This window comes from Nuphar pumila, chromosome 1 (genome assembly GCF_984573655.1).
Source record: "Nuphar pumila chromosome 1, dmNupPumi1.hap1.1, whole genome shotgun sequence".
Taxonomy (NCBI): domain Eukaryota; kingdom Viridiplantae; phylum Streptophyta; class Magnoliopsida; order Nymphaeales; family Nymphaeaceae; genus Nuphar; species Nuphar pumila.
Window position 1 is genome coordinate 27,479,502 of NC_143249.1, and position 72,089 is coordinate 27,551,590.

The 72,089-nt window shown below is 37.1% G+C and overlaps 1 protein-coding gene across 3 annotated transcripts; it reads right to left on the bottom strand.

The window, feature by feature from the left end:
• Positions 1-12,597: 12,597 nt before the first annotated feature.
• On the bottom strand, positions 12,598-47,619 carry CTR1 (Protein kinase superfamily protein). Of its 3 annotated transcripts, none has more exons than XR_016430192.1 (17): positions 46,631-47,619; positions 44,518-44,816; positions 44,289-44,430; positions 43,937-44,040; positions 43,399-43,595; positions 20,444-20,498; positions 20,020-20,309; positions 19,826-19,866; positions 19,208-19,276; positions 16,701-16,801; positions 16,516-16,600; positions 16,274-16,372; positions 15,128-15,196; positions 14,906-15,037; positions 14,159-14,253; positions 13,890-14,083; positions 12,598-12,847 (listed from the first exon to the last, which is right to left on the bottom strand). XR_016430192.1 is itself a non-coding variant. In XM_089995732.1 (17 exons), exons 1-16 carry the CDS (start codon positions 47,222-47,224, stop codon positions 13,975-13,977), a joined length of 2,481 nt encoding a protein of 826 aa, XP_089851858.1. In that variant the 5' UTR covers positions 47,225-47,619; the 3' UTR covers positions 12,598-12,847; positions 13,973-13,974. The 3 variants fall into 3 exon arrangements, 1 of the variants encoding a protein (XP_089851858.1); XR_016430189.1 differs by having other exon boundaries at positions 13,877-14,083; XM_089995732.1 differs by having other exon boundaries at positions 13,973-14,083.
• Between the last annotated feature and the right edge of the window lie 24,470 nt (positions 47,620-72,089).

Consider the following 72,089-nt stretch of genomic DNA (forward strand, 5'->3'; position numbering starts at 1 on the left):
AAAGTGCCCTCAAAGAGACCTTGGAGGCCCCTAAAAGGTTCCCTGAAGGCCCCTAAGAGAACCCTTAAGAAGGCCCTTCAGAAGAAGTGTGAAAAATGTAAGCAATGAATGCAAGACATTTAAATGTCAAATACCAATAGCTCTTGAATTCAAGCAAAGTAGTGCATATCAAGATACTAGAGTTCAAGTAACAAGAGACCCTTTTTTTTATTCTTTTTCTTTTCTTTTAGCTTTAGGTTTATTTATTTTTATGTGGGTTTGTAATAAGGCCATTTATTCTTTGAGCCCTATGCATAGAGTAGCACTCTCATTCCATTACTTTATTTTATTTATTTGTTAAGGCAATAAAGACTATATTCTTGTGGAATACAAAGTTTTTTAACTTGTTCCCTGAGTTCGAGCTGGATCTCATCCTAGTGTGGGCTAGTTTTTATTATTTGGTGTTTGGCTTTCACAAAACGTTTTACCAAAAATATATCATTAAAAAATTAATTTATAAAACTTACACCAAATTTTTGGCGCCGTTACCAGAGAATGGAGATCAAAAAATGAGTATTCACTTTATTGCCTCTTGTTTGTTCATATTTTATTTAGGATTGTTAGTTTTCTTTCTGCAAATTTTTAGTATTGCTAGTTTATGTTTCTGCTTATTAATTAAGATTGTTAGTTTTCTTTTGTAATTAGGATTTATAGAACCATGTTGCTTGTTATCCCTAGAGCCACATTTATTTTTCTTGCCTAACCCACCTAGTAGGCTACTCGTTCATAGGTGACTATGCATGATTGGTACCTTGCACATAGTTTAATTTCTGCAAAATAACTGCTTGGGTGAAAGTGTGTGGTTGTTTATTTCCTGCTTTCAATCTTTATTTTAATTTTTTTGCTTGCTTTCGTGGTGTGGTTTGATCGCAATCGCGTGCTAGGTAGGAAGAAAACCATCCCTAGGATGGTTGCTACACCGGTCTCTACTTTAAGTGTATGCAAGGGCGACACTCGCTTGAACTCGAGCTTATAGAGACAGTAGAGGACCCTGAGTCCATCATTAGGAGAGCCCGTAGATCTGGCTCCATAGCTGAGGATCAATAGTTGACCCGTCCCCTGAAGAAGTATTTCATTCTCAATGCTTATACTCTCACATTATGCATCGCGAGACCTGATGTAGAGGCAAATCAATTTGAGATTAAGGCTAGTGTGATACAGATGCTACCCTCTTTCTACGGCCTTAGCAATGAGGACCCCTACCATCATCTCGATAAGTTCTTTGAGATCTGCTCTATGGTGTGGATCAATAATTTTAAAAATGATGCGTTGCGGCTGACCCTGTTTCCGTTCTCCCTCAAGGATAAAGCCAAGCACTGGCTGAAATCTTTAGATACAGTATGAATTGCCACTTGGAAAGAGTTTCTTAAAAAATATTTTCTCATTGGCAATACGAATCAATATCAAATGGCAATAACCAATTTTCTTTAGATTGAGGGAGAACAGTTTCATGAGACTTGGGATAGGTTGAAAGACCTACTAATTTTGAAGTTGGGTTCAACCAAGAATTGTAAATCAAAGTGGACCAGTTGACTAGAAAAGTGGATCAACTGCTAGACAACCCAACTTCAATAAATCAAGTGAGTAAAGTGTGTGAGCTATGTGCTAGCCCTACATATTATGTTTCTGATTGTCTGATAGCACCACTCTTTTATGAATTCATTCAGGAGCAAGTGAATGTTGCTACAAGTTTTGCCAGACCAATGCATGATCCATATGCCCAAACCTATAATTCAAGCTGGCGAAACTACCCTAACTTTGGGTGAAGAAATTCACAAGACCCACCCCATATGCCTTCCCAACCACAGGTCAGACCGGGTAACTTCTAACAAGGTTACTCAAGACCTGCATTCCCACAGACCCTTTCCCATTTTAGTTTGCCTTCTCCCTAAGAACCCGCATCGAGTTCATCTTTTCAGGAGAAGCTCTTTGAGGCTTTTTTAACATAAATACCAACCTCAAGTCACACACGCAATCAATAGCCAAGCTGGAGACTCAGATCAGATAGTTGATTGAGGCCTTGAGCAAACGCAACAAAGGGAGCCTTCTTAGTCAGCGTGTTATTAACCTGAGGGGTAAGAAACCCATGCACCACGACCTGCACATCACAGAGTCTCATCAAGAGTAGGCTAACTCTGTTATGACCCTTTAGAGTGGAAGGAAACTTCACCTCATTTAGGAGAGGACTGAAGAACCCAAAGAAAGACTTACTGACCAGTCGATCTCTCCTACCAAGCTCAAGGAAAGCGACCAGGGCCTACGACATGTGCCTTCTCCTTCATATATTCCTAGAGCACTATTTCCTCAGGCCTTAAAAAAACTGAATGATTTTGGCAAACAAGGGGTAAGAATGTAAGAAATGCTTGAAATATTCAAGATGTTCACATAAACCTCCTCATGCTCGACGACATTCAACAAGTACTTGCCTATGCAAAGTTCCTTAAAAAACTTTGCATCTAGAAAAGAAATCAAGATCGTTGCTCAAGAAGATCTTTCTGACTGAGCAAGTGAGCTCGGTGTTTCGGCAGCAAGCCCCACCTAAACTTAAGGATCCAAGGGCACCGATCATCTCGTGTGTCATAAAAAACATGACTATTGAGCGTACTTTACTTGATCTTGAGGCCAGTGTGAACATATTATCGGGTTCTCTTTATAACATGTTTGAGATTGGGGATTTAAAACCCACCACAATCATCTTATAGTTGGTCAGCAGGTCTACCAAGCTTCTCAGGGAAATCTTGAAAGATGTGTTAGTCAAGGTCGAGGACTTTTATTTCCCGGTTGATTTTCTCATTCTGGATATGGAAGGTACTAATATTGCTCATCAGACCTTCATCATTCTCGACAAACCATTCTTGGCCACTGCCAATGCGTGTATTAACTGTCATACTGGGGAGATGGATGTTTCTTTTGGCAACAAGTGATTGCGGATAAACATATTTGATACTACCACGAGAGCGATAGGAAATGATGAATGCTTTCATGTGAAGGAAGTTCAATGGAAGCAATCTGATCTGCAGTTGGATACTTTCTTTGATAAATATTTGGTTTATGGTTCACCATCATATGAGAATAGTCCCACGAGATTCACCATGATTTTCAATCAAACATGGAGACTAAGCTCGTTTCCAACAGAAAAAAGAGCCATCGCATGATAAAAAATGGTAGAATTGGAGGAAACATAGTGGACAAGGCAAAAGTTGAGACCATGTACCTCTGACCTCCCTATTGAACATGCCCTTCAGTCCATTGATCTCATGGACGATGAAGGGTAACCAGAGATCTGTCTAGCTGAAGACATAAAATTTAGTATTTTATGGGAGGTAGCCCCTATTGTTATAATTTTAGTAATGAGTAGTTTTTGTTTCTTTTTGTGTTATGAGTATGTATGATAGATCATGTATATATTTCATTTTTTGGATATGATTTATGAATTACAGGTGACCGAATAACTTTCAGTGTGTATATCAGGTGACATATATCCCTTCACTTGTGTGTCTTGTTTCGTAGTGTGCATTCATTCAGTTGTATATAAGCATGGGGGAGTGCCATTGAAGATAGTGTCATTCAAGCATGGGGAGGGTGTAGTTTGCACACTCAAAATTTTTCTTTCTTTCATGTATTTGCACTGATGAAAACTCATAAAAATTAGGCTTTTAAGGAATGAGTTTTAACCTATATGAATGCTTTATATAATCTAACATTTTTAGAGAATTTTTAAGCCCCAAAAATTTTTTTTCTGACACTAATCTAGAAAAACGGGATCACTTATGTGGATTTCTAAGAAATGATGGTAGATGCATGTTAGAGCTTATTTTGAACCACGAGTATGAATATGCACAATGTTATTTTTAAAAAACTAAGCAAGTGAACAATATAAAAAATAAGAGCTCAAAAAGCAAAAAATAGCATACGTTTAGCTGTTTGATGTCTTCGTATTCTATAGTAGCAGGGCTCAGATATAAGTTGAAGTGTTTGATTCCCATGTCAAAAAAAATAACAAAGGAAATCACTTCTTAGTCTAAGTTAATATTTGTGGCCTATTTGGTTCGATGAAGTAGAGCCTGAGGGGTGTTTACACTTGGTGCCCTAAAGCCATCTGGTTTTGGAGCCACCAGCTCGAAAGCCCATTACATGAACTTTATAGAGAACCTAAGAGATGTTGACATTGCACATAACAAGAAGCAAGTTATACGTAAAACTATGAAAATTAAAGGTCGATTGACTTAAGCAATTAAGTCTATAGGATACTTTGTATCTGGTGCCCTAAGGTCATCTAGCCTGGGAGTCACTGACCAAAAGCTCATTACACGGGTCACGAAAGTTGAAAATTTGATATGGTGATCAAATAAAATAAAAAGAAAAAATTACAAAAAATAAAAAAAGTTAAAAAAGAAAAAAAATAAAGAAAATCAAGTGCATAAAGATAAAGTTCACTGCTTAAGAATAATTTTTGAGAAATCGCTGTAGAAAACATATACGTGAGGATAAATGAACAATGACATGTGTGTATTCAATTTTCCGAGAATAAAGCATAAATGATTATGATATTTAGAAAAGTAAAGGAAAAAACTTTTATTTTGTGGTGACATGTAAAGACTCTAAATATGCTTTGAAAGTGTAATGATGTAAAATATTTGTTTGGACAAATTCCTTAACTGCCTAATGCTCTTGAAGTTGAATCTTTATATATATATATATATATATATATATATATATATATATATATATATATATATATATATATATATATATATATATATGACAGAGATGTTTGTGGGTAGCATCATTACAAACCCTCACGAGACCTTACTCGTCCACTGGGGTAACCTAGGGGTTTAAAGGGCTTGTTGCATACGCTAAATGCAACCGTGATTCCTACGAAAGTAAGATAGGTTTTTGCTTTGTTTGTTTGCTTTTGCTTTTGCTTTTGCTTTTGCTTTTGCTTTTGCTTTTGCTTTTTCCTATTTATGGTTGGTTTGCTCGAGCACTAGCAAATGATAAACATGAAGGAATTTGATCATGCATAATTTCTGCATTTTAGATATATATTTTTATGCATGATCTGTCAAAAAAATTGCATTAAAAACTTATTTTTGTCAACATTTTTCAAGAAACTATTTTAAAATAAAAAATGAGAAAAAAATGCCAATTTTAACCTTCCCTGCGTGTTTTAATTAGTTTAGGAGTTTTTTATTCATATTTTAATTAGTTTAGGATTGAGTGTTTCTAAAAATTAGTTTTTAGCAAGGTAGTTTTTGGAATTTTTAAAAAATTAAATATAGTTTTTAGAAAAAATTTTAACCTAAATTTTTAGTATAAATAGTACTTTTTTAGAAGAGGGGGGTGTCCTCCTTTTGGAAAAAATGCAAGTGCTCTTCTCCTTCTCCTCTTCGTTCTTCCCTTTTGAGTTTCGTTCAATCACCAGTTCTTCCTCACTTCTTCCCCTCTTCAATCTCGATTTTGTCGTTCCTCTAATCTATGCTATCGTCGGTGTTTCTTGTATCATCGTCGGAGTACACGTTCAACCACGAGAGCGATCATTTCTTTTTCTCAACTCCTTCGTCAGAAGTGAACCGCGAGGTTTGTTTCTTCTACCCCATTTCTCTATAGTTCACATTTAGATTGGTTTAGAATACATAAAAATCTGCTTCGTCATTGCATATAGCGTAATATGTTACTTTCAATAAGTTAGATTTATTTTTGAATACATATAATTATGTTTCAGCATAACATACAATATAGCATGTTAATAGGCTGCATATAGGTTGTGTAAAAATTGATTATAGTGGCATATAGTTAGCATCTGTATTTTTTTTCAGTCGATATTTTATTTCTTTGTGTTTCTGTTTGGGATGCGCAGTCACCATGCAATCTGCATGAAGCCCACACCTGATCTGTCATTATTGACAGACCTGGTCAGATTTCACAATTCCAGGCCCGACTACAGGCTGATCGGTTCAACCACCGTGCAATTGATTTGAGTGAGTTTTATCCATTGATCTAGTGATCTGATCCATCATCATCGTCGATCAGATCATGACAATATTGCTGATTAACGTGATTAACTGGTCATGTATTTTAGCCAAATAACACTGACCAGTGTGTGTACTAGTTTATTGATCTATTTGTGAAGCGTCTCACGGTCAACGTCATCTCCATATTGGGTGCAAGCCAAGTCTCTCGACCAACACGACATGACCTCATTATTTTATCTGAATTATTCTTAAGTAGCTGCAATGTTTTATTGTTAACATCTTTAGACTTAATTAAGAATTTTTAGATTCAATTAGCTATAGTTTAGTTGACAATAGATTCTTGATTGATTAATTGTTTAGTAAGGTAATAATTCAGCACTAGTTAATTAGCATTGTTAAATTAATTTTAGATTATTTAGTTAGATTTAGTTGTTTATATATATATATATATATATATATATATATATATATATATATATATATATATATATTAGAAGTTATATTCGAATGAACGTTTTCTTATTAATTAGATTTACTTAGATGGTTAAAATCATTTAGTTTAGATTCACATTTTTCTTGTTTCAAGATTAGTTAGTTTGTTAAATTGTTTGTTACATGTTAGTTTGTTTTATAGATTGTTAGTTTAGTTGTTACACTTTAGTTTGTTTTATAGCTTGTTAGTTTAGTTGTTACACTTTAGTTTGTTACATGTTGTTAAAGTTAGTTTTATTCTTTTTTCTTGTTAAAACTAATATTAGTTTTAGGAATAGTTCCTTGTTTTGTTTTTGTCATTTTTTGTTTTACAGGGAACTGTTGCATGTGCGACAAGCCCTCAAAAGTGCTCTCAGAGGCTCTTAAAAGGTCCCCTGAAGGCCCCTAAGAGAACGCTTAAGAAGGCCCTTTAGAAGGTGTGAGAAACATAAACAATGAATTCAAGACATCTAAACGTCAAATACCAATAGCTATTGGATTCAAGCGAAGCAGTGCATATCAAGGGATGAGAGCTCAAGCAACATGAGACCCTTTTCTTTATTCTTTTTCTTTTCTTTTAGCTAATAAGGTCATTTATTCTTTGAGCCCTCTGCAGAGGGTAGCACTCTCGTTCTATTACTTTATTTTATTTATTTGTTAAGGCAATAAAGACTGCATTTCTGTAGAATAAGAAGTTTTTCACCCCGTTCCCTGAGTTCAACCCGGATCTCATCCTAGTGTGAGTCAGTTTTTATTATTTGGTGTCCGACTTTCACAAAACATTTTATAAGAAATATATCATTAAAAATTCATTTCATAAAACTTAGACCAGTTATCTTAAAAACATGCTTCATATATATATGACAAATTTATTAATAAATAACAAATAAAGATAATACATGTCCATAAGCATCGAACCTTGTTTGACACTATGTCCTCTTTCTTGAAGCATGTACTTGCTCTGACAATGGCAGATCTATCACCTTATTATCCGAGACCTCCACCTTGAACTCCTGAGGAACCTTCTCTGATCCCTTCAAATGGTCCCCTGAGGATCTTCTTGTGCACTCACCATCCCAATCTTAACATCCCCCCGAGCATCCATCTGTGCACTCTCTACTAAAACCTCAACCATTGGTTGAGCATCTTATCCAATTAAAGGACCCTATCTTCACTTCTCGAGGACCCTCCATATTAACCTCAACTTTAGGGTTCACATCTTTCCCTTGCTGAGCTACCACCTCCACCCTTGTATAGGATCCTTCTCCTTTATTCTTCATACTCTTTCTCCCCATCTTGCCACTGTCATTGCAGGTGAGCATGTCCACAACTTCCTCTACCTGGGCATTGAGGTTGGCAAAAACCTCAGAGTTAGCTAGTAGCTCAAACTTCTTCACCACTAAACCTCCTCTCCCTCCTTGGATGCTTTGAGGATGAGAGACAAGAATTGGTATGTAATCTCATCAAGCTTTTTTGCAGCTTTAGCTTTAGATTTGGGAAACATTGAAAGTCTCCCTAAAAGTTTTAGATGCTATGAGTTTGAGCATAGATTTTTGGGTCTCAACTTTGTCATGCTGTATTTTATGTGAAAAAATGTCTGACACCCAGACTCGCGGTGATGGAGTAGGCTCCCTCTCTGCCCCACTTGTCAATCCTAGGCGATACTTCAAGGTAGGAAGCATCGCCTATTTTTGTAATATCTCTTCTTTGGCTTTTGTTGTTGTGTTTCAACAATAGCCAAAGGTATGGGTGTGGCCCCCTCTAAGTCAGTCTTCTCTATAGCTATTTTGTAATAAATAAATTCTGAATTTCTTATAATAAAAAATAGAGAATATAGGTAAACGAGCGAGCAATAGGTACATGGAATGGGCTATTAAAAAAGCATTACAAAAAATAAACAGAATAAGCTATTGTCAATGCAAAAAAAAAAACTCAAACATGATGCAAGTGTTCTCTAGTCATATTTATAATACAAGATACATAATAGATAAACAACTAAATTCAAAGATAGAGGCACATATAGGTAAACAGGTGGGCAACAAAGACAAAAAATAGGCTATTGAAAACGTATTACAAAAAGCAAGCAGAATAGGCTATTAACAATGAAAAATAAAACTAAAAAATGATGCAAGTGTTTCGTACTCATGTTTATAATATAAGATATGCAACAAATAAATAATCAAATTTAAGGATAAAGGTATACCTATCGTTAAGAAAACAAACTCACATGCAAATGTTTTAAACAAAGAAAAAAATGGATTAAGTTATTGAATATGCACAGATAACTTGAAAACCATGCAAATTAATTGGCTCATGCCAATGTTTCAAAAAAATAATTGTTTCACGATGGTGTTTCAAAAAGTAACTAATTCAAATGTTAAAGATACACTTATCAGAAAAAACTTGTTGATAATTCTCAAAAACTCACTGTCACTAATGAAGTGCCACTGGTGAAGTAACGTTGATGATTTGCCAAAAACGAATGTTGGAAATTTTGTAGGGAAAAGAATGTTGGGGACCAAAACAAAACCTAATTTATGAAAAAATGACCATGTGCTATAGAGAAAGGGTTTTAAAAAGAAATGTTGCATTTAATGCTCGTACAGAATTTCACATAAGAAAGGAAATTCTGCAAAGTCCTTACTCCTAACATTTGCAAAATTTTGCAAAGTTCATAAATTAGTCAACAAGTTCACATATACATAGCACAATTGTAATCCAAACATGAAACTCATATAATATATGCAAATTTAGTAGAATATTTGTGATGATATTATTTTAGTTACAAGAAGTTTACAAATTTGGTTATGTGAACTTCGTACTATATATGCACATTTAGTGAAATGTTTGCGATGTTACACTTTTAGTTACAGAAAGTTCACAAATTTAATTATGCGAACTTTTTATTATATATACAAATTTAGTAAAATATTTGTGATGTTACGGCAAGTTTTAGTTACAAGAAGTTTGCAAATTTAGTTATGCGAACTTTGTACTATATATGTGAATTTAGTAAACTATTTATGATGTTATGATAGGTATCAATTACAAAGTTCACAAATTTGTTCATGCAAATTTTGTATTATATATGTGAATTTAGTGAAATATTTGTGATGTTACGATAAGTTTCAGTTTACAGATTTAGTTATACAAATTGTGTACTATATATGTGAATTCAGTGAAATATTTACAAATTTTCAACGGGTTAAAGTTACAGGAGTTTGCATATTTGATTACGTAGATTTTGTAAGGTACACAAAAAAATGTGTGAATTAACCTTTTTGTAGGAGTTTGCGATACCCAGAGAGTGTATTGATATATCGCATGGTTCACTTATGTGAAGAGTAAAATGATCCTAAAGAAGTCGGACATTTGCAAATTTTGACATGAGGCAGATTTTGAAATTTGTGGGGCATTTCGGAAAATGTGTCATTTCGAAAAACATTTCATTTTTGTCATACTGAGTGCTGATTTTTCGTTTGAAAAATCGATGCAAAATTTGCAATGAATTGCTCATGTTCCCACATCTAAAAATAAAGGTGTTTATATATGTGTGTATGTTTAGGACACTCAATATTAACCATATTTTTGCTTCATAATATTTTTATTTTGTAGGTGTATTTGAAATTGCAAAATAAGCAAACATGATCATTTGAACCTTATAATATTTTGTATGTATATGCACTTATGTTTTTTTTCAATGTGTGAAATTGAAATTCATGTACATTTGGTAGGCAAATTTGTATTTACTTAAAAAAGGAAGAACTACACAAGCCTCTCTCTCTCTCTCTCTCACACACACACACACACACAACACTATCTCTCTGTATGTGTGATAGGCAAGCTGGCAGACCCATACGGGTTTTGTTAAGCTTTATATTTGGTAGTATTTTAATACTATTTTAACTACTGCAAGCTTAATTTGTTCATTTAACTTCATTTACTAATAAGCTTACTTTGAATAAACAACAAAGTAATTTAGATGTGAAAACCTGACTTTTCCAATCATAATTTTCAGTACATTGTCGAATCACTAAATGCTAAAGCTCTTGATGACCCTATTTGCACATAACAATATGCTTATTCAAAACATGTTTCTTAGTAAACAGTAAAAAATGATAAGGTTCATTAGATGGTACATTACTTATGACCAAATATAAATCCTGGAATAGAAGAGTAATTATACAGGGAAAAGTGCATTACAATTACAATAATAATAATGTGCTGTTATGTATTCACCATTTTTTTAAAAATTTTATAGTTCTAATCTAACTATTGTCATATAATGTGCTTTATAATTCATACTTGTATAATGTTCGTTGTAAAGCACATTATACTCTCAGCGTTTAGATTAATATATTCACGAGTTTTATAGAAGTGGCAAAGGCATAACATCACCGTTGCCACCACCATTTTCATCGTAACTGTACTCATTGTTATCAAGCCTTGTTCCATTCACCTTAGAGGTCTTCTCTATTTTTGTGCTAATTATGAGCATTGACTTCCTACAAGGCTTAAAAGAACTTATCGTTGGAATGTAATGTTTTGTTTTTTGACTAGGTCAAGGGACAAAAACTCTATCATTGACCGCATATTGGCAGACCTCCAAATGACAAAATCCTTCAAGTCTCTCTTATCCACCGGAGAGTACACTCAGCTTCAACCTTGTTTTAAGGGATGCCCTCTGAGCCAGGATCAGGTGCCTTCTTGGCCTCTTTCAACCATGGTCATGGTCATCTCATGTTTAGTGACAAATCATGATCACCCCTAGTCAAGAAAAGTGGATCCCTTGTAGGCTAGAATGTAATAACTGACACCAAAAAGAACAATTTCTTTTTCAACTAGTAAAACGGCTATTTTTTCCCAGTTGCCACATATATAGTGCATCGCTTCCAACTGTAGAATCATGCATACCAAGGAGGGTTAGGTGTGTTTGGCAGGAGCAGTTAGTGCACATCACCTTGTGTTGGGACGTTGCAATTTCAAATCCCTATGGTATAGTTGTATAACTGGTAGGAGTCTGCCTCACCCCAGCTTTCTCTGTCGAAAAAAAAAAACTATTGCATCATGCATGAGATGATGAGTCGCACATGATGAAGCCTATGAAAAATGAGGGTATCTTATTGTTGGCGTGGCCCATATAATGCAGCCAATTGCACCTTAAATGGTGTTGAGGTTAGCCATGTGGGCAAGAATGATCAGTTAGGAGAAGCTCTCTCTCTCTCTCTCTCCACTTGTCATCTACACTTTTTTACCATCATATTTTCTAATAATCTGTTAATTTCATTGCTTAAAATGCCACCATTCTCGATTTTGAGCATGGGATGCTCCTTTGGATTTTGATTTGGTATCCTCCTCCCTCAATCTCTGTTTCCCACCTCTTTGTTCCAACCATCGAATTTCTTGATGTGGAACTTCCCTGCCCATAACAGGACATCTGAACCATAACAGCGGCTTCTTATCGATAAACTGAAAAAGTTTGAGATGAAATTGGGGCAATACCCATCATCATTTTACGCAAATTTAACCAGGAAGTTGACGTCAACTGTGAGCAGGCAAACTCCCACCAATTAGGTAAAGTTGGTAAATTGTAGAGGATTAAATGTGAGATTTGACTGAAACATGGGCTTGATGCTGAACCAAGCACTCCCTTTTATACCAACAAAAGAACATTGTTAGCATCAGGCAGAATTCAATTCATCTACATGCAGCCAATTGATATTTAATTCTAAACCCACAAATTACTTTTCTAATTTCCTTCTTGTCATGCCACATTCTCAAATCTCTGTTGGTCCTTCCCATTTTGTGTTTGGAAACGGTGTTGAGACTCGAGAACTTTCACCGAGTCCCATACTTTCTGCCTTGATACACTAACCCAAAATGCCCTTTTAAGTCGAAGACCAGAGAAAAAGACGGCCTACATTACGATCCACATTAGGAAACAAAACACACCCTTTACCCCCCTTTGGATCTGATATTTTTGAAAAACTAAATTTTCAAAATTTTGTTTTCAGACATAAATTTATTAAAACTTGGATTCTTAAAGTCCAGCTTACTACTTTTAACTTTTTAAGTTTGGATATTAAAGAAGGCAGAGCAACGAATCAGATATGTTAACGCTAGATTCCAATAAAATAACTGTTTAACGTGAAAGGCAATGAGAGCAGGTGCTAACATTGAATTTTCCATTTCCACTACACGAGAGGAATCTACATCAGATATGGAGGAAATTTGAAAGAAAATACAATTTCATCTATAGCTGAAGAAAGATGGATGGGGACTAGTTATCTTCTGCTTCAAACGTTTGTTTTCTTGCTTCTTTGAAACTCGAAAACCATCTTAGGGCCACGTGCATGTAACTGCCACCACCAAGAAATGTTTGTTAAAATAATGAATCAGACTTCTTATATGCTAGAAATATGAGAACTATCGAGTGAAATGGGCATTTCAAATGCTTCCTTTTTTTTTTGCAAATCCAACCACGTAGATGTGTCGACATGGTGAATTTGCTAAAAATCAACTGTTAGATCATGTATTTTAGATGAAAATTACGATTTTTGGATGCTTGAATATTTATGAAGATTATGAGCAGTTTATTTTAAAGCCTTAAAAAATCTTGTTTGTGTCATAATATTAATAGGATGATTCAAGAGCTGGTCCTTATAAAACCAAGAATGTAAATCACATCCGTACGGATTTAAGAGAAAAGAACAAAAAATCCATGAAAATTGCCACTCACGGAAGTTCTCGCATTTTCAGTTCTCACATTCTAGTTACTCCTTATATGTAAAGGACAAGAGTGACATATAAAACAGTATGATTTGAGCTCCCTTGCCCCAAATTCAGCAGGTTTGATATACTCGGCTCCCTAGAATGACAACCAACCTGATGGCTTCAAAATTAACTAGACAAAAAGACATTATATGGCCATGAATAAGGAGCCCCTAAATTCGAATTACAGTCTTCGATAATTCAATAATAGCAGCGAATGGTGACAAGCAAACAATGACCACCTAAACATTAAGGGGACGTTTCATTGCCCCAAATTTCAGATCCAAGGGATTGGCTCGGAGATCTCTTAGAATGAAGGGGGGAGGGGGGGGGGGGGGGAGGTTGGGGTTTTCGCTCTCAGATCCACATTTTGCTCTCACCAAAGTGAGAATCTCGGATCCTCAAACTGGCAGATCTGAGATTCCGTGTTTGATAAACCAGCGATGCTAAGTGTGGTGTCCATGCCCCAACAGCAACCCCCATGCCAGCTCAGAACCAGGGTCTGAGATCCCTGGCTATCAAACACACCCTAAGTGATCGTTTTACTTGAACGAATGTTGAACAGAGCATCAAGGTGGCAGATTAATTCATGAAACAGAAAAAGGAGGAACACCTACCTGAATTCCTCACCTGGCTGATGAGGATTCAAGCCACCAGATAATTTCCTAAAAAAATCATGGATATTGTGCAAAATTTCCCGCAGCAGTTCCAACCTTCAGGTAAGCAGTGATAATTCTGCATTAGCTGGTGGTGGTGTTGGAGGCTTGATCAGTGTCTTCAGGGACTCCATGATACTAGAGAAAGAAGGACGTTTCCAGGGCTCACTGCAAAATCACAACCACATAAGGTTACAGAAAACATGTCTAATAAACACTGGTGAACAATAGGTAAGTGCCTACTTGGCCCAACAAGACTCGATTATGGATGCCACTTTTGGATTCACATAGCTAGGAATTTGAAGTCTTCTGTTTTGGAAGCCTACAGCAGCCACCACCTGAAGAGCAGATCAAATATCAAAAATAATACTGTGACTAGTTAAATCTGAACTGGACATAAAACCAGGCTCAGCCGCACATTGTTTGAAGTTGTCATTCTCACATGGAACACAAAAAAGGCATATCATAATATATATACATAAATTACTAAAATTTCATATTCTCCCCACCATGGTTTCCATCTTCCTGACACTTGTCAAATAAATTGTAACAGAAAGGCAACCTTGACAAAGGAGAAATGGACACTGCAATCAGTAGAATGTAAAAATCATTATTTATGAAAAAAGTTTTAAACATAATCTATTACATCCAACAAATGTCATCCAAACCAGTGGTCGCATGCATTGATCAATTTTGACCAAAGCAATTGCTGCAAATCTAATTTGTAACTGTGAATCAATCATGGTGTCATGCAAACATGTAATGTAAGAAAATTTGGAGAAGAAAAGGAAGAAGCGGAAATGAAAAAAGAACAAATAACAGAAATTTTACGGAGTCCTGTAGCATATCTTGCATAGCCTATAAAGTTTTGACCCAAGAGGAACTTCCTATGTGATGGCACTCTGTTTTTGAGTTCTTCGAAGATAAAAGAAGAGAGGCAAAGGAAAAAGACAAAAAAAAAAGTTCCACCAAGGTCATAAACTTCCAAACCTGTGCTGGATTCAAACTACCCCATGGCTGTTGCATTGTTACAAGTTCCCATAGGATAACTCCAAAGCTGTAAATGTCACACTTCTCATTCGATGGTTCATCACGAAGGACCTCTGGGGCCATCCATTCAGGCTAACCATATTCAAAGGAAAATTTTTTAGGGAACATAACCAAAACAAATTGCAAAACAGAGAAGAATAAAAGGAAATAACAAGAACTTACAGTTCCAGCCGTTGACTTTGAAGAGAGGAATGTATTGGCCTTCAAACGGGAAAGGCCAAAATCACATACCTGGCCATGAGACAAGTAAAATGGATGCATGAGAAGGGAAGCTGTGGAACTTGGCTACAGAAAAGAAGAGAAATAGGCACAAAAGTCGCTTTTTACAGCAACAAAAGTCACTAACTGAAGCAAACATCTCGAGAATTGCAAATAATGACAAGGACATCTTGCTGCGAAGAAACTATTGACAACCTTTTGATGGTTGGAGAAGAAGAAACTCACATAAAAGAGTCTTGATTGAATAATGGTTCAAGCTTCTACTACATATTAAAATCTTAAACAAAGTTGTCTCAGAAGCTGCACGATAGCTTGAGAGGGTAAGGAAAAAGTGCTAACGAGATAAAGAAAAAAGAATAACAACTGTACAGAAAATAGGAAGAAACTCTAAGCCATCATCCTAATGAGAGGTCAAATGGGCCCATTGCTCAAGACTAACTTGATCCATCTCACCTCAAACCCATAGAACTCGAAGATTTTTAATATATATATATATATATATATATATATTTTAAATATATATATATATATATATATAAACTTGGTAATGGTAGAACATTTCCTATCTGGCTATCTCATCTGATCCATAAAAGTTCCAGTTGGTCATAGGAAACAAAATGCACAAATTTAAATATAACCAGTTAACTATGGTGTCCTTTTTCAGCAAGGTATATTAACATCCCTAGGATATTCTTTAATTAAGACAATTGTATATAACAACAATAGTACTCACTTGATATGTTTACATTCTTCTTCTTATTTTTTATTTTAAAAGTATAGTAGTAAAAAATAACACAAATCTGTGGCATCAGACAGAGCCTCTTTTTTTTCTTTGGTTTAAAAGAGCATCAAAATGTGGTTTATCAATGTTAAAAAGAGTTGAGGCAAAACCCTATAATATTGAAATAATCAAAATGCTTAAAAAAGAAAATGAACGAGAGAAAAAAACATAAACTCTGCTAGTTATGTGTAATTTCATTTTTTGTGTACAACAATGCAATCAGGCATAAAACAGCACCAAAGCAGCATTGTGACATCATAACTATAATATTCCACAATAAGTGTTATTTCCAGGGGTTCTGTGAATACCTTCACCGTCCATTTCTTATCCACCAAGAGATTTGGGGACTTCAAATCTCGATGCACAATAGGAGGCTTGCGGTGATGCAGATAATTCATCCCCTTGGCCTACAGAAACAATTAAAGACTTGCATTTCAGAGCTAAAAGCAAATGACAAAAAAGGATTCAACAAATTTCCCCAGTGAAATGATAGAGAAATTGACATGTAATATATTATTTGTGCAAAAGAAAAAATGAAGAGCCAACCAACCACATCATATGCCATATTGAGTCGACGTCTCTCATCCATTGAGTCCTTCGCACCAGGTCTATGTATAAGCTTGTACAAACTGCCTCTGTGGTGAAAAAGACAACCAAATAATCTCATTGCAAAACTAGATTTCCTTTGTTGCATTCCTTGTCAGAACTGATAAAACATTTGTGAGGAGGGAGAACCTGGACAAAAATTCTGTGACGATAGATAAGTTTGGGGGCTGGGTTACAGCACCCATGAAAAGAACAATATTTGGATGTCGTAGACGTTTCATAATTGCAACCTGTCAGGTAACCATATAAAGTGACAATGTCAGGAAGAAGAGGAAGAGGAGTTGTTTTCTACCCATTGAAGGAAAATGAGTCCTACTTGGTATATCCTGGCAATGAACCAAAAAAAATATTTACGTGCAAGCAGATGATGGATGCAAACAATTTTGACCTCAAAGAACCAAAAATTATAGTATTAAATCAAATCATCAAAAAACTTATTATAATAATCAGAATAAACAGTGAGTAATTTTGACACAACTATTTAATTAGTCCTGGGAAACAGAACTCTTATAATTAAGTTTTGTCCTATAGTAACAAAAAGTTATTAGGAAAACTTAGAGTGCTTATCTGCAGAAACAATAAATTATTTCCAAGCAGAAAAAAAGTCAGCGACTAGGCTCTCTACTTTAGGCTGCAACCAGCGATGTGACCCAACAACTACAGTGCACTGAGGTCCTCTCTAGTTCCAATGATCCTATCCAAATAAAATGGGATCTTTGGGAACTTGACTACATTTGATGTGAAAAACTCAGATTCAAAGAATGAACTATGGAAGACATTGAATCCATGCATTTGTTTGAATGAAGAACAGACTGACGAGATACAGCTCTACTTAATAATAAAGGTGACACATATTAGTAAACTACACAGAATAACAAATGCAGCCAAGAGAAAATATGCTTTGTTAAAAAATTAAAAAAGGAAAAAAATGAACCATCTGATTGTAGCCTTGTAACTGACAATAAAGAAAGGGAAGTCATCAATGGCTCTGGCAGACTTTATAAAGAAGTCAAGAATCTAGAGGCCCAAAGGCACAGATATCAGTTCCATGATAAGCTATTCAAGGATATATTGAGAAGTCACATCAAGCTTTGTATGATCGGACTAACTTATTGAACTTAAATCTATGTAAAATATGAATAAAGTTTGCTGTCATAGTAGAAGGAAGCCAAGATGTGCATGCTAAGATAATCAAGGAAGAATCATGTTAGACAAATTCAAATTGGTGGCAGAAGATAAAACCATGGCTAATGGTTCCCCTTCATATGGTCACTACCTATGAACCATGAACAATGTACCAGATTGTCAGTTTCTAGAGCATATATTTCTCTACATCCAGAGAAGGTTGTTAACGTGACACCAACACACACATGCACACATCACTCCTCACCCCAAAGATACTTGAGCTCATTGGATCACTAATACACACTACTGGCTTCCAACCATAACAAAGTCAAAAATTGGTGGATTTGATGCCATCCTCTGCAAGGTCAACTCTCCCTCCATTGCTAAGAATATACTTCTTTGCATCAGGTGCACCAAACAAGGGAAGATCAATCTCAGGTCAAGATTTGACGGTTAACATAACATGCATGAAATCAGGGCTAGCACCATAAAGGGGTCACCTTTAGGGATGCAAATGGGTTGTATTCAATTCAGATGAAGGCATTATTGAATCTTACATAACTGGATATAGCCAGACTGGATTCAAAGCCCCATTTGATATTCCTAACGAAAAAACTAGTATCAGGTCCAGATCTGATTAGCATATGTATTTTACTTGTAAACTAATTCAGATTCAGATACAAAATTCCAATCAAAATCTGAATCCAATTACCATCTGGGTTGATTTCTTTACTGAAATGAACTAAATGGATTCAGATTCAGTAAGACATCCTACCCAAATCAAAACTGCCGACATTCCTAGACACTGTATAGCCCCCACAGTTTTTGACCCAGCTTGCATCAGATAGCACTGGAAGCACTAGAACAACAACCTGATACATCCAAAAGCGTTGTGTATATGTTATATCCATAGGCCATGAGGTCTTCAGGCTAGGAGATGGTAAAGCGATGATAAATCATAAAAATGCTATGTTGCAACACAAGATAACATTGGCCAGTTCTGTTCCCAACACAATCATGGAGTAACAGAGACATTAATCACCAAATCATCTGCTATACAAACTTGAATGGCAATAGGTATAAATACTCAGCTAAGACAGAGAAGAAAGAGACAAAAATATATTGAATGTGTCCATAATTGGCTGTCTTGACTGATCATGATTCACGTTCTGGAAATCATTTGTGCAGACATCAAGTGACACATCGAAGTGAGGTTAAGAGATCAAATGTGGTTGTCTAATCTCTCGGCAGAACCAAAGGAAGTAACTGTACTTAATAGAGAGTACCAAGATTACGTATATAATAGCCTACCATTTATTCACTCAGTTGAAAAATAGTCAAAAAAGAAGTTTCTGCTAGAACACAGACTTAACTCCACAACTAGAAACCATTTCATCACAGGAAAATATATAAGGAAACATTTTAGCTTTTAGAAGATGGGCTAATCTTAGATACAGTATATATCTATACATCTGTTTTTAATAGTGAAAAGAAAGTTAAAAAAAGAATACCTCCCTCAAAAACTCCTTCAAACGCTCTTCATGAAAGTCTTGCTCCATCAGAATTTTAACAGCAACATCCTGTGTCAGTAAGATACTGTATAAGCCTGAATTTTTTGCACTTGGTAAAGAAAAGAAGCATAATAGCCAAGTTTGAGAAGTTTGGGAAAACGCAGGTGAATGTTCAGACAAAGAACACATAAATTGATGCTATAAATGTCTACAAGATGAACATGGCCAAGGAAAGATTACTGAATTCAGAAAGTAAACAACAGTAAACAGACATGATGGAGGTCAATAATATATTAAATTAGTAAAAATCCACAGAACAAGAGCAACGTTTCCACATGAACAAAGACGTGGAACCATCAGGTTTCAACTTGGAGGATTGGAAGAAATAACAAGAATACAAAAGCCATCCAAACAATGACGTCAAATTTTGGCTCAAGAAGAAAAGCTAAAATTTCATATACTTGAGGAAAATGGTTCACTTTTAATAATTGTCATGATAAAATATAACATCAATAGGAAAACACTGTGATTGCTAGATACTAATTACTGATTGGAAGAAAAAATAATATCTGCAGGCATCTATGAGCTAAAAGATCAATAAAAGATATTTACACTTACCGATCCATGCCAATCAGCACCATGAACAATGCCAAAAGAACCTGAAATCACCCAAGATAAACATGCTCAGACACTAAATCACAATCTAGTATTCAATGACAGGCTTTGAAACCCATTAACTGACACCATCAACAGAACTACCACTAAGGCATGTTTTTGGTGAGCAAAAGATAATTTTATTAAGGGGAAAGTACCTGCACCAATTTTCTCCTTTAAAACAAGATCAGTCCATGGGATGTTTAGGTCCTCCATATCAAGAGATAACTCACTATTTGGTTTATTTGGGAGCATTTGACGAACCAAAAAATTTGAATCTTTGCTCATATCAGGTCTCTGATTGCTCAAAGCCAATAATGCCTGATCACGAGTGGCATGGCGTTGAATGTGTATCAGTGGTTTGGAATTTTGAAAGGTTTCCTTCAGGCCTTTATTGCTTTCTTTATGCATATCGTGCATTTTTTGCAGCTGAGATTCTCCATTGCAGCTGTTCATCCAGTCAGATACTCTATTATTAATCTGAAGGTGAGGGCTGAACATTTTCACTTCTTTCAAAAATAGATGAAGATACATAAATAATATCTGGAAATAGATGAAGATGCATAAATAATATCTGGATACCTTCGGACAGGAAGTTTAGAACAGGATGGTTTTGTAGCATCTTCTTGACTACCTCCTGTTCAAAATCCACATCAAATATCAAGAACCTTCATGGGCAGCTGAACGGGAGAACAAGAGGCAGCAGAGGTAACTATACAGGTGCACAAATAAAGGAAGAAAACCAAGACAGATACAAGTTATAGTTTCAACCTAAGCTGTCCAATATTTCTAGATTGGAATATCTAAATTCTAAAGCAATAGAAACATCTGTAGATGGCACCAATTTGTCAGGAAAAGTTGGCACAAGCAGCTGTAGATACACTTCTTGATAACGAAATCAGATTAATATATATATATATAGTCACAACTCACAAATTAGGCAATATTTTGAAAATATTGCAATAACATAGCTGTAAATTCATCAAAAAATATCATGAGATTCTGAAAACATCAGAATTTTATATGTATCACGATATTATTGCGACAAATTCATGAAATTATCAGTTTTACTTTTTTACTTCTTTTCTATATCTTCAATATGTTTTGCTTCTTTATTTTATATTTTTTACTTCTTTTATTACGTGTATTTTTATTATCTAAACATGTTGCTTATTTTTACTACTTTATACAACAACTACGCCTTCATCCCAAAACAATTGGGGTCAGCGATATGAACCAAAAAAGAAAATCATTCCGGGTCTTCCACATGAATCCTTTTCCTCCAATCATTTCTATCCAATGCCATGTCCTCGGTGAGGTTCAAAGTATTCATATCCTTTCGTATCATCTCCATCCAAGTCTTCCTAGGCCTACCCCGACCTCTTTTAACTAATACATTTTCCCATTTCTCCATCCTTCTAACTGGAGCATCATTAGGCCTTCGCCGAATATGTCCAAACCACTGTAAACGATTCTCTCTCATCTTATTTTCAATGGGTGCAACGCCTACCTTCTTACGTATCTCCTCGTTCCGAATCTTATCTTTTATAGTATTTCCACACATCCATCTAAGCATACGCATCTCAGCTACACTCATTTTTTGAATATGATGTCTCTTGGCAGCCCAACATTCCATACCATATAGTAAAGCGGGCCTAATAGTTGTCCTATAAAACTTTCCCTTCAACCGCAATGGCATTCTACGATCGCACAACACTCCAGTTGCACTTTTTCATTTCATCCACCCAACCTTTATCCTATGATTTACATCTCCATCAATTTCTCCATACTTTTGAATGATAGATCTCAAATATTTGAAACAATCATCCACCGGTATTTCTTGCTCACCAAGCTTCACTACACTCCTATCTTATTTTTACTAGTTTATGTTTTTAAAAATTTTCTAAACACCAAATTTTTTCTGAGATCTTCCCAAGATTTATCAACCAAACCTATATAATAAATTGCTTGGTTGAGATATAGCCGGGACCGATATTTTTTACTATGATATATATCGGGAAACTCAACCATGTAAACTAGAAATATGTGAAGAATTACATGACTTTCATGTGGATGAAGCATTTCCAACTTTTTTTTTGGCAAATCCAACCCTGCATATGTGTTCAGCGAGGTCCAATTGCAAGGAACCGATACTTGAATCATGCTTTTTCAAAGAAACAATGATTTTTTTAGACTTGAATATTTATGAAAATTATGCACACTTGATTTTCAAGCCTTAAAAGTACCTTGTATAAATGCTGAAATCAGATGATCCATGAACCAATTCCCATAAAAACAAGAATGTAGACATCCATATAATCAGATTTTACAAAAATAAAAGCCCCGAAATCTTGGTGCACATGAAAGTTCATATTTTTTTGTTCACATTATATATGTATATAAACCCTTACAATGCCAATTCCAAGAGGGTGGAGTTAGATGGATGTGTTAAAAAATGTAATCCTTATGTATATATATTAGTATGTATATATATATAATGTATGCATATCTATATATATATATATACTAATATATTTATTTTGATCATAATACCCGAAAAGGGTATTTCTGTAAATTCACTTTTTACGCATATTCCACTTGAAATATGATTGTATTTTTATTTTTATTTTTTTTATTTTTCTTTCTTTCTTTTTCTTTATTCTTTTTTATTTCTTTTTTATGGCTTTTCCTGCCACCTTGGGAATGAAAAAGGTGCAAAAGTGTCACTAGGATCCGACCCGATCCATGCCGATCCATGTAAAGATTATGTACAGTCGGATACATTAGGACCCGAGCCATGTAACCTTTCCTTTTAATCGGGTCTGGATACACCAAACCCGGATCCACACCTCTACAATGTAAATTTATAAATGCACAGTTTTAGGTCATGATTTCTACAGCCGCAATTCATCTTAGCCCTCTCCTTCGTCTCTCTCTCTCTCTCTCTCTCTCTCTCTCTCTCTCTCTCTCTTTTCTCAATACATGTATTCCTATGTCACACGGACTCGGCTAAGGAGGTGCCGCACCCGAGTCGACACGCCCCGACACGGGTGCGGACTCGGGTGCGGCTTCGGACTCGGCCCGGACTCGGTCAACGCCGAGTCGGACTCGGTCAACGAGTCCAGGCCGAGTCCGTCCACATTTTGGACTTGGTCAACTTTGACCGAGTCCAAAAATGTCTCTAAAAACTAATTTTTTATATTTTTTATTTAAAAAAAAATATATAAAAAAGGCACTGTGACTGTGCAGTCTTTGCAGTGTGCACAGTCACAGACTGTGCACAGTGCACAGTCTTTGCAGTGTGCACTGTGCACAGTGCTGTGCCTGTGCACAGTCACAGTCTGTGACTGCACAGACACCTGTGGCATTTTAAAAATAAAATAAAATTTTATATATATATATATATATATATATATTTTTTTTTTTTTTTGCAGAGTCCCCGTGTCCAAAAATTTTAAAATTGTGCCGCACCCGTGTCGCACCCGCATCCGCACCCGCACCCGCACCCATGTGACATAGATGTATTCTAACATGGTATCAGAGCGGAGATCCATCTGAGGGCCGAAGAAGGTTGCCGACAGGTGCGATGATCAGAGATTTAAGGTTTTTCGTTTCTTCTCTTCTACTTTTCTTCATTTCCTTTCTCCTTCTTTCTATTTCTCATTTCTTCACTCTTTCTGAAATTTTCTGTGCACCCGACCCACATCTCACGTGGGCTTGACATTCACGTGGCTGATTTCTTCTCTCTTTCTAAAATCTTTTGTGCCCCCGACCCACATCTCACGTGGGCTTGACCTCTTCGTGGTGATCTGAGATTCACGTAAACCTTGTTCACGTGAATCCAGACTGTGCAAAAACAAAGGTGATTCTAATTCACGTGAATCGCTGAAATCGATTCACGTGAAACAGCAAATCGACCACGATTCCTATTTCAGATATGCTTTTGTTTGGTATCATTTGATTTGTCCCCTTTGCCCAATCTCCTCCATGTTTTTTTTTTTTGCATATTCAGATATCCCAGCTTTCCTCATTTTTTTTTTGTTGTGTGTTTTTCTTCCCTTATTCTCATTTTCTACACTTGCCTGAAAACATATCTAACGTGTGAAAGTATTTTTCATCACGTCAATCTAAAATTTTTCAAGAGTGTAAAGAAAAGTTCAGTGTTCAGTCTCACTATCTTCTGAATCTGACATCCTGTGGTCTCCTGTTCAAAAAAAAAAAGAGGGAGGCTGAGCACTTCATGAACACTCTTGTTGAATTTTATTTCTAGATGGATCCTTATTCTTCTCAATCGAATCTTTCTTCAAGCTTTCTCAATCAACTCGTTTCTGAAAAGTTGAATACCTCAAACTTCTTGATTTGGAAGAAACAAATTATTCCTTTTATAAGGAGCCAAGGTCTCTTAGGTCACCTGGATGGAACTACTCCAGTCCCACCAGAATTTGCCCCGAGAGAAGAGAAAGATGATAAAAGGGCGAGTTCAATTGTATATGTAAAAAATGTAAAATATCTCAACTGGAAAAGGAAAGATCAATCGGTAGTTGCATACATCACTTCTACCTTGTCTCAAGAAGTCCTGGTTGTCATCCCTGACAACTGTACATCTCTTCAATTTTGGGAGCGACTGGTTCAGACATATTCACAGGTTTCACAAGCGATGATGGTTTTTCTCAAGAGAGAATTTCAGTTACTAAGAAAAGATTCAATAACCATCATGGAATACTTGAACAAGATAAAGATTATCACAGATCAACTTGCAGTTATAGGATGTGCCGTCAGTGACAGTGACATGGTGCAACAAACTATGAGGGGATTGGGACCTGACTACAATATGATAGTCACTTCACTATTGTGTCTCCCTATCCTTCCTACCTTTGATGAGCTACGAGCTAAATTGATCCAATATGAAATGACTCTGAAGGGTTTCTCTGAAGAAACTCATGTTCACACAAATTCTCAAGAATTTTTTGCCACAGGAGTGACTTATGGTCGAGGATGAGGACGAGGACGAGGGGGGCAAGGGCGAAGTGGACACGGAGGACGTGGTTTGCTTCCCACTCCCAATGTGTTGACTCATGCACAGGGACAAAGACCCATCCCTACTTGCTTCCTTTGTAACAAAAGGGGGCATATCACGGCAAATTGTTGGCATAATCCAGAAAATAAAGGAAAGGCTTCATAGACAGAAATCAAAAGAAAGTTCATGAATATCAGAGACAGTGGGGAGATTAAAGATCTGTTGATATCCGCCTTGTCAGAGTTGAAATTGAAGCAGAGTGATGAAGGCACTTGATTTGTCGACTCAGGGGCAGCCACTCATGTGACAGGCAATGCAGGTAAACTTTCTAACCCTATTCCTTATTTTGGCAGAAGTAAGATTGTCACTGGTGATGGATCCCACCATCCTGTTTCTCATGTTGGAAAAATTGTCATCCCCATGTCACATTCCACTCTTAAACTTTCTGATATTCTTCACGCTCCCGACATCAAGAAAAATATTGCCATTGTTTCCAAACTTATTGATGATAATCATGCTTCAGTTGAATTCACTTCATTCTTTGTGCAGGTCAAGGACCTACGCACGAGGGAAACATTCGCAGAAGGAAAGAGACGAGGCAATATGTATGTCTTTGAAGAAGCTCCATGTCATGTTGTCCGCCCTGTTCATCTGAATTCGAAGCCTTCATTAGAGTCATGTTCATCCGCTTCTGCTAATGTTTTTAGTATTTCTGAATGTAATAAGTCATTCTTATGGCATAATCGATTAGGACATTGTGGGAGTCATTTTATTGAAAAAATTGTCTCTAATAATCTCATTCCAAAAGAAAGTCTCAATGGGAATGAGAGCAGTCATAAGTGTTTGAGTTGTCTTTCATGCAAGAGTCATGTATTGCCTTTTCATTCCATTAATAAGAGAGCTTCAAAACCTTTTGAGATAATTTATTCTGATGTATGGGGACTTGCCCCGATTGCCTCTGGATCTGGGAGCAGATACTATTTAATCTTTGTTGATAACTATTCTCGATACACTTGGATATATTTCATAAAAAATAAGTCAGATATCTTCTCTTTGTTTCAAAATTTTCTTTCCTTGGTCAAAAATCAATTTTCTGAGTCCATTCAATTTTTCCAATGTGATGGAGGTGAGGAATTCTCATCCCGTGATTTTATTTCTTTTCTCCAAAATAACGGAATAGGAAGAAGGGTGTCATGCCCTTACACCCCTCAACAAAATGGGATTGCTGAACGAAAACATAGGCATATCGTTGAAAGTACCATGAGTATGCTTCATGACAGTAATCTTCCCATCAACCTATGGACAAAAGCTTTCCATTCTGTCGTACATGTCATAAATAGACTGCCTATGGTAGTTCTGGAAAATAAGTCTCCTTATCACTGTCTTTTTGGAGCTCATCCTAGTTATCATGATCTGCATGTTTTTGGATGTGTTTGTTATGTGCATATTGATCAGTCCCTGAGGAACAAGTTTCAGGACAAGGCCCAGAAGTGTAGATTTGTGGGATATGCAGATGACTACAAAGGATATAGGTGTAATGATCCCACCAACAAACGCACCAGAATCTCAAGAAATGTTGTCTTTGATGAACAAAATTTTGATCACGAAGTTGACGCAACGAATATGTCAACTGAAGTTTACTATCCTAGTCTGAGTTCAGAACTTTTTGTTGGCTCCAATGAAGCATGTTCCTCAGATTGCGTGCAACAAGAAGAAGAGATGTTTGAGAACACTGGGACGTCGGGATCACAGAATGCAGAGGAAGTACAGGGCAGATACAAAGGCATTGCCTATTCTAGACAGAGACCGACAACATCAAGCCATTCAGATCATGTCTCAGTCGTCACTTGAGGTCAGAAAATCAAACCGCATACGACATCCCATTGACAGGTGGGTTAGCTATAACAACTCCTTGGACCTTCAACTCTTTTTAACTGCCCTCAATAAGGAAGATGAGTCCATTATGTACTATTAGGCAGTCACTTCTACCAAATGGGTAGAAGCCATGAATGACAAAATGCAAGCCTTGCATGAATGTGGAACCTGGGAAGTTGTTCCCAGACCACCTGATAAAAATATTGTCGGATGTAAATGGGTCTACAAAATAAAGTACAAGCCAGATGGAACCATTGAACGATATAAGGCGAGGCTTGTGGCAAAAGGATTCACTCAAGAAGCAGGGCAAGACTATGATAAAACCTTTAGTCCGGTTGTAAGAATGGGAACAATTCAAATTATTATTTCTCTGGTTGTTGAACATGGATGGAAGTTGAGTCAGCTTGATGTGAAAAATGCATTTTTGCATGGGGATTTGAAAGAGGAAGTATACATGGAGCAACTGTAATGAAATATGCGGAAGAATCCAAGAATGCTAAAGCATTCACTATGTCCCACACGGACAAATGCAACAAGCATAAGAGAGAAAATCCACTAAGGGATATACGAAAGGCCTTATAAAAAGGCTACACACATGAAAAATAATATCACTATTATTGAAGAGGAGCTCTCAAGAGCAATACCACATACATGGGGGGTTCCCCCTATTTATAAGAAAAGGAGACCAAAGGGGCTCCCAATAGAGTCGTTGGGAGCCCCCAACGGTCACATATGTGACCGTTGGGGGCCCCAACGACTCCATTGTGGGGCCCCTTTTCGGTATCCAAAAAATACAATTTTAAAAATAAAAATAAAAAATAGTAAAATAAGAGAAACAAAATAAGTACCCCTATGGGGTACTTTGTGAAATGACCATAATACCCCTATCGGGTATTATGGTATTATTACATATGTTTTAACACCCCCCCCCCCTCAAACTTTACGGGGGAATGACCGAAAGTTTGCCAAGAAGGAACAAGAAGCGAGGAACAGGCAGGGCTTTGGTAAAGAAATCTGCAAGTTGATATTCTGAAGTGACATATGGCAGTGTAACTGTCCCACGAAGATATTCATCACGTACATAATGACAGTCCATCTCAATATGTTTAGTCCTTTCATGAAAGGTGTGGTTGCTGGCAATATAGATGGCACTTTTGTTGTCGCAACAAAGCTTCGAAGCACCGGTAATTTCGACTCCTATATCTTGAAGAAGACTTCGAAGCCACACAAGCTCCATTGTAGTGGTTGCCATAGCCCTGTATTCTGCTTCAGTAGAAGACAATGAGACTTTCTGCTGTTTCTTGCACCTCCAAGCAATTAGCGAATCTCCTAGAAACACACAAAAGACAGTAGTTGAGATTCGATCATTTGGGTTTCCTCCCCAGTCAGCATCAGTATAAGCTAGTAAATCTAAGGAAGAGATTGAGGATAGGAATAGCCCTTTAGTCAAAGTATTTTTAATATATCGAATGATCCGGAGCACAGCACTCATATGCACAGATGTAGGAGCATGCTGAAATTGGCTTGCAGAGTGCACAGCATGAGCAATATCGGGCCTAGTGATAGTCAGATAGGTGAGGGAGCCTATGAGTTGCCTGTAGGGCGTAGGATCATCCAGCAGAACTCCATCCTCCAGTCGTAGTTTAGCATTGATAACCTCGGGAGTCTCCACTTTTTTATTATCTGAAATCCCAGATTTGGAACATATGTCTGCAGCAAGCTTCATCTGTGACAATATATACCCTCGAGGAGAGTATGCAACTTCTATACCAAGAAAGTACCTGAGAAAACCCAGATCAGACATATCAAAATTATGTTTTAACATATTTTTAACTTTAAGAATACCACTTTCATCATTGCCAGTGATGATCATATCATCAACATAAAGCAGAAGGATGATGATACTATTACCTGCATGTTTGACAAAAAGAGCAGTGTCAGTATAACATGAGCGAAATCCCAATTGTAACATGATAGCACTAAATCTATCATACCAAGCCTTAGGGGCTTGTTTAAGACCATATAAGGCTTTTAATAACCGAAGGGTTTGACCTTGGTTAACACTGATTCCCGGCGGAGGGTCCATATATACTTCTTCATTCAACTGACCATTAAGAAAGGCATTTTTAACATCTAATTGGAATATAGGCCATTTCTTAGATGATGCTACCGCAATTAAAGTTCTAACGCTTGTCATGCGAGCCACGGGAGCAAAAGTCTCCTCATAATCGATGCCATATTCTTGTGAGTATCCCTTAGCAACTAATCTAGCTTTATAACGCTCTAGAGAACCATCACTTTTTGTTTTGACTTTGTAGACCCATCGACATCCTATAGCTTTCTTATTTGGAGGAAGGTGAACTATTTCCCAAGTTTTAGCTTTATTTAAAGCATCTAGTTCAACTTTCATTGCTTCAACCCAATGAGGTATACTTTTTGCTTGATTATAATGGGAGGGTTCATAGTACGAATGCAAGGCTATTAGACAAGCTCTATATTTAGGTGAAAGAGTTTCATATGAGACAAACCTATTAGGTGGAATTGATTCTCTAGAAGAACGCCTAAGGGAGGTTTCTTCTAGGGGTTCATTAAGCCGCAAGAATTTTTCTAAAGCACTAATAGGTTGGGCTTCCTCACGCCGAGTGTATACTTGGAGATTGTCACCATTAGTTGGTGATACATCATTATCATGAGAATCATGAGTATTTTCTAAAACTTCCGGATGACTCAAAGAGTCATCATTTGAATCTTCTAAAAGATCATTAATAAACATATAATCAATTTCATTTGATTTTTCCAATATGTCAAATCCATTTTCATCTTCTAAAAAGGTTACATCTTTGGAGACAAATAACTTATTGTTTTTATGATCAAAGCATCTATAGCCTTTTTGATTTTCACCATATCCTAAAAATACACATTTTATTGCTTTAGGTGACAATTTATCTCTTTTATGTAAAAGAACAAAGCATTTACACCCAAAAATCCGAAGACGATTATAGTCGGGTGTCATATTAAAAAGTTTTTCATAAGGAGAGAGATATTATTCAATTTTGAAGATGGCATCCTATTGATTAAATAGGTGGAGGTTAACACGGCTTCGGCCCAAAAAATTTTAGGAATATTTTTAGAAATGAGTAAGGATCTAGTGGTTTCCAAAATATGCCTATGTTTTCTTTCCGCTAGACCGTTTTGTTGAGGAGTTCTTGGGCAAGATTTTTTATGACAAATGCCATGTTGTTTTAGATATGATTGAAAATCATTTGATAAGTACTCTCCACCCGAATCGGATCTAAGAATGGATATTTGACTTTGAAATTGATTTTGAATTTTTGCATGAAATTCTTTAAAGAAGTAAAAAACTTCCGATTTAAAGTTAAGAAAATAAATCCATACATATCTAGTATAATCATCAATAAAAGTAACATAATATGAATAACCACCTTTAGATAGAACCGGAGATGGCCCCCAAATATCGGAATGCACCAATTCAAAAGGTCTTGTTGTCACAAAGGATCTAATAGGAAAAGGAGTAGACTTCATTTTGCCAAAAATGCAATCTTTGCAATTGATATCTTTTTCTTTACAAAACTTGTGTCCAAAAGGAAAAAGATACATTTTCGAGTAACTTGGATGTCCAAGCCTTTTATGCCAAGTTTCAATATTTTTGTCTTGGACATAAGTACAAAATGAGGTATTTGGAAGCATTAAATTATCCATAAAATAAAGGTCTCCCTTCCTATGGCCTTGCCCAATCCGCTTCCCGGACCGGAGATCCTGCACAAAGCACCCTTGGGATGAGAAAGATATTTCACATCCATGGTCGGCTATTTGAGAAACGGAAAAGAGGTTAAGATTTAATTTTGGAACTATTCTAACTTTTGGAATAAGGAAATTTTGAACATTTTTAGAATCAAGAGTTCCAACACCATTTATTTTGAGAAAGGTTCCATCGGTCGTAGAGACACAAGACATTTTTGAATTGGTGTGCACATTGGTTAATGCATTTTCATGAGGGGTCATGTGAAAAGAAGCTCCGGAATCTAAAATCCAAGAGTACGTACCGGGAGGTGATGATGAGGCAATTGCGGCACCGGAGGTGTAAGAAGTAGCCTTTAGAATTTGTTGGAGAGCCAAGAAAATTTGTCCAAGAGTATCTTTGAGATCCCCGTTCTTGCCGTCATCTTCTTTGGTGGATGATTCTTCAACGGAAGCCACCTTTGGCTTGAATGCTCCATTTAGCTTTGGGCAAACGGGTTTAATATGTCCCGGCTCATAACAATGATGACATATAATCATTTTTCTCCCACCACTCCCTTGCTTACCAAAATGAGGTGGTTTGTATGTTTTGACATGATTGCCGGGTTTAGATACGGCAAGAACTTCATCAATGCTTTTACCCATATTATGTCTAGTCTCTTCTTGAGTAATCTCGGCAATAGCCTCTTCTAAGGGAGGAAACGTGGATCTATGGAAGAGTGAGGATCTAACTTGTTCAAATTCGGGACGAAGCCCAAATAAAAATTGAAACAATCCATCTTGTTCCATTTGTTTTTGTCTTAGTACCACATCCTCCATAGATACCCATTTAGGCTCTAAAAGAGCCAATTCATCCCACAAAGGATTTAGAGCACTATAATAGTCTTGTATGCTCATGTCACCTTGTTTTGTGGTTCTCACTTTTTCTTGCAAAAAATAAGCTCTTGCAAGATCCTTTTGGGTAAACATACCCTTCATAAAAAACCAAGCTTCATTTGCCCGGTGGAATTTAGCAATATTTGCACATACCTTAAGTTCAACATTATTCATAAACCATGCTAGGATTTTTGCATGGTTACTCTCCCAATCTTCCATTTGATGATGATAGTCTTCAATAGCCTTGAGACGAGCATCGCCTTCAAGTGCTTTCTCTTGATCTTCTTCCATCTTTGTGAGCTTAAGTTGGGGTTCCGGAATGGTCCCCATTACATAACCCCAAAGCTTCTTCCCTTTGAGATTATTCTCCATTGCGGATGCCCACATCATGTAATTTTTCCCATTGAGCTTGAATGATAGATCGATCTTGACTTCCATTGCTACAAAATAGAGGTGAGAGAGAAAAAAAAAGTAGAGAGATACACGATTTTACCTTAGAAGATCGTATGGCTCTGATACCATGTAATGAAATATGCGGAAGAATCCAAGAATGCTAAAGCATTCACTATGTCCCACACGAACAAATGCAACAAGCATAAGAGAGAAAATCCACTAAGGGATATACGAAAGACCTTATAAAAAGGCTACACACATGAAAAATAATATCACTATTATTGAAGAGGAGCTCTCAAGAGCAATACCACATACATGGGGGGTTCCCCTTATTTATAAGAAAAGGAGACCAAAGGGGCTCCCAATAGAGTCGTTGGGAGCCCCCAACGACTCCATTGTGGGGCCCCTTTTCGGTATCCAAAAAATACAATTTAAAAAATAAAAAGAAAAATAAAAAATAGTAAAATAAGAGAAACAAAATAAGTACCCCTATGGGGTACTTTGTGAAATGACCATAATACCCCTATCGGGTATTATGGTATTATTACATATGTTTTAACAGCAACCCCCTGGATATCAAGAACAAAATTGTAAAACCCATATGTGCAGGTTAAAAAGAGTTATCTATGGTTTGAAGCAAGCATCTCGCTCTTGGTTTGATAGCTTCTTGCTAGAGATTCAGAAACACGGATTTTCACGTTTCATGCTGGACCACTCATTATTTATTTTTAGAAGTCAGACTGTGACCATTCTATTATTAATTTATATCGATGATATTATCATCACAGGAAACTCTGCGACCCACATCCAAGAAGTAAAAGACTTACTAGGTCAGAGGTTCAAAATGAAAGATCTTGGAGTTCTACGTTATTTTCTTGGTGTATAAGTTGATAACCAGGCTCATGGCTTGACACTCACTCAGCACAAGTACACCGTAGATGTTCTCAGCAAGGCAGGCATAAAAGACTGCAAACCTCTAGGAACTCCGAGTGTGCTTCATCAAAAACTTAGCGCTCATGATGGAGTTCTGTGTGATGACCCCACCAGGTATCGAAGCATAATAAGAATGTTACAGTACCTCACATTCACTAGACCTGATATTGTTTATCCAGTCAATCAAGTGTCGCAATTTATGCATGCGCCACGTACTGGACATATGGAAGCGGTCAAGAGGATCCTTAGATATCTGAAAGGGACTATTGTGGATGAATTGATATATTCACCACAGTCCTACGACAAAGATGAGCACGAACTTACTGTATATTGTGATGCAGACCGGGCAGGAGATCCTGACGAACGACGATCTACATCAGGATATTGTGTCTTCATTGAAAGAAATTTAGTCTCTTCGAGCAGTAGAAAACAAAAGGCTATCGCTAGATCAAGCACTGAGGCTGAGTATAGATCCATGGTTGCTGCTACTGCCGAAGCCACATGGATCAGGCATCTACTAACTGAAGTAGGAGAAAAGATCTCCCACACTACCTTGCTATGTGACAACCAAAGTGCTATCAACATGTCATTCAATCCAGTACATCACAGTCGTGCTAAGCACATTGAGATCGACCAACACTTTGTGAGACAGAAGGTTGAAGAAAAAGAGATTGAGCCTGAGTTCGTCAGTACTGAAAAACAAGTTGCAGACATATTTACCCAAGGGTTAACAAAGGATCGTTTTTGGATACTTAAAGGCAAGTTGTTCATGGTCCAAAACCATGATCAACTTGAGGGGGGGTGAAAAAGGTGCAAAAGTGTCACTAGGATCCGACCCGATCCATGTAAAGATTATGTACAATCTGGATACATTAGGACCCGAGCCATGTAATCGTTCCTTTTAATCGGGTCTGGATACACCAGACCCAGATCCACACCTCTGTAATGTAAAATTATAAATGCACAGTTTTAGGTCACGATTTCTATTCGTGACAGCCGCAATTCATCTCTCTCTCTCTCTCTCTCTCTCTCTCTCTCTCTCTCTCTCTCTCTCTCTCTCTCTCTCTCTCTCTCTCTCTCTTCTCAATACAAGTATTCTAACAGGGAAGGCTCCCCAAAAAGAGTCGTTGGGGGCTCCCAACGACTCCTTTTGGGAGCCCCCAAGGTGACCCCCTTGAGGTGTATAAATAGGGGTATTTCCCCCTTGTAATTGTAAGGCTTGAGAGTCTCAAGCTTCTCTCCTTTTCTTTGAATACATTCGTATTACATGCATTTGTGCATGTTTGCATTGTTTTACGCTTTTTGCGTATTTGTTCAAGTGGTCTTTGAGTGCCTTTATGCACATCTTTTGTGAAGTACTAGTGTTTGTATGCGTATTGTCTCTTCGTAGACATTTTTACATGGTATCAAAACAAGGTTTGAAGAAATAAGGGCATGTGATCGAGTGCCTCGAAAAGCATGCCTTCAAAGTTTTGGTGATTGGTGAGAAGATTTATTTTCATCCAATATTTTAGAAGTTTTCCACAACAAGATTTAAAATCTTATTATGGTACGTGATTTTTTATCTCCTCTCTAATGGGCGAAAAAGACTCATTTCTCTCTTGGCTTCAAGTTGAATGGCTCAAACTATATGTTTGGGCCGGGAACATAGAAGTTCACATAAAAGGTAAAGGTCTTTGGGGATACGTTATTGGTTCTATACCGGAACCCGAACCAAAGATTACTTTGGTAGAGAAAGACGAAATCAAAATCCTCGAAGGAGAAGAAAAAAATAAAGCTCTTGAAGAATATTCCAAGAGACATGAGAAATGAGAAATGAAAATTTTCAAGATTCTTTCTTGAATTTTTTCATCGGTTGAAACTATCAATGTCAATATTATTAAATTCAAGAAAGCATCGAAAGCTTGGCATTATCTTGAAAAAATGTACACGTCAAGAGACTTATCTCACAAGTACTATCTCCAAAAAAGGGCTTTGACCCTTCAACAAAATGAAATGTCCATAAGGGAATATTTTGCGAAATTGTCATCCATATGGGATGAACTCGCGATGCTTGAACCTAAGTGGAGTGGAGAAGCTATTGAGCTTAGGTACAAACAATTGGAAGATGATCATTTTTTCAATTTTTTGAATGGTCTTAGACCCGAGTTTGAGCAAATTCAGTCTTCTCTTCTCTCCTCTTTCGTTTCCACCTCGCTTGAAGATGTCATTACTAAGCTAAGTGGGGAGGAAACTCGTATGAATTCTAGCAAAAACAATGAGTGTTCTTACAACTTCATCTAATGAAGAAAGTGATGTCGTTAATGTTGTTTCAAGATCGAGAAACAATGTACGAGCTATGTCACACGGACTCGGCTAGGGAGGTGCTGCACCCGAGTCGACATGCCCCGACACGGGTGCGGCCTCGGACACGGCCTGGACTCGGTCAACGCCGAGTCGGACTCGGTCAACAAGTCCAGGCCGAGTCCGTCTTAATTTTGGACTCGGTCAACGTTGACCGAGTCCAAAAATGTCCATTTTTAGTACAAAAAACAAAAAAAAAAGATCTTTTAAATATTTTTTAAAAATATATATATATATAGCATGAGTCTTAAACATTAGGCCCAGAAAAAAAAATTATTCTTAAATATTATCATTTAATTCTCTCTCTCAATCTTAAAAGCTAATAAATTCTCATCCACGAGTACCAACACTTTTCATCCACCAAGTTCTCTCTCTTATAAAAGCTAATAAATTCTCATCCATGAGTAGCAACACTTTCTCATCCACCGAGATCTCTCTCTCTCTCTCTTTTTCAAATCTAGCTTTGAAAAATTAAAAGCTTTTAATGCTTTTAATTAATGTTATGAATTTTAGCAAAAGATATTTAATGATTTACCAGAACATGCTTTTAGTTAATGCTTTTAATTAATACCTTGATGATGTTTTATTCCCATGGTAGCTAAGACTCGGCTGAGTCAATGATAAACTCAGCCTAGTTTGGTTTTAACCCAGTTATACTACTATTTTAACTCAGTTAGTTCAGGATCTGAGACAACTTGGAAGAGTCACCAGCCAAGTCCAAAATTTATATAGACATATGCACACACTGGATATATATATATATATATATAATTTTTTTTTAAATATATATATATATATAGCCGAGTCCCCGTGTCCAAAATTTTTAAAATTGCGCCGCACCCGTGTCGCACCCGCACCCGCACCCATGTGACATAGTGTACGAGCATATAAGCCTCCTTCAAAAATCAAAATCAAGGATCAAGTGGTCAAGGAGGAAGAAGGGACTACAACAAACTTGTGTGCCATTTTTGTAAGGAACCAGGGCACATCAAACCTATTTGCCCTAAATGGAAGAAGCTGCTTGCCATGACCACCACTTCTTAAAAGAAGAAAATGTGACTCTCTCAAGTGGGTATCTTTCTCTTCATCAAATTGTTGAAGCACTTCAACAACTTCTTAAGGGAGTTGTTTCTGGAGCAGCTACATCTACCTCTCCATCTCCTGGTAAGACCCCTTGGCTCTTAGATTTGGGTGTCTCATTTCATATGTCCCCCAACATATGTTCTTTATCTGATTTTCTAAAACATCCATCACCATCTTTTGTTTCAACTGCGGATGGTACTTCTCTAGAAATTAAAGGCACTGGTAATTTTGAAGAAAAAGTTTTTTTTTCCAAAACTCAGATTTATTCCAAAGCTAAATTTAAACTTGCTTTCTATCTCACAACTCTCGGACCATGGATGTGATATAAAATTCTCATCTGATAAATGTTGGATACAGGATTGTTGATCCGAGAAATTGATTGGGGAAGGCTCTAGAAGAGATCTCTACTATGTGAACTTTCTTCAAATTTTAATGTGATGCATCACAAAGACATTAATGTATGGCACAAACGACTTGGTCACCCCAATGTCACAAAAATTTTGTATCTTCCTTTTGCCAAACATTTATGTAAGGTAAATTTTGTTTGTAATGATTGCACACTTGGAAAAATGAGAAGTTTGCCATATTATCAAAGATCCATGTTTACTACAAAACCTTTTGAACTCATTCATTCAGATGTTTGGTGACCGGCACCTATTATTTCAAAGGGAGGGTTCACTTATTATGTGATATTTGTAGATAATTTCTCTAGATTTACCTGGATATATTTCCTCAAATATAAACATGAAGTTTTTACAACATTTAAGACTTATCATATGATGATTAAGAATCAATTTGATGCAAATCTGAAAATCTTTAGATCTGATTCTGGAGGAGAATACCTCAAATGATTTTAAAAGCTATCTTGAGAAATATGAGATAATTCATCAAAAATCATGTCCCAAAACGCCCCAACAAAATGGTTTGGCCGAAAGAAAACATAGGCACATTATTGAGACAACTAGAACCCTACTCATTTCCCAAAATATCTCGAAAAGATTTTGGGCCAAAGCGGCTCTTACATCTGTTTATCTTATTAACCGCCTTCTATCCAAAATTTGGATAAAATTTCTCCATTTGAAATTTTGTATAAAAGGGATCCTGATTATAGCAGGTTAAGAGTTTTTTTGTGTAAATGTTTTATTCTGACAAATAAAAATGATAAACTTTCTCCTAAAGCCATTCCATTTGCCTTCCTTGGGTATTCGAAGACCCAAAAAGGATTTCGATGCTACAATGTCAAAAATGATAAATTATATGTGTCTAGGAATGTAAGTTTCCTAGAAAATGTTAGTGGATTTGAAAATTCTGAACCTCATGAGGAAAATATGGATTATTTTTTTTTATTTGAACTTTTATCAAGAAATGATGACATTAGTGATGATGAATTCACACCAAGTGAAAATTGAGTAGAAGAAGATAACCATCCTCCTCAGCCTTTCATCTATCATGAGGATGATGATCGAACTTCTAGAGAACTTGTTGTATACAGACATAGAGACCAAAGCAGTTTTAAAAGTGCTATAGAAAATATAGTGAGCCTAATGAGACAACAAGTTCTCAAAGAACTGAGAGAAATAGGAGACCTCCCTCTAGATTCATATCCTATAATTCATTTTCTCTTAAACATAGAGTGTGCCTTAGTGCCATTCACTCATATGTTGAGCCCAAAATTTTTGAAGAAGCCAAAAAGATGAATGAATGGGTAAAAGCCATGGAAAATGAACTAAGGGCCCTTAGGAAAGCCAGAACATGGGAGTTTCAAGATCTTCCTAAAGGAAAGAAAAGTATAGGATGTAGATGGGTTTTTAAAGTCAAAACCAAGAGTGATGGGACTCTTGAGAAATATAAGGCACATCTAGTTACTAAGGGATATGGTCAAGAATATGAGGCAGACTATGATAAAATGTTTGCTCCAGTTGCTCGGATGGTTACCGTTAGATGTCTTATTACCATCGCTTTAATTAAAAAATAAAATATTTATCAAATGGACGTTAAAAATGATTTCTTAAATGGGAATTTAAATGAAGAAGTTTATATGACTGCTCCTCCTGGTATGGATTGCCTTAATGGTAAGGTTCTCCGTTTACGAAAAGCTCTTTATGGTCTAAAACAAGCCCCCAAAGCTTGGTATGACCGATTTAACAGCTTAATGATAAAAAATAAATTTGTCTCATGCGATACTGATACTGCCTTATTTGTAAAGAAATCTGATGCAGGAATTGTGATCATGCTCCTATATGTTGATGACATGTTAATCATAGGTGATGATATCAAAGGAATTAAAAAAATTAAGTCTGCACTAACTGAAAAATTTGAGATGTCAGACTTCGGTTTTTTGACATATTTTTTGAGCATTGAAGCCGTTTTTTCTCATAGAGGATATTTTTTATCCCAAACTAAGTTTGCTTGTGAGATAATTGACAGGTCAGGCATTACTGATGACAAAATTTGTGAAACACCTGAGGTTGTGGGGTCCAAAATGAAGATCGATGATGGAGTCATTTTGGATAATCCTACTCCTTACAGACAACTAGTTGGGTCATTGATGTATCTTAGCATCACTAGACCCGATATATCTCATGCAGTGCACATTGCCAGTCAATTCCAACACGCTCTTATGTCAGTGCATATGAGTGCAGTACTCCGAATCATCAGATATATAAAAGGGACAGTAAATAAGGAAATATTTCTTTCATCATCCTCTGATTTAAATTTGATTGCATATACTGACTCTGATTGGGGAGGTGACCCTAATAATCGTCACTCCACCATTGGTTTCTGTATCTTTTTAGGTGAATCATTGGTCTCTTGGAGGTGTAAAAAACAACAGAAGGTCTCATTGTCCTCCACCGAAGCTGAGTATAGAGTCATGGTCTCGACAACCATGGAAATAGTATGGATTCGACGTCTGCTAAAAGATATGGGAGTTCATATTCAAGAACCGACAAAGTTATGCTGTGACAATAAGAGTGCAATTTACATTGCCAAAAATCATACCTTCCATGAGCATACGAAGCATATAGAGATGGATTGTCATTATGTTCGGGAAGAATATTTGAAAAAAATTATCAATCTTCCATATGTGACATCGGAATATCAACTAGCGGATTTCTTCACTAAGGTGCTTTGCTCCCCTCGGTTTCATTTTCTTTTGGGCAAACTTGCGGTCATCGCGCCGTAAGTTTGAGGGGGGGTGTTAAAAAATGTAATCATTATGTATATATATAAAGATACGTATACATATTATATATATATGTATACATACTATATATATACATACTAATATATATTTATTTTGATCATAATACCCGAAAAGGGTATTTTTGTAAATTCACTTTTTACGCATATTCCACTTGAAATATGATTGTATTTTTTTTTTCTTTTTCTTTCTTTCTTTTTATTTATTCTTTTTTATTTCTTTTTTATGGCTTTTTGCGCCACCTTGGGAAGGCTCCCCAAAAAGAGTCATTGGAGAGCCCCCAACGGTCACAATTGTGACCGTTGGGGGATCCCAACGACTCCTTTTGGGAGCCCCCAAGGTGACCCCCTTGAGGTGTATAAATAGGGGTATTTCCCCCTTGTAATTGTAAGGCTTGAGAGTCATAAGCTTCTCTCCTTTTCTTTGAATACATTCATATTACATGCATGTGTGCATGTTTGCATTGTTTTACGCTTTTTGCGTATTTGTTCAAGTGTTCTTTGAGTGCCTTTGTGCACATCTTTTGCGAAGTACTAGTGCTTGTATGCGTATTGTCTCTTCGTAGACATTTTTATAGGCTGGTCAATTGCAAGATAAGGAGCCACTTTTAATGCAAATAACAATGTTGTAAGTATCGTATGGTAGAGTACGTATGATTACTACGAGAAATAACGATACGATACACATTCATATCGCGATATGAGTGTGTATCGTATCTATCATATGTATCGTACAATACAGGGTGCATCAATACACCTTCGGTGCACATTAAAAAGGGTCTTTGCTTTTGCATGTGTTGTTACTGCCTTGCTATTGTAGATGACGCTCAGGTTCTCGCTCATTGCATACGCTTTTGAGGCATCCTCGTGGAGGATGCAAGAGACATCTACCACACTCCCTTTTGCGACAAGAGTTCAGTCGGGAGCGAGCGATACATCCTCGTCTAAGGAGAGAGATACCTCGCAAGGATCCTGGCTCTTCGTGTACGCAGTCCTGCAGAGTCAAACAACAACAACAACAACAACTACGCCTTCATCCCAAAACAATTGGGGTCAGCGATATGAACCAAAAAAGAAATTCATTTTGGGTCTTCCACATGAATCCTTTTCCTCCAAGCATTTCTATCCAACGCCATGTCCTCGGTGAGGTTCAAAGCATTCATATCCTTTCCTATCATCTCCATCCAAGTCTTCCTAGGCCTACCCCGACCTCTTTTAACTAATATATTTTCCCATTTCTCCAACCTTCTAACAGGAGCATCATTAGGCCTTCGCCGAATATGACCAAACCACCGTAAACGATTCTCTCGCATCTTATTTTCAATGGGTGCAACACCTACCTTCTTACGTATCTCTTCGTTCCGAATCTTATCTTTTATTGTATTTCCACACATCCATCTAAGCATCCGCATCTCAGCTACACTCATTTTTTGAATATGATGTCTCTTGGCAGCCCAACATTCCGTACCATATAGTAAAGCGGGTCTAATAGTCGTCCTATAAAACTTTCCCTTCAACCGCAATGGCATTCTACGATCGCACAGCACTCCAGTAGCACTTTTCCATTTCATCCACCCAACCTTTATCCTATGATTTACATCTCCATCAATTTCTCCATACTTTTGAATGATGGATCCCAAATATTTGAAATAATCATTCACCGGTATATCTTGCTCACCAAGCTTCACTACACTCCCATCACTACTTCGTTGCTTACTAAACCGACATTCCATATATTCAGTCTTACTCTTACTCAACTTAAAACCTCTAGCTTCCAATGTCTGTCTCCATAATTCTAACTTAGCATTAACCCCAGCTCTAGACTCATCAATCAAAACAATATCATCAGCAAACAACATACACCACGGTACATTTTTTTGAATTGATCTCGTAAGCTCATCCATCACTATCGCAAATAGGAAAGGGCTTAAAGCAGATCCTTGATGTAACCCAACCATTAAAAAGGGTCTAATCGTAAAAAAAAAAATGAGTTTTAAAGACCTCTTGAGGGCCAGCTCCCTCGTTTGTGTAGATAGTAAGAGTACATTTCAACCATTTTTTCAGTCAAGTGAATTAAGATAAAAAAAACTTTGTTATGAGTAAAATTACAAAATTACCCTCCAAAAAAATTCCGCCTGAAGGGCCCACTGCCCATTTGCAACCCCCTTGCCAACTTACTGCAAAGTTGGATCAACAAAAATTAGAGATTTATATCAAGGTAGAAATCAGGTTTCAAACTCCAACAAAGTTGGCATTAGATGATTCGGCATGGTAATGGGGGACTCAAGTAATGCATGAAAACCAGTTGAAAATAGAGTGCAACTATTGCTATAATATTTTTATTTATATAATATGAAAGTATGAGTCTTGTAGCATGTTCTTAATTGCAAAATTTGCATTGTTCTTGTGAGATAGTTGATGTTTGATGATGTCTTATGGAGATCATAGAGACATAAATGCTTCATATGTGATTTTGTGGTTGTATTTTGTACAATTCATCATTGTTTCATGTGTTATAATTTTTCATAATTTTTGTTATATTTTTATTTTTCATGATTTTTTTGAAATTTAAAAATTTGATTAAAATTTTTTTATTTTTTAAGATATGATGCGTATCTTATTTTGGGACTGACCATTATGGGTAACGATACAATACTTACAATAGTGCTTATGCACCTCAAACATAAATATGCAAGAACAAAGAAAGAATTTTGACAACTAATACACGAAGTCCTAAATAGCCACATAAAGAAACAAGACAAGGATATAGGAGGATATGTAGAGTACTCTATGCTATTGCAATCGAAAACAATAAATAAGAAAAAAAAATCTTATAGTGGACGCTCCAAGCACTTCCATTATCAATAAGGTTCACTATTTGTATCCAATTTTTAATAAATATACTGACTTGTTATAATCAAAATTTTCCTTTGAGCTTTACAACAATATCACTCTTCAAATTCTTTCACCTAAATCGCTGTTTTCTTTTGTTATTTCTTCCTCACATTTAAAGCCAATAACCACTATCATGATGTAAGGCCATATATCTCAGCTCGTCCCAAAGAAAGCATATTTAAGGAATGAAAAAAAAAAGTAGAGAAAAAGAAAAGTACGACAAATTGATCTTAAATATGAAAGATGCAGTACTAACGGGACCAAATGTGACAGCTGGATTAGTAGACTTGTAGGCTCTTATCAAAGGGGACAGGAATCATATTCAAATCTCATACCTTAACATTGCGTAGTGCATGCTTGGGGACACAGACACGCATAGAGAAAAAGGAAAAGCCAAGGGTCTAGTTGAAACATTACCGAAATAAACAGATAGATAGAAGCTCGAGTATCAATAACAAGGAACGGTTATCTTCATAAGGAGTAATCTTTGTAACGTGGGTACTTCTACCAGCTCCCCCGTATCCATGTCATGCACATGCTGGTACTTGGATAGTTCAGGTATGAGTCAACTGGCTCTTCCACATGGTTACATTTTAGCGTGATGCCTAGCTGTAATGTCTAAAGTGCCCAGGCATCTTGAATCATACATTGTTTCTAGACATTACAACACACAAGTTCCATTCTAGCATGGTCTAATATGAAAATTTTCATAACATCCCTGCTATGGGTGCCGCAGTTATGAGCTATCCAATTTTCATAGCAAGTAAATATTCACACAATCATGGCATGTAAATTTCTTCCTAGTGATTTGGTCAAAACAAATTTGTTCAACAGCATTCATCAAGGATAATGGTCAACAGGCAACTGTAAGACTAATCTGTTACAGGTACAAAGACTATAAAAGGAACATTTGTATCAGAAAAAACATTTATCATTGTTTAAAGGTAAGCATTCATCCAAAAGTTTTGAATGTTAACTCATGAAAACAACACCACTAGGATGATGAACAACTAAGATGACCAAAATAGTAATAAATGATGATACAAACAAATGGATGACAATATATAACCTTCAAGAAAATACGGTCCTAGAGCATATTTTACAATATTACACAACAAAAATTATACAGCGAAAAAGATTTCATGATGACCTACAAAAATACCTTCAAACAGAGAATTCAATGATCTACATTCATTGAAATACTGCTTTGCCAAAGCCCCGAAATCCTTAGTGAAACAAATGGACTTGGTTTTAGGAAGCCGCAAGGGTGAAGAAATAGATATGGAAGATGAACCATTAAGCAAGGAAACAGGCTCGCATAAGGAACCCGGTTCTCTTATTAAATCAACTAAATATTCCCTGCAGATAAGATGAATTAATTAGTTTGAAAGAGACGCATCTTAAACATACTCTATGCGGAAATGAAAAGTTGAATTATTAAAGGGAGGATCATAGAGTAAAAATCAATAACCAGAAATTGCTATATGATGAAAGAACACACACATAAACATGTGTGCATGCATCCAAACATGCCTCACACCTTGTCATTTTTTTTTCAATCTATCAAGTTAATCTTTCTACATGCTTACCAATCAAATTATACCATGGCTAGCACTATTTCTAGGAAAAAATGATGAAGATATTAATAATATGGTACACTAACTGTTTGCAAAAACATACAAGTTGATTAACTAGCAAACCTTTCAGTGCCAAACCGTACAAGGCAGGAGGAAGCATTGTCTCGTCTGCAATATCTGCAACCTCTAGCAACCCGGCATGGCAAATCAATAGCATCTGCCAACACCTACAAGCAAATAAAAGATTATGTAAGACAACTGGAAGAACATACTTATTACCAGGAGAACAGAAGAAAAAAGGGAAAGCTAAGGTATTGATGGCACAAGCATTTCCTAGAGGTATATATATATCTATATATCAAGAATATATGTAAGATAGACATACTAATAGAATGTGGATAAGCCGATAAGGACAAAGTGAAGCAATTTCCATGTTTTCATAGGTAAATAAGAACATAAATCTTTCATAGTATACTTTGAATAGCAGAGAGCGATATCTGCAGAGCCCGACAGATAAGCATCCAATGGGTAGCACGATGGAGCCTAAACTGACCCTCAGAACCTTGCAGCAGTCCCTCCAGCGAAGCAATAAATCATCTTCAGAAGAAGCTGTACCCCTTTTGATACCAATTCAATCTCAGTTATTAGAAGCATACAGTATGTTATCCTACTCCTTGGGAAGTAAATATGTTTAGGGAACTCACCCCATCCACTTGCTTACAAGCTCAGCAAGTTGTTTAACCACCTCTTTTGTGGTACTGCAATTCTGTGTAAGATCTATCACCTTACTCTGAAGATCTACCAAATCAAAATCAGCCTGTTTATCGATTAAAACTACCTCAACAGGCAAGTCGACAGAGTCAACAGCCTTCAGTGATTCCATAGATGGAATTCGGCCATTTTCATGTAAATCTGTACATATTGACCATATGTATGGATCTATTCCCTGAATCAGGTAAAATCCATCTGGAACTTTGTCATAATAAGAAAGGGATCCATTTACCTGCCCGCAGACAAAAAGTTACAATCAGAATAACAAAATTTGATTACAATTCAAAAGTGACAACCACATAAAGCAAATACCAACTTAAAATCAAGGGAACATCAACAAAAACGTACAAAAAGGAAAACTCTATATGCAATGTTTCTTACGGTATGCATATGAAAAAAGAAATGTTAGGTGATGCACTAACTAGTTGATAAATTTGTTCAGTTAAAACATAAAACATTTATTAGTTCATGTTATGTACAAAATAAGTGCTAGATAATAAAATCTAGGATAACCAGATTGCCAAGACCAATGGCCCCAACCATGGTATCCTATAATATATGCAGGCAAAATGCTTTTCCACCCTTGAAAGAATCAACAATAAAGTGCAGCACCATGCACCCCAAATATTTTTGAAAGTCACACACACAGATAATAATTGCTAAGTTAAAAGTACAGTACGACTCAGCTGGAAATCAAAGGAAAGCTGTACCAAGTACCAACCCAATTTGACCACATAGATGTATTCAGCATGGTTTGCTTGCTAGGATTGCATCTTCAATAATGTTTTCCTGACATAAAAGCATGATTTTTTGAGTCATAAATTGATTTTTGGACCCCTTGAAAAACCATTTTACATGTTGCAAACACATGATCCAAAAAATATTTCCATTAGCATCTTTAGATCTGATCTGAAAAAAGATCAAAAGTACATAAAAAGATGGTGCTTTCTACTCGATAGTACAACACCTTCATTAGTAACCTACACACACGTGTGTGCGTGTGTATTCTTATTCTTATTCTCATTGCTCCTAAAATTCTAAAACAAGTTTGCAAAAAGTGCACTTTACAGTGTATACACATGGAAAACATATCATATTTAGCATAACGGAAGTCCATCTCCAAATAAATCATTTCTAGCAGGAAAAGAATACCAAGACCATTTCCACGTGTCAAAAGAAAATGTGACTGACCATGATGCATAATATGATGTCACAGGTCTCCCACAATACAAAACACTAAATTCCTAAGTTGTGGTGAATGTCATGCCAAAAGTGTCCAGATTGCACGTGTAGATTAGTTTTTGTTTCTTCTTATTGCTCTAAGGACATTAACATCGCTTACTCATTCTAGGATATGAGAATGGGATTTTAGCAGCTTCCCTTTAGGTTCTTGGTCTTTGAATTTGAAACGAGAACCTTTTGTCAGAAAGCTTGTATGGAGCCTTTTTTTTTTGAAAGATGGAAATCGAGAGGGATCGCCAGTTTGTACATAACACAAGACTTTCTTGCTTCTTTCGGTGAACAATTCGTACAAAGGCAGTGCCCCTTAAGTTCCTACCCTACTCCAGAGTCAAGAGAGACCCATCTTGAATATCTCTCCTCCTTCTCTTCCTCCTCTTAAAATCCCAGACACAATTCGCATGAAATTCCTCTATTTCTTCCTCAGGTGGCATTCATAACCCAAATGTAAATACCTCATAACGAGAAACAATATGAGACCAACTCCATCGAGTCAAAAACTTGCCCTGCTCGCAACCTAATTAGAAAACACCGCTGGTATTGAATTATATCCGATACCTAAGAATGTCCACTTCTCATCTGTTTTTTGAATACAAGTTCTGTATTTGCTCTAATTCACAATCAACGTCCTTGATTCCAAGGGATTCAAATTATGGGAATCAAACATGCTATACCACAGCGCGGCCTCTGTTCTCAAATTTAAGTTCATATGCTGGACATGGATGCAAAGATTGATTTTTCATAGCCGTAATAATGAATATCACCCAGTTTACGATAATAAAAAAAACTGAACTAAAAAAGACTGACCCAGAATCTGTGCGACATGGACTCTGCAGAATTGTGCGTTGAGCCAGGAGTAGAATTCCCTGGGAGAGGGTCAGGGAAGTTTGGATCCTCGGTGCACGCTGCCTCCGACGACAGCCGGAGCGCGAGCGCGAGCTGCAGCTGGTAACTCTCCTCGGTCTGCTGCGCCCAGCTCTTCGACGAAGACGACCCGGCAGCGGCCTGCTCGAACGGCTTGAGCAACCCGTCGATGGATTTCCACGCCTCCTCCTGCAGGACGCTCATCAGATCCGGGTCGTTCGCGCCCAAGGAGACGGTCGGCATGTGGTAGTCGCCAGCAGAGATCGAGCTCCCGGTGAAGCTGCTCCCGCTCGACTGCCGCTGCAGCCCGCCTCCAGGCGGCAGCGGCGCGATCATCGTCGGCCCGCTCCTCCCGGCCGGGCCCAACCCGGCCTGCCGGAGATCGCCAGCCGCACCTATCTCCCAATCGAAAACCCTATCCTTTCCCTTCTCCACCTCGTAGGCGCCGAAGCCGGAGAACTGATGGGCGTTGCGTTGATCCACCACGGGATTCTGACTCAGGAGCATGTAATTCGATCGCCTCCCGGGCATTTCCATAGGAAGGGACGAAGCAAAAAGACAAGGAAAAGGTCGCGAAACCCTAACCACAGTCGTTTCCCGGCCGGATTAGGAGTTTCGGACCGAAATTTCGCCGGAAAAGCCCGCTTTTCGCCGTCTGATCACCGCCCTCGCTTTGATCATCCCTCTTCCCTAACTCTAATAACGGTCATCTTCGAGGTCAATTTCCGGTCGGACTAAGAGCTCGGCCGAGAGGATACACCAGGAAAACCGCCGGAAAACTCCCGCCACCCGCCGTCCGATCGCCGTTTTTCCCTTTCGCTCGGCGTTTTCAGCGGCCGCGCTAAAATCGGAGCCAAGTCCCCCGCTGCCTATGTCTTCGCCCACAGGTAGTGACGTAAAACTATCCGCGCGTACGGAAGCACTTGCACTCCTTGATTTTACTGAAATACGCTTCATTTGTATATAGTATGATCGTGAACGCCCCTCCCCTTGCTCCTGTTTCGCATATGGGTGCAAATGGATCGGGTTTGATCGGACCTTCCATCCAAATCCCACACTTTATTTCAGCTAATGGATCCTTGAAATAAGATCGCAATATGTAGTCAGTAACTTTTTGGCCATGCTATAACTGGATTTAGACCAGTATTTTATGTTGGGTCTATGTTTAGATTTGGATCAAATTTGATCTTTGTATTTAATTAGATCTCTTGTTTAAGCTCTCTTTAAGATTTTAGATGAAAGTAATTGTGTTTGAATCTAAAAATTTAAACTAATTTTAATTGAAGATGCCTTAGATTTAATTGAATCCAACTTTTGAGTGTAACACGAGCATAGCATGTATTGCTTAGAGTGAAGCAAGCACAAGAGCCTATGATGAGATTATAAATGACACGTGATTCACTTTTTGTATGTGAATGAATCTCTTGTTCTATACTTTCGCACCAAAATAATTTCTTTCCAATGGTAAAATGGTACACATGTTTGCCGGCCTTACCAAATATACATATTTTCCATAGCAAAGGTAAGAAAGCGTCTCCGTGGTTTTCAGATATGCATCAAAAGTTGAAAGTTGGAGCGCACTTTCAAGGCATATGTTTGGGGAAAGATCAGATGATTTGATAAAACACAAATTTATGTGTTTTGAAATCACCACCGATGAAAGTTCATAGCTTGGATCATCACCATCCATTGTGAAATGATGACATCAGCACTTTTGATGGGTCCCACTGGTTGCACAATGAATGTGCAGTGATTTCAAAACACAAAATATTTGTGTTTTATCAAATCACCTGATCTGAACTCTATACATTAGGGGTCGATGTCCTGAACCGAATGTACCCTACCCAACCGGATTTTAGTGGACCTATGGGTTCGAGTCAGGTCCAAGACGTAGACCCGTAATGAAAACGGATTGGGTCTTAAGTATTGAAAATGAATACCCGAACCTGTTTGGGCGTGAACCACTTGTTTACATGTGACCCGAATGGTTTCCCATATTGTAAATCCGATCCCGGCCCGATTATGTACTTGAACCTGCTTCATACCCGAACTGACCCAAACTCGAACCCACTTCGTACCCAACCCGATCAGAACCCAAACATGAACTAATTATGTATCCAAACCCATTTTATAATTGGTAGTATGCGAAAATAACTAAAATAATTGGTAAATATTAAATGTTATGTTCAAAGACATTGATAAACTTAGAATTAATATGCATTTACCTTTTAGTGATCAAAATTTTAATTCATTTTTTCTTAAATACTTCTTATTGCTCTCTTGGCATAGAAATTGTTGGGTTGAAGTGAACAACAAATCTAAAGAATAATACTCACCAACTCATTGAATTGGATACATTTTGAATATGATATATCATTAATGTCTTTTCATGCCAACTTAAAATGATTGTTTAGTATGAAAATATTTTTTAATATTCAAAATTTGATATTATTTAGAATAATTAATAAACTGTGTATTTGTTATAATATAATCTTCTTAATTAATAGTTGGTTCTATTAATTTGTATAATTTTTAATTATGTCTAGAATACCAATCATATCAAGACCCGAGCTAAAACTCAAACCTGTTAAGACCCGAACCAATGATACTTGAACCCCTTAACTCATATGGGTCTACTTTTTTCAGTCATACACAAACCCAAACCCAAACCCGACCCTGACCCAAATCAAAATAGGTCTATTAAAGACCCGACCCAATTATACCCAAACCTGTTAACCCATATGAGTCCATAAATTTTAGCTGTACCTGAATCAGAATTAGATTGGGTCTTACTTTTGGACAAAATAAGAATCAGGTCCCGAACCGACCAGGTTACACCCCTATGTTTAATAGGCTTTTATTATAAAATAAAGAATTTTACATTTTTTAAAAAAAAATGTAATACAATTTATGGAGTTGCCCGTAAAGCCTGCACTCGTACAATACAGGTGTCTTGTGAATGCCACCAAGTTGATAGAATGTCACAAGTTCGAAACCCATGGGTGGCGTCTCTTACCGCGAGGTCAAGCTGAGGGTACTCCCTGGAAGGCAGGGGAGGCTTCAAGAGTTTAATCAATTGGTGATGGGGGAGGTGTGTTTTGGATTATACAAAAAAAAATATATAATTTAGGGAGTTATTTTTCTGAAGAGCACAAGTTCAACTTTGGAATTCAATTTTGGTGTATCCAAACATGGCCTTAGTGGCAACATAAAAGAGCACAAAGGGCATTTATCATCAATTGTTGGAAGCTGAATGCACAACCGTTTGTTTTATAGAGGAAAACTTTTTTAATGTTTTTTGGGTAGAAAGGAAAATGACACTTTTTGTGCAAGAGGACCACTAGTATGCAAGTTATGCTCATGCGAATCTGCATGCGCAGCAAACGAATTCGTAAAATAAATTTGTATTGACTTGATAAGAGCCAATTGTTTTGAATAAAGATTGATTAGAGAGAGAGAGTCTAACTTTTAATAATATATATAGTGATATTCAAATTATTAAAATAAATAAAGAAACCATCCAAAGTGGCGACAACCTTAAAAACAAGAAATTATTCTCATGTTTTTCAAATTAAATTTAAAATAAGCGTCCTTTGTTGTTTTCCTAAAAATTGTATTTAACTTTTTGTTTTTTCTCAAAAATAAAAAAATTACTTTGTAACAAAAAGTGATTATAGGTCTCATAAAATGCCATTACTTTTTTAAAGTATTTTTGATATTTCACACACACATTTGCATACACACTCATGCACACACATATATACACACATATATATATAGGAAAATGAAAACCTCCCCAATGAAAAATCCTCCCAAACCTCCCCAATAAACATTTTATTGGATTTTTAGTGTTTTTTTTTTAAATTCAGACAGTACACATGTGATCTATATGCTTGTTTTTATAAGAATCAGTTCTTTGAGCATTTGATTTTAAAGCATGGATAGGTTTTTATAAGTTTCAAAATCAATGATGCACAATCTTTATAAATTTTTGAGGCTTCAAATACAATTTTTTTATATCCAGAATTTATGATCCAGGTATCGATTTATAGTAAATCAATAATGCTAAACACACCTGTATGGTCGGAATTTAAAAAAAATACCAACAAATTTTTATTGGGGAAGTTTTATGAAAATGAAAACATACAAAATGGGCACAGTGCCAAATGAAACATGCTAATAAATTTTCAGTGTTTTTTCAAAATTCTGACTATAAAGATGTGTTAAACATACTTGGATTTTGGATGAAAAATGGTATTTGGAATATCAATTTTTTTAGAAAATTATAGGCTGCTGATTTTTGAAACCATATGAAAGCCTATACATGCATTGGAATCAAATGCCCCAAGAAGTGATTCCTATAAAAGCAAGCATATATAAATCATATCTGTAGGGTCAGAATTTTGAAAAAACACCTAAGATCCTTAGCATGTTTTCATTTTGGACTGTGCCCGTTTTGTAGGTTTTCATATATATATATATATATATAAAGGAATGTTACAAATTCACACAAACTTTATTGTTTACCTGCATCATGATAACTAGTAAGAACTAATAAAATAATTTAATAATATATAATTTATCTATTTATTTAGATAATGATAGTACATTCTTCTTGTTATTTCTTTTTTTAATGAGCCAAATCTGGCTTGACTAAAGGTTATGAGAGGGTGATGGGATTAAGCTTTGCTAGTTCAGTGCATTTAAGTAACCCTGGATAAACCACAAGTCTCAATCATATATTCCAGACTATAGTTGTAACAGCACCCTTCGTACATGATGCCAGCTTTGCACCATATTCTCGCGACATGTTATATGAGCGTGGCACCCATCCAAACAAAGATCTCTGTCCAAAAAGTGCTAACTACGTACTGGGCCCCAACGATAATAACGTAACACCTTTAACGGATACTAAATGGCAACGAAAGAAGCCACGTCCCACGTGGCCCAAGGTTCAATGAACCTGAAAAATAAACCAAGTTGACGCATGCGCCTTAACTTTGTCTCTTGATTTTGATTTTTTTTATTAGGAATACCAGGTACCGTCGTAATCAAACCCGGTCTCTTGCGTCGTGTCTTACAAATCCTGTATCTGGTACGACCCGATTCTGACTCAAAAAAATCTGGACTCGATAATAATGTGGTAGTCCGATTAGCTATTCTCGTAAAAAACTCACAGTCACAGGGTTTGAGTAGTAAATGAACCCGGGTATGGTTTATGGGATTTCATACCAGAGAGAGGTCCAAACCCGATTTCTGATCAAGATCTGTACCCTTTTGGATATACACGTTATAAGTAGGGGTGGCAATCGGGTCGGGTCGGGTCGAGTTAGTGGGTTGGCGGGTCGGCATACCTCAACACGAACACGACCCGTTTATTAAACGGGTCGGATGTGGCAAACACGAACACGACCCATTTATTAAATGGGTAACCCGGCACAACACGGTTAACCTGTTTAATAAACGGGTCTCGGCCAGAGATTCCACCGCGCTCTGCATGATCATTTGTCGGCGTGATCAACGGTTTATTCTCTAGTGTCGAGATTCGCGCGAGGAGCGCCTTTCCAGTGAGGAAGCACGTCGTTATCAACTTCGGGTGGGGGATTAGGGTTCCGGGGGGGGGGGGGGTGTCATCGGCCGAAATCTTGCTCAGGAACCTGTTGGTCTTGGTGATGGGACCCGATTACCATAATAGGATTCGTGTTCATGTATTTGGCGGGACTCGGGTTGACGGGTTTGTGTAAACGGGTTGACCCGCCCGCCTAACCCTTTTATTAAACGGGTCAAACGGGTTGGCGGGTTGGCATACCCCTAACACGAACACGACCCGTTTACGACATGAACCCGTTTAAGCCAAACCCTAACCCGGCTAAGAAGCGGGTTGGCGGGTCGGGTCAGATTTTGCCACCCCTAGTTATAAGGACTTACTATTTGTGTTATCCATATCCAGACTAGAGACTGATTTTATCTATGCTGGGTCTTGTCAGGTCCAGACCCAAACGACGATACCAATATCTCAAATTGGACACTAGGTCATCTGCCCCTAGATGTTGTGAACTCCGCTCCCATCTCTATTATGGTCTCTCTCAACTCCAGCTCGCAAACAGAGCCTAATTGGATTTGAAGCTAGATTCTGATTCAGATGAAAAAAGCTATTACAGAATCCAGATTTGATTAGCTTAAAAAGATGCTTGGCTATGCCTTTTACAAGTAATTGGATTATGATATTGGCTGAATTTGGATTGGCATTTGGACTTGGAAGTAAATCTTTACACTGAATCCGACTACAATCGTATTTTACTCTCTTTATCATATTCGAATACTATACAATTTTGGATTCGATCGGATATTTGACCCAAATCCGAACCATTGACGACTCATGAGGGTCAGGGCTTAAACCTACTTCGCCAGCTTCTGGACTGCTCTCTGCATAATTTATAAAATTTATTACAAAAACCTGCTCAACTTATCAGCTATTGCATTTGACCACTTGAAAACCTTTTAGATATATACATTTTAAAAACAACCCAAATTATAAAATGAAGTTCTTGTTTAATCTAATGTTCTTTTGCTAAAGAAATGAATGCTGAAAGACATTTTAGTTTTGTTCGACTGAGTATTGTCTAGCGAGCGATTTTTTTTTAAATAAATGTGCCCCTGAATTAGGCAGGTTTTTCCGGGTCGAATCTCATAAGACCCGGGCCAATACACGATACATTTATTATTGGGTTTGTGTCTGAGCCAACCCAAAGAACCGATAAGTTCAAGTGTATCACATCGACAATACACGATCACAAATTATCATGATATCTTTAAAAGTCCATAAAATACCGAAATGTTGGAATATTCAAAATATCCACTTATATTTAAAATATCGTTTCGTTTACAGCTGGGTTGGGTCTGAGCCAAGCCAAAGATCTGAGAGATTGTGAATGTATCCATCCATGTAAACATTTTGTTTTTGGGAGTCAAGCTGGGGTTAGGCAGCCAGTTCGTTAGAATAATAAAAACTGTGGTTTGTATATATACAAAATCACTCATTTAGCATTGGGTGACAATATGGAGCTCTTGCTAGTCTAAGCTAAAAATCTACACAAAAAAACTGTTCTACAGTAATTAAACTTGACTTGTAACCTCTCAAATCTGTACAAGGTGTCTACAAGTTGTTTGGGGATGTAAGTCGAATGCCCCTCCCTTCCAGCACTCGAGCAATTTCCAACATAACTTTCCCTGTTATACCCATAATGCTGTCCAGTGATGCACACCATTCGTTCTTTCCTATCATTCCTTCTTTTGTAAAGCACCCGGCTTTCACTATATTACCACCATGTTCACGCACAATATAGCCTACATGCCACCCTCCTTACTAGGGATCATGCACACGAGCTGAGCATGGCTCGTGCAAAACATTTCTGTCCAAGCTCGGAGCCGAGCTTGAATGACTTTGTTCGGACTCTGCATGGTTCCTAGCTTGAGCTTAGCTGAGCCGAGCTTCAAGGGATTCCAAATTTTTTTTTTTTTTAAATAATGTTGAAGGTGGGTGTTCAACCCTAACCCTCTCTCAAGTTTTCCAAGTGACCCACTACTAATCCAAAGCACATATATTAGTCATTAACACCGAAAATAATATATACATACTAAAGGTACTTTATAATAACAACAGAAAAAGTGAAAAAAACAAGATATGAACTACGACCCTTTTGATAAAACCCAACAACCTTCACATTACACTAATAATAATTTGTTATATAGAATTGCAAATATATATATATATATATATATATATATATATATATATATATACTTGTTCTGAGTCATATCGAGCCTACTGAGCTTTATCAAGCTTGGTAGGCTGTCCGAACCTTAAAATCATGTTCAAACTCCGTTCATACAAAGCACTGACAAGCTTCGACCCGAGCCTATCGAGCCGGCTCATATCGTTGTGCATCCCTACTCCCTAGTAGAGGCTATTAACAGGTTTACCCATCCCAAGGGAGGTGGGGACACAATCACGGGAGGGTATTGTGTGTTCTCCTCGGAACACAAAGTCGCGTGTTTCGGTCACTACAAGAAAAATGTCAAGTAGCGACGGACGCTATCCGTCGCTAATTCATTGTCAATTCCATCGGTAATGTGTTTAGCGACAGATTAGCAACAGATTAGTGACGAATAGCGTCCGTCGCATAATCTTAGTCGTTAAATTCTGACGAAATTTATCTATCGCCAGTTCGTCGCTAATTAGCGATGAATTATTTCATCGCAAATTCATCGCTAATTAGCGATGGATTTGCGATGAAGTATATCTGAATAAATTCCGTCACTAACTTTTGGTCGGCAAGTTAGCGACAAATTTACGACGAAATACAATCCGTCGCAAAATAGATCATCGCTGAATATTAGCAATGGATAATAGCCGTCCCTAATCCGTCGCAAAATTTTAAAAAAAATAAATAAAAAAAAGGCTCGAGGCGTGCGCCTCATACGCCTTGAGGCGTGCCTCAAGCTGAGGCGTGCGCACTCATACGCCTTGAGGCGCGCCTTAAGCCGAGGCGTGCGCCTCATGTGCCTTTCCCATGGGCAGTGAAATTTCTCTTCAGTGATTCACCTGAAAGGTCGTCCCATGTGTCATAATGAGATTGCAAGTTCTCAGACTTGGATGAATCTCTTGAAAAATGCATTAAGGATGCATATGTCCTAAAGCGCATTCTTGTATTTCCCCTCACCTGATCCCCACGACCATAAAAATCAGGTCTTTGATCTCCCTTCCGCCACATAATAGCCGATGCAAGTTCCACAGCAAGGCTACGTGCATCCATCTGCAGACAGTTGTACATTTTAACAAGCATGCCATAGTACAAGCTAATAAATTGTATTAATGAAAATCCTAAATTTAGAAACCCAAATGTATTACATTTTTTTGGCAAAAAAAATAAATGCCTAAATTTTCACAATAAGGTGCAACTTTAGTATAAAAAATGCAAGGCATAACAGCAGATTCCATGTATCTGATCAGCTTTGCTCCATTCAAGCATCAATTGCTGCCAATCAACCACATCCATTTGCAAGACTTTTTGTTCAGTTTATAGCTAGCATCAAGTTAACTCACTAAGAAATTCAGTCCATATATGTGCAAAGATGTGTGTCTGTAACAGCATGGCATGAGATCATTTAGGCACAAGCAATGCCAAAGCAGGTAATCTTAACTAAGCTTCAAGTCAATGAAGGATAATCCTTTGATGGATCGCACATTCCGTCATTACCTACTGTCCTTAATCATACGCTTATCCACATTGAAATACAGCCAGATAACGTGCACAGGAGGCACCAACAGTGGGATACATGCACTTTGTATAGATTCAACCCCTTGCTGCATGAATTGTGGGCTAAACTAACAAAAGAAATAGAACATGCCTTGTTTAGAGATGACTTCTGGCTCACTCGGAAAAGAAGGGCAGTAACATATTCAAGTGTTGAGTAGCTTGCATTTGGTAGCTTCTTTAATACATTCCTCATGTCCACAATGCTGCTTCTAGCATCTCTAATTTCATGGAAAAGTTCAAATGTGGTGAGTGGCTCAGGAAGGCTCAACAGGAAACACTTTATGACAGCTGCTACATCAACTGGGTTGGCACCTTCTGGCAATCCAGCATTCCAATCTGCTTGCTCATGTCGGGACAACAGGAAATTATAACTTTACATTGTAGTCTACAGTAGTTTTCTATTGCAGAAATTTAGTTTGAGGCATTACCTTCATTGAACATTGACATCAACTGATGAACAACTCTTCTATCTCCATCCAATTTGAAAAGGTATTCCGTTTGTAATCCTAAAAAAGCATGCATGCTTATATTGATATCCCTAAATGGTAAATGCGTATATGTACTGAAATGGAACTCAACTGTATAACATCTGCAAGTACCAGATGATCTTCTACAGAAGATAACATATCCGTTTCTCTCATCAACAAGCATCTATGAATCACTTAAAAATTCAGAGCAAAACTATTGTCACCTGATAATACAAGGTAATCAGCACATCTGACCAGTATCTGAGGAATAGGCCTGCCAGAATGCTGGCATTGAACAGTATCTCAAGTGGAACTCCAAATACTGACACATACAAATCAAAATGATCAAAGCAAGATTCAAATTCAAACTAGACTATCATGTCACTGAAATAAGCTAGAGAGAGAGAGACTACAAAAAAAAACTGAAAACTTGCACATATAGCAGAGAGTAATAATAAAACATGATGCACAACAAAGAGATTGAATAACTTGCAAGAGACTCATTCCAAAAGTCAATAAATATGCACAAGAAAGATACACCCAATTTCTTATTGAATATTTAAAACAAATAAGCATGTTTAAAACATTGGAGATGTTTTGTAGAGTTAGTGACATGCTATAACAGCACCTTTCAGAGGCATTCAACCACTAAACTATGGGAAATACTCGTATGCTCCCTTATCTTATGTTAGTCTCTTCCTCCACCAGTTCTCATAACGTTAAATGCCCTCAGTACCTCTTTGGTTAGCTGCTTGATGGGCATAATCCCACAGGAAATTCATGGGTAGGAGTAAATGTGCATCCCATGTTAGTGAAACTGTTAAATATATAAGGATACACCATGAAAAGTGGAAGAAAAAAAATAGAGAAGGAACATTGACAGCATAAATAGGGGTCACAATTAGCCTATGATTCTTTATTTGTTTAACATTTATAAAAGACAGACTGGGTTCATACCATTATGACGCCCCAAAAACAACACAATAAAAAAAATGGGGGGGAAAATAAAGAAACAGATATTTGTTTAACATTTATAAACTCTTTGTTACTTGTTTCTTTCATAGGGGCATCATGATCTTCATTCCAATTCTTAAATTGTAATATGCAATGTGTATCTTCTTCATAGTTGATCTATGCATCTTTTAGACATTACAAACTTTACTTCAATAAGAAAATAGATATTGAGCATCTATCTGGCCATGGCAAAGATCTTCAAGATATGAAAATAAAGAGACAATACACAGGTTAGAATAAGTCTAAGAAGTTAAAGAGATCAAATATTATGGCATTTAAATAACCATATTATCTGTGAGTTTGCATGGGCAATCACAAAATAGTTATTCATCTTATATCTGTTGGAAATTTGGACATTAAGAGGTTCTTCAATAAAAGGTTCTAGATGAAAGAACTGCCGGAGTTAAAAGGCTTAATAGAGTAGAAGTTTTGATAGAGAACAGCTCACCAGCTCACAAAACAATATGCCCTTGAGTTGCTAAAAACATCCAAGGTAGGAGATTTTAGGTCTACTTCATCTCGTGTAACAAACAGAAACTAGACAGAGGATATCTATCTGATTGCTTGTAAAATGTCGTAATCTGTTATCCACTATCTACATCAAGAGAGTTGAAAATATGTGATTGCAATTCATTACCTGATGATCTAAAGCCCTGCCTCTTCTAACAGCAGAATCTTGTGTCAGATCAATCCCCCATTTTGTTTTGAAATCTGAAATCTGGAAATAAATTTTCATTCTGGAAATAATTTAGTAGTGACAAAAAATATTCTAAAAGAAAATGTTGATACATTTGGATATTTGGACATGGGAATTTTCACTTCATTCTGCCTCATTCTAGCAGATTTTATATCTCAGCAGCATGAAAACCATAAAAATTTTCACTTCATTCTGCCTGATTTTAAATATCAGCAACCTGGATACAAAAACCTTACCTGATTTGATATTGCTCACATTATTATATCCATATATGCTTTCAGCACTTAAGATGGTCTTTGGAGCTAATGCAAGATGTAACGAACCCAACTTCCACTATTTCACAATATTGGGTAAAACTCCAACATTCATCTACTCAAGGTCATCCGATCATGCCCTTGATGCAGCAAGAATAACTAGACTACAAATACTGGTCAAGATGATAATCTGCACTTTACAGTTGATTATGGGATGACATTGAAGTCATCAGGCTCAAGAAAAATACAACACCTTACCAAAGTCTCAGCCACAACCCACAAAAGCTAGATAAATCCGCATGGCAACACCACACACATAATCTAGGACATGACAACAATCATGATACTTGGATTCTAAGCATGAAAGTAAGTTTATGAAACAAGACAATAGCTAACAAACAACATTTTTATAAAGTAATAGAGCCTTTGGAAAAACATAACATTTGCTTTCCATCTATACACTTCTAATTTAGGAAACCCTCAAAGCCAATCCATTTGCACTTCAAACAAGCAAACAAAAGCAATCCAGTATCATTCTCTTTACACTCGTGTAAAGAGAGAGAAGAAAATATCACTCTTTACACTCGTGTTTTTCACTTTACATGATATGGCGCAAAGTATCATATAAGACTTTATGAGAAGGTGAAGGTAATTGTAGAAAGAGAGGACGCCCTTTCATCCATGGTCAAACCAATATTCAATGTCCCTTCTCTCTCCCACCATCCAGCATACGCCCTCCATTAAAGACATGGCTCCACACTGAAACCCCTTCCAACCATGTGATACTGCCTGGTTCTTCTTCGAAGCCTACATGGATTCTTTCTACAGGTATTTTGCTCTCACTAGTGCAGTCCAAGGGCTTTGTTGCATATCCTCTATGCAAGTTTGGCAAGTGTGGCTTTATTGGTATCTTCAAGATTACTTATGGCAAAACCCCCCTCCTAATTAGGTTTGCACACCTGATCTCAGTTAATCATGTCAAAAGGAAGCTTTGTACAATTTTCTCAACTTCTTGGATGATGGCGATAGACAGTCTAAAGCATCCTGTCCAATACAATGGAAAGGACACTAGAACAGATCTTATAAGTACTGAGTATGACCACCATTGCTAGTAGCTTACCATATCATAATTCCAATGAAATTTTGTCACCAACTTCATGCATATCCTTTTTTTAGGCCTCCCTTGAAAAGGGGTATGCCCAGATAAGTGATAGGAAGACTCCCAACTTGCCATCCACTCGGTTGTTGAATATGCGTGATCCTTGTTTGTGAGAGATTGAAGGGAATAAAATAGTCTTGGTCTTGCTCACTTGGACACCGAAAAGCCTTTCAAACTCCTCCATCAAGATTAAGAAGTTCTTGACTGAATTCATCTCATCTTGCATGAAAAAGAAGGTGTCATCCGCATAAAAGCTATGGTGCCACATAAACCCTTTCACCCTGATTGAAACCAGCAGACCTACTGTTTCCTCCGGATTCAACCTCTACGTAAATCTTTCCATGACCAAAAGAAACAAACAAGGAGACATTGAATCACTTTGTCTTATGCCCCTGCTACTTTGTAACGGTTCGTTAGCTTCACCATTGATGATGACCCCAAGTTTTGGGGACTTCACAATTGCACGATGATTTCTGCTCATCTATTGTCAAAATCAAAGGCCTTTAAGGGTAGTTTCCATGAAGTACAATCATATTTTGTCATAGGCTTTAACCAGATCGGTTTTAAACATTACACTTCTGCTTTCTTGTGGCCATCGTAACAACCAACTCATTACAACAACTACGCCTTCATCCCAAAAACAACCAACTCATTGGCTATTAAAATATTGCATAGATTGTTCTTCCCTTAAAAAATGCTATTTGGTTGCTGCTTAGGATTCATTCCAAAATCATAATAATCTTCATTATCACTTTTTACACAAAATTGCATAGACTTATAGGCTTGAACTGGTTCAATTTATTTGCTCTCTCTACTTTTGGGAATAAGAACTATGTTGATGAGGATAATTCTTTTTAGCAGTTTCGTGGTTTTGAAGAAATTATTTATAGCTCTGCATACATCCCCACCCACTATGGCTCACTGAAAAGCCATATGGGTTTGGGGCACTTTCTGGATCCAACTCAAAAATTGCTTGGCATACTTCCTCCATCCTTACCTCTTCATTCATTTGGGTGGTCCTTCTCATACACCTTAGGGCTATCTACTTCTTCTGTATCTTCTCCTTGCACCTCCCCCTGGGTTCTGGGTGAATTACTTGATTCATTATGATCTGATATAGTTTGGGGCATAGTTCGGACTATAATATTTGAAAACCTATTCATGATCCACAGTTTGTTCACCAGAGCTCTTTCCCTTGAGGGCTTCGATCATAAATCGGTAATCCATACTCTTATCCGTCAAGTCTCCAGGCAAACCAGTGATAACCGTTAGATTCATAGGCGCCAAAAATTTGAGAGTATCTGCTCGTCGGAATTTTCACCCTCAGCCACGCGTTTTCCGGGTTGGCTTTCATCACCGCCATCACCATCTGTGGCGACTTCAAATGCCCCCTTGATACCACATGGGCCTATGAGCAAGTTTCATTCCCTCGTTCCGAGCATGTGCTTCCTTCTCCAACTGCTTCTTGCTTCCCTCTATCCGGGCGTTAGGCTGTGCGCCATCTCCTCTCCATCACACGCCATTGGGTGGTGGTGGATGTTCATCCATCCATGTAAACATAATCACAAATATTGGTGACATTTTCAAAAATATATAATAATAAGCATTTCCAACAAAGATTTAGATGACACTAGATTTTGAGCACATCATCAACATTGGTCGCAAATTTAAAAAATATGACAAAATCTAGCTAATTGATTTTTTTCTTGACGGTTTTATTTTTACCGCTTGAAAAATTAGGTGCCTTGGTCAAAATCACTTGTATTATCACCTGAAAAAATTAGTCACAGTGTAAGTTGTCACCTGAAAAAATGAGGCGCCATGATTTTTCTGGCGACAAAAAGATAAAAGTTAAGAAAAAAATTAATTGGATATGTTGGTTGTGTTTTTTAGTTTGCGGCCAATTATGGTATTGTGTGAAAAGTTAGTGTCATCTAGGTCATTTTTTGCAAATATTTCAAAATACAGGTAATGACATAGATGGTCCTTATTTTTATTTGAAATACCATTCAAGTTCAAAAATATGACAAACATGGCCAATTTACTGTTTACTTAACACTTGCACTTTTTTGCCTGAAAATTCAGGTCTATGATTTTTCAGGAGGCAACTTGCATGGCGCCTAATTTTTTTTAAGCGACAACTTACATGATGCATGATTTTTCCATATGATATTTACATGGCTCCTAATTTTTTTCAGGCTACAATTTGTACGGTGCAAGAAGCCTACTAGTAGAAAACCATGTGGCACGGCTACATATTGGTAGGAAAAGTGACATCCTTTGAAATGGTGCCAACAATTTCTAGTAAATGTTTGTGGAGGCAGGATCAGGTGCAATCACATTGCACAAAGGCAATTTGCTGCTTTCACTGACCATCCTCAATCATTTGTTGTACAGAAATTTGTACAATGTGATTGCACCTGAATCAGATGTTTTTAATTTAGTAGCATTCCCCGTTAACCATGTAACTGAAATACAGAGGATAAACAACAAAGATAAAAAAATCAACCCCCTAATAACCAAAATGTTTAAAACTAACCTTTACTCATTTACACCCACTAATAGTGAACCTCTTCAATTATGTGTTTTCACTCTCACACACAAAGATAAAAAAACCACAATCCATATACGAGTCTTGTTCACTTACCAAATCCCAAACATGATATAGAATTCAACCACAATTTTTGGATTTTCAATATCCAAAAACAAAAACCTATTCTCATATATGTCACAATAATATTCACATTGAAATCTCTAAAATTGTTACCCCAAAATGAACTATGGAGACAAAATGGATTGAAAAAAAGTGAGAAGGATTTAGCTTGACTCCCGAAGGCGGTTTCATCATCGAAACAACAGTCAAATTGTCGGCGTTGGGAAAACCAGCGGCCGACAGGGAGGTAGAATGTTGCACAAATCATCAATCTTTTCGTCCCCGTCGACGCCTGCGAACACCGTTTTAGTTACCCAACGAGGCGAAGGCTCCTCCGAGAACTCAATCGACGAAACACTCTCGATCCTGCTCGAAGGTGAAGCCAACGGCGACATGCTCAATAGATAGTCCAACACTTTGTAGCTCCCAACAGGTATGTTGTTGCTCGGCCTCCGGCAAGGCGACAATGGCATCGGGATAGGGACCCCCCGCGCCGCCACCTCTACGGAATGCCGGAGAGGCAGGATCATCACCAGAGAGAGCATGTTTCCAGTCGAAGACATAACAAAGATCGACGACACGACTTCCTCCACTGCGACGACATCAGGGGTGGAGCGTACATGGTCGGAGGCCGTCATGAAACCAACTTTCTGCACCTTCGGGTCGATGACTGCCCACCCACCCTTCGTGGCGTCTATGGAGGCTGCTCTCTTTCCACTCTTCAATCCCCTCTCCGAACCAATCATAATCCTTCGAAACCATCCCTACAAATCCAGCAATCAGCAAAACCCTAAAACCGAAACTCCAAAACTAGGGTTCTGCAGACAGAAAACACCAGCAACACCGAGTCGAGTTGACTCGACCGAGTTCCGAATCGACTCGATTTCTAATTCTGGGGTGGGCGACCGCCCACCCCTGGCTCTGCCGCTGACCTGAACGTGATCATCCGTGCTGCCTTGAATTCATTTATCTTACGAGAAAAAACATAAAAAATAAAGGGGTTTATATTTGGTACAAACTATTCTGACCTATAAATGTGTTCACATGCTTAATTTAATAGGAATCAACTCTTGGATCATTTTTTTTTTATGAAAAATAAGTTTTTATGTGTCAGGAAAAATCAATATCTTTGTAGCCATTGATTTTTGGATCGATATAAAAACATGTGTAAACTAGGATTTCAACAATCCAAAGGCCAGTTTTAGCTAAACAAAACCTGTGGATCACATCTATGGTGTTAGATGTGACAAAAAAGTCAAACAAGGGGGTTATGCTTAGGGGTGAAGCCAAAAATTTAAACTAGATTGAGAACAAATGCATAGTAAAAAGGAAAAACTGTTTATATAACATTATACATATATGGAATAGTAAAACAAATATATATATATATATATATATCCAATACTAAAACAAAAAAAAACAAAAAAAAGAACCCTAAGAGAAATCATAGATGAAATCATGATTATTGCTATTTGAAAACAAATACATACTAAATGAAACATGAAAAAACTAAAATGATCATCTATGCTAATTGAAAAACCCATAAATTTCTAAGTTCTAACTAAAGTCAAGTATTTATTCTTCAGGTTTAATGTTAATTAAAAAGAAAAAATGCATAACACCCTAAAAGCATAATTTAAAATTCATGTCATTTAAATAAATACAAAAATGAAACTTTAATTCTTACATCATGAAATATGCATTTTATGCTAATCAAGCATGTAGAATAATGTTTAATGTTAATTAAAAAACAAAAAAAAAACTAAATTAAATGCTCATCTTATTTATAAAAAAAAAAATTTAAATTATGTTAAAAATAAAAAACTCTAAAACCTAATATTCATGTTATTTAAAAAAATTAAATGAAAACCTCAATCTTAGCAAACATCATTCGTGATTTTTATAAACAAAAAATAACAAAATCCTCAATTTTTAACTAAAATAAAGCACGTGAATCATGTCTAATGTTGATTAAAAAAATACAAAAATAACTAATTAATATCCATCTCATTAAAAACCTAAATGCTAATTAAAAAAAACACAAAAAGCCCTAAACCCTAGTGATTGAAATGCGACTATTTAAGAAAAATAAATAAAAAACTTAAATCCTAATCCTAACAAACAATATTTTAATTTTTATATGCTAAGTAAAAAATTATAATAAAATAATTAATTAAATACTAATTAAAAAACCATAAAAAACTCTAATCCTAAAAAAGGACATGCAAAAGAGAAGAAAAAATCATATGACAGTTAGACGCAAGGCACCAACTTAAGCAGGATAGGTGCGCTGGAGGTTGCCAGTAGACCAGGAGCAAGGGGTGGGCCGATGGGTCTGTCACCTGTGCTTTATGGCTATAGGGTTGGGGGATTTCGAGGAGGGGCACACAGAAAGTCAAGAGAGAGAGAGAGAGAGAGAGAGAGAGAGGTGGGGCCGAAGGAGACAAAGGAATATATATATATATATATATATATATATATATATATATATATATATATATATATATATATATATAGTAACACGTAATAGTGGATGGGCAAATTGTCTATTGTTGGGTTGGACGCCTGCCGTGCAATCAATGACAGATGCTCATTAAGGCAAAAAACAACCTTTAGCGACAATCATGACCTTTGCTAAAGGTTGTTTTTTCGCCCAGAGCATTAGCAGTGATTGTCCATTGTTATAGATTCTTTTTTTGTATATATATATATATATATATATATATATATATATATATATATATATAGAGAGAGAGAGAGAGAGTACTCGTCACTTGGCTCAGGATCATCCTAATTGGATCAGTCACTAGCAGTGGCGTAGCTAGGATTCATGTGAGGGGGGGGGGGGGTTTCGGGGGCAGCGGCCCCGAATTTTTTTTTTGAGATAAAATAAAAAATGGCTATAATTATTAATAAAAATTTATTTCATATGGACAAATCAAACTATTTGCTGCAGTCAGAGCTGGGCTACAAAAATGGATAAAAATCTATTTCATATGGAATCAGGGCTGGGCTAGGATTGGGCTTTAAAAAAAAAAATTTAACTGTTTCCGGAGGCAGGACTGGGCTACAGCCCAGTCCTGCCCTGCCCCCCCCCCCCCCCCCCCTAGCTACGCCTTTGGTCACTAGTGGTGTCCACCCCTTAGGGTATTGCCCACCTTCTGTTTGGGTTAGAGTCAACACTGCCCGCCTAGGTTGTGGGTTAAGGTGGGCACTGACCCATTACCCCCTTGGAGGGTTTTCTAGGTCAGGGTGAGTACGTGCTCACCCTACCCAAAACTAGGGTGTCAACGGGTCAGTTTTGTTTGGACCCAGGTCGAACCAAATTTTTTGGATGGTATTGGGTCCAGACCTGGGACTAATCGGCTCCACTATAAGAAAAAACATACTCGAAACTGATAAGAACTACATGAACTGAACCCGGACCATACCCAATAAAACCATATTTTTTTTTATCATTTTACATTAAAAAATTGTGGGTCTTAATCGAAACTCGGGTCGGGCTCAAGTCAGATATAAAATTTCACAAACTATACCCGGGCCCATGCAATAATCGGACCTTTGGGTCTGGACTCGGGTCTTAATCCAGTCTTCTTATTTATCACCATACCTGAACCCTATAGGGTTTGGTTGGGGGTCTGGGTAAACCAGGCCCATTGACACCCCTACCCACAGCTCCCCTCTATTTGCTAGGTGTGTGCACCTACAAACCACTAGCAAATCTTAATCTAAAATTAAGCGTCAACAATTTATTGTGCGACATCCATATTAAGCTTTTTTGTTCGTTCAAGGCATCATCGTTGAAAGAACAAAAAAAGTGGGTCCCATCCTAGAGATGGACCGAGCCCTTTCCGATAGGGCTGGTAGCTTGGCTTGGTTCAGCTTATCCCACACCCGTTCATGTTCGGTTAGTTTGGATGGCAAGCCGAATACGAGCTATGTTCATTATACATAGCCGAGTCGAATACGAACAAGGGGTGTTCGTTTTGTTTCGGCTCATATGCTCGTATAGATAGCTTATGTAGAATTTATTGCTAGTAATGTCAAAATAGCATGTTAGCTCAATGGGGTCGTTTGTCTTACCTACTTTTTTTTAGGTTGAAAGTTCCATTCTAGCTATGAATTCTTTCAATTTTTTTTTTTTACTTAGGCAAGACAGCCCGGACTCAGCTCATTTGGCTCGGGCTTATAAGAGCTGAACTTGGCTCCGCTCGCACAAGCAAAATGAGCCGAGTCCAAAAACTATAAGGCTGTAAAGGAGCTGAGTCCGAACAACCCTTGTTCGGTTCGTACAGCTCGTTTACCAGCCCAACTTGCTGGGTACCGATCTCATTGGCAAAGTATTTTAATCAAAATATTATTTTATCAAATATAATGGCCAATCTTTTCAAAGATTCCTTTATAAAATTTATGTACGCAGAAAAAGCTATTTTTTAAAGTTTCATACTGAATAAAGAAAAGGGTTTTTAATGCAGCGCAAGTAAATATACTCCAACATCTTCATGATATTTTCGAGGCTCCAGTCATTTGGTAGGAGCGCACTCCACCTTGTTAGGACGTTACAAGTTCAAAACCCAATGGTTTGAGTTGTATAATTGTTGGGGGTCGGCCTACTTTGTTAAAAAAAAAGTATTCTACATTTTCTTGCCATTTTCATCTTCTTGGCCTGTTGTAGGTATCAACACTATGACATTCAACATAAATGGATTCAATTTCAATCAATAGTTGACAGTCAAGGTCGTGTTATTAACATTTGGGCTGATATCATTAATCGTGCTAACCTTGGTATGAAAGTTATGCTTGAACCTAATGCTGACAACTTCCCTCTAGACCTAGCTTTTGTTGAAACTCTATCTACAAATGGATAATAATTTGATATAAGTGTATACGAGTCATTGAAGGAACAATACCTAACATCTTGGTTGGTAGACCACGAGGTTGGGTGTTATTCCATAGTTGACAGTCAAGGTTGTGAGCATGTTTGTAAGGCCGAATGACATAACAAGAAATTCTAACACCCTACGTGTTACACAAGTGGTCTTCACTTCGTGCCTTTTAACAACTCTTACTTGCCAATAACCTGGTCTCAGGTCCAACTTAAAGAAGACCTTAGCTTTTTTGAGTTAATCAAACAAGTCTGCGATTAAAGGAAGCGTATACTCGTTCTTCATTGTCAATTTATTCAATGCTTTGTAGTCGACACACAGACACTTCAATTAATCATGCTTTGCCTGAAATAGCATGGGTACTCCAAAGAGAGCTTTAGACGGTTAGATGATCTCTATTTCGAGCATGTTATCTAATTGTTTGCGTAGTTTCTACATTTTAAGAATTGTCATACGGTATGAAGCCATGGTAGATGGTCATGCACCTGGTACTAACTCAATTTGATGGTCTACCTAATGCCTCAAATGTAGCTTTTTTTATAGTTCGACATACATAACATCGTCGAACTCCTTCAATATGGGCACTATGGCTCCTAGAACATCAAAAACTTATCCTGCTTCATCAATTACTCTGATCGTGATAGAAAAGTATCATCACCGTTTTTCATGCCTATCTTCAATTGAAGCATAGACACTAAGCGCTTATGAGGTTTCTTTGCAGGTAGCATGGTAACCATGTAGGGCTAATTCTCACCCTCAGAGCTGACAGTGTTAAGGTGTTGTCTTGTTACTTCTCAAAATTTTTATCCCAAGGATGACTTTTAAATCATCCATCGTTGTGACTGAAAATATGATCCTTCATGACCAATTGTGGATTCACATTGGTGCGTTACAGACAACATCATAGATTTAATTCAGAGTTAACCACATTCATGAAGCTCTCCTTCTTTTCTAACTATGATCCCAATCATTCTGCTTCTTCACGAGATATGAAGTTATGCGTAGCATATGTATCTACCAATGCCTTGGTGAGTCTTTCGTTGAGCAAAAGTTTTAAGTACATCAGTTTTTTGCATACATGTGGTTTTACCGTAGCTGTCACTTTCATTGCATTCATCATATGCATTGCCCTAACAATTGGCGTTTTTGCAGGTTGATGAACTTCCTCACCTTGAACGATATTCACAGTTTTGGTGCCAACATTTTGCCCATTATCATTCTGCTGGTTTTCACGGTAAGCATTTTACCCATTGTCATTCCTTTGATTATTATTGTTATGGTCATTTCCATGTTGTCTATCTTGAAATGTCGTGTTGTGCCTATCGAGCTCGACAAGCTTCTCCACAACAACAAGCGCTACAACAAGAGTTGGAGGATCATGTCAAATGAGTTTTGTGGCTTCCCACCACTACAATTCATGTCTGAAGTAGTACAATCAATCTGCATCTTCCATGTCCTCGATGTCCAACATCACCGAGGTGAATGCCTTGACATAGTTACGAACTGACTCTGTTTATTTCAATGCCAACAACCAATTACAAACCAATCTTTTTTTATTTTTAGGTAAAAAGAAGTCACATAGCTCTTTCTTAAGATCCTCCCATGAGTTTATCATGACAAACTCATGCCAAACATCACCTAAATGACGTCTCCACCAAAGAGTCGCTTTATCCACAAAGTACATCATTGTAGTGTGCAACTTATCTACATCTTCCTCCACCCTAATAACATCAAGATACTGCTCCATCTGATAAATGAAGTTCTTGAGGTCTCTCGAGGTCTGAGTGCCTCTATACTTTGTGGGTCCAGGTAGCTTGATACATGACCTATCTACATGCGCAATAGCTCCACCAGTTGGGACAATGCTTAACTGTTGATCCAACTGATCATTTTTTCATCAGACAACATCCATTTTTATAGCCATGATGTTGAACTGTCCTAACATATCACCAAACACGATGGCAAAATCAATCACCAAATCCTCAAATCTAATGACAAGACTTTCCACATAGTATTCTACTTCAGTCTTTATTTTTAGGTTGAGATCTATAAAGGCAACACAAGTCCCATTAACCAACTTCTCCATATTGGTCACTGTCTCCGTTAGCTCGACGACATCACTCGCAATAGTTGACACACGATCATTGGCTATGAACTCTTCTTCAAGAAAAATCATACTACCTGAAGGAGTCATTATATGTTTCTTCAGCGCCATTGTCAATCCTAACATCAACAAGGCTCTGGTACTAACTTGTCACAAGACTTAGAAGCAAAGGCCCCCGCGACGTAGCTTTGGGTAGTTACAAACACTAAAATCAAGCCTTTTAAGCGCACAAACAAACACACAATAGTGGAAGCAAGAGTATGCATAAGCACACAGAGAGCAAGGAGGCAATGTTGCATGAAACTTCTTTATAGCAACTTATAAGCAAAGTACATAGAGAGGGGATGAGGCCCGATACATGGGGTTCTTAAGCCAAAAAGCTATATACAAGCACTGAAGAGTGCCAAAGTGTGGTATGAAACAATGTGATTCACTTATAGAAAATAGGCTATATTGGATTGATTCCATCACATACCATTCAGTTGTGACATATTAGTCATTTTTTGATATTCGCTTTTATGTTTGTAAAATTTGAAAAATCGAATGTTATTTGTGATGTGAAAAGTTATCAAGGTGTTGACAATTTCTAGAGTGGATTTTGTTTTTCTTTATTCACGAAAAGATGGCTGAAGTAGAAAATGGTGAAAGTTGTACCCCATAATACATTGAACTCGAGGATTTACTGATGGAAGTCACAATTATAGTGTGATCTGTTCAAGCCTACGATTTTCGTTGGTGGAACTTTACATAAGTACTTTTCATTTGATGGCAGCAATTTGCGTTTTTGTTTTGGTTCTTAGTTATGTTTCTTTGATAGGTTGATGCCAATTTTTTTTCTCCTGATTACTGGTACTCTATGTATAGTCTAATGCATTATGGTGTTGTTTTCAGTAGGTTTGTATTTGGGCGAGTCATAATAGTTTGTTGTGTTGGTTATCATAGTGATCCTTGCATTTCCCTCTCTAATGGCATGTATAATGCTGATTTAGCAAATCGTTTGGCTCTTTTTTCCTTTTTGTAAGGATGTATAGTCTTTCTGCCTTTGGATGACTTGTCTTTGAACTCGGGAATCCAGAGTCCTGTCAATTTTCTCATGGACTTCAGAACATCATCCACAAATAACTTGAATAACCAGTGGCCACCTTGTATGGATTGGTTATTGATATCCACGTCTAACATTAACTATCTCATATGATATTTTAATTTGGAACTCTTTAATGTATTTTGTAGGCAGAAAAGCTTGCAAAAAGAAAAGGAGTTGCAATTGTTCCAGATTTCTCAGTCAAAACTGCAACCACACACACTCCTGATTTTTTGGGCCTACCTGATGGAGCTTGGGTCGTGGAAGGTGGTCCAGATTTTTCAGAAGGAATAGTGATTGGATTTATTGATACAAGGATTGATCCTACACATCCGAGTTTTGGTGATGACATTTACAGTAATTTATATCCAGTCCCGCCACACTTTGGGGGTGTTTGTGAAGTTACCAGGGATTTTCCATCTGGTTCTTGTAACCACAAACTTATTGGAGCTCGTCACTTTGCTGCTTCTGCTATTACTAGGGGGATCTTCAATGCTACTCAAGATTATGCTAATCCTTTCGATGGAGATGGCCATGGAACGTGAGTTTTGTCTTTCATTATTTCTGAAAAAGAAAAATTTGAGATACTAAAATCCATTGTTTTTGACTGGAATCTAGACATTAATTTAAAACCTAAATCCTTGGAAATGGTCTGAATATCTATGAAGATTTTGATTTAATCTCTGATGCGGATTTAACGTTTTCTTTGTTAATCTTGGTAACAAGGACTTTATGGCTGCTATTTGTAATATGCAGTCTATTATGTTAATTTATGATAAAAAGTTATAGCTTTTTGCATTGTTTGAAAAATGGAATGAGGAGTTAGTATTGTTCAGTATCGAGTAATTTTTTTTTTAATTTACTTTTACTTGTAATTGATATAAGGTTTTTGTCTGTTACATATTTCCTTTTATAGAGGAAGTTAATTATTTCTCTTTGATGGACAGACAGCTTCCATTGCAGCTGGGAACCATGTGATTTTTGTGACTAGAAGGATATCACTTTGGCATTGCGAGTGGCATGGACCTCATGCACAGTAATTGATTGTTTTTCTTTTTGGCTGTAATTAGCTAATCAGTTTCTGTAAGAGTTATGACAAGCATCCGTTCTTCTATTGCAGCATTGCTGTCTACAAGGCTCTTTACAAGAGATTTGGTGGCTTTGCTGCAGATGTGGTTGCGGCCATAGATCAGGTCTGTGGGTGAATTTACTGGTTCTGGATTCTGTGGTTTTCACCGTTCTTTTAATCAAACGAAAGTGGATGTTGACTCAAATGCTTCTGAATGTAGTACTTTTTTTAATTCAATATGCTTGAATTGGGTTGAAGAATGTGATATACCATAACAAAAATAAGTTAGTCAGTAAACATAGAGCCATGGTAATATTGATTAGTTTCAGATGTCATTACTATTGTTATAAGGTATGTTAGTAGTTTGTTAATCATTTTCCATGCTCATATGGGTTGCTGTTAGATCAGTCTGTTGGTTAAGGATTCCTGTGCTGCCATGTTTAGTCTTTACTAGTTGGACTTTGATATGTGCTGCCAAAACATGATCTTCGCAGAATCTTGTCAATGCAGGGAGTTCTGATGTTACATCAACTCCAATATATAATCGAGCACAGCTATGTTTAATTCTTATGAATGTGAGTTATCAAGGTTGGTGTAAAATGGTCAGATTCACCTTGAAGTTAGTGCAAATGTATACTGGGTATAAATGAAACCAGTTATATGCACTGGGTCCCGATCAACATTGACCATATGATTCT

What these genes read in the sequence shown, in the direction of transcription:
- CTR1 (XM_089995732.1), bottom strand. Translation starts at nt 47,224, where the DNA reads ATGGAAATGCCCGGGAGGCGATCGAATTACATGCTCCTGAGTCAGAAT. An exon ending in TCTAAACTTCCTGTCCGAAG is followed by an intron (nt 20,310 to 20,443) that starts GTATCCAGATAT and finishes CTGGATGAACAG; the next exon opens with CTGCAATGGAGAATCTCAGC. An exon ending in TGAAGGAGTTTTTGAGGGAG is followed by an intron (nt 16,802 to 19,207) that starts GTATTCTTTTTT and finishes GTTACCTGACAG; the next exon opens with GTTGCAATTATGAAACGTCT.